We start from the raw sequence: 72089 nt of genomic DNA, 5'->3' as shown, positions 1-72089 counted from the left end.
ATTAACAACATTCACGTTTAATAGCATAAAATGACATACATAAGTACATAGTTGATTAGGATAATTTGATAAAATATCATCTCTCTTGTATATGTTAATAGCATAAAATGACATACATAAAACTCCAATTAATAATATATACAGTACTTCCAAAGTATTATTGTTTTAATGAAAAACAAACCAATAGTTGATTCGGATAATTTGGTAAAATATCATCCCTCTTTCTTTTAATTAATGCATTTCTTAATATGTGTGTAAAAACTTTAAACGACATTCATTTTGAAACAGAGGGAGTAGTAGATTGCATTGTTTCGTCTCATACTTCATCCACAAGTTAAATGAAAATACTCCTAGATTAGTTAAGAAGACACAGTTTTTTTAGGGAAGTTAAAAAAACATATATGAATACTAAAACTTATTGAATAACACAAATTCTTCTGTCAAAAATAAAAATGAGTATCATAAATTCTCATTTTATAAGTGACAGTCACGCACGCACGTGCACAAACACTTATATATGTAAGGAGGATTTAATTACCCCAAAAAAGTTATGCTTATTTTTCTTATATTCTATGGACATTTCTTAATATTTGGGGAAACAAATTACATAGAATTTAGAATCAAAGACATTTCAAATGATTCAATTGCACTCATTGTTAAAATGTTGTTTCGATAGAGTAATAACAAATTTATTATTATCATTTTTGGGTAACTTTTATAAATTTTGGGGCCAATTTGTAATTTTTTTTAAAAATAGGGGTCAATTTTTACTTTTTCCAAAAAAAATAGGGGCCAAAGAGGAGAATTGTTCAAAGATGGAGGAGGAGGAGGGGAGTACGTCGTATTGACTAAAGGGTTTTGTGGGGAGGGGGCGTAATCACAACAGATGATGTAGAATAGACTTACAATGATCAAAATTTGCAAAATGTAATTAACACTAGAACGACGAAATGTAGATTTAGCTTTGGAAAATGTAGAACCTTTGTTGTGGATTTGATCGTATGCTTGATAACACCTCGTCGATCTGAATGGTGATTCTAGACGTCTCATTTTATGTTCTCTGAAGGGAGAGATTGATGTTGGTGGTGGGTGAAACAGTGTCGTCCAACTTGCGTTGAGTTGCCTTTTTTGTAGTCATTACCTTTCATTCCTTCAGTAATACTACTACTGTAATGCTACAAACGACACACGATTTTGAAGCATTACAATGATCGATAATGGTTGAGAATCGTTCAAAGGAGGAGGAGGAGGAGGAGAAGGAGGGGAGTACGTCGTATTGACGAAAGGGTTCTGTGGGTAGGGGGCGTAATCATAATACTAATGCATAGGTACTCCAATGTGGGAAAAGTCCTCAATAGGCTAATGTATTTTGTCTCTCATAAACTAATGGTAACAATTTATTTTGCTGCACGTCTCCTCGCTCGCGTTTATTTAAATAACTCTTTTATAGGGTAATTTGTTTAACAGAGGTTCTATTTATTGAGAAATAAATCATCCCGAAGGATTCCCGACGTTTGTGCACTGTTGGATTTGTTTTGTTTACAGGAATACATGGGGTTATTGAAAAACAAGGTGGTGCCCACATGGTTACCTTACACCATCGGGATAATATCGTGATTATAGTTTTCGGGAAAAGTAGCATTTTTCTTTGTTTAAATAACTAAGCATTCACATTTTGTAAAAAATCATCGAAAATAAAATATTAATAAGTGATTTTATAATATATATATATATATATATATATATATATATATATATATATATATATATATATATATATATAAGCCTAGTAATTTTCATTGGGTTATATTCAATGATAATTTTTGTGAAAGGGGTTTCTAATCAAGAATGGAGGGAGGGAGTAGTTTTGTCATTGATTAATTGACGGCACTAAATATGAAAATGATGCGTTATGCATAGGGTAATTAATCTCTCCCTTTTTATTCATTATAAAGAAACTAGTGCCTATTATAGTTGGGACCATATTTCCCAATTTGTTTCACAATTTAGGCCTATTTCCCTTTGTAATGTTATCTATAAAATAATTTCTAAGGTGATTGTTAACAGGATTAAGCCTTTGCTTGATAGAATTATTTCTCCATACCAGTCTAGTTTTATTCCAGGTCGAAGCATTCACCACAATGTTATTGTGGCTAAAGAGATGGTGCACGCCATGTCTAAAATGAAAGGTCAAAAGGGCTTCATGTCTATCAAAATTGATTTGGAAAAAGCTTATGATCGTCTCAACTGGAACTTTGTGAAGAATTGTTTGGAGGAGTGTAAATTTCCTCCGCAAATCATCCAAATCATTCATCATTGCATTTCCTCTCCGTCGTACAAAATAATGTGGAACGGTGAAAAAACTGATACTTTTTATCCTTCTAGAGGAATTAGGCAAGGGGACCCTCTTTCCCCTTATCTTTTTGTTATTTGTATGGATAAATTGTCTCACATGATAGCTGATCAGGTAGAAGCTAATTACTGGCTTCCTATGCGCGCAAGCAGGTATGGTCCTCAAATCTCTCATTTACTTTTTGCTGATGATCTTCTTCTTTTTGTCGAAGCTTCTATTGAACAGGCCCATTGCGTATTGCACTGCCTTGATACTTTTTGTCAAGCTTCTGGTCAAAAAATTAATAGGAATAAAACACATGTGTATTTTTCCAAAAATGTTGATACCCAACTTCGCGAGGAAATTTTACAGCACACAGGTTTTAATCAGGTAAATAGTTTAGGCAGGTACCTTGGAGCTAACCTTGCTACAGGGAGGAGTTCCAGAGGACATTTTAATCATATTGTTAACAAAATTCAGAGTAAGTTGAGTGGTTGGAAACATCAGTGTTTAAGTTTTGCAGGTAGGATCACTCTCACTAAGTCTGTCCTCAGCACGATTCCATACTACCATATGCAATATGCTAAGATCCCAAAGACCATTTGTGATGAGGTTGATAAAATTCAGCGTGGTTTCGTGTGGGGTGATTCTGATCAAGGTAGGAAAGCTCATCTGATTAGTTGGGATGTTTGTTGTCTGCCTAAAATTGATGGAGGTCTTGGACTTCGACAAGCTCGTAATATGAATGAGGCTTTTCTCATGAAGATTCTCTGGAACCTGATTAACAATTCGAACAACCTTTGGTGTAGAGTCCTTCGTAGCAAATACAGGCGTGGGAAAGATCTCACTGCCCATATTAGTGTGCAGCCTTATGATTCACCCCTTTGGAAAGCTTTGGCAGGTATTTGGGATGATTTTAAGAGTCATGTGGTTTGGAAAATTGGAGATGGTCGTAGTACTAATTTTTGGTTAGATAAATGGTCTCCTAATAATGGATCACTTCTATCCATGAGCAATCAGGACTACATAGATACTACTCTTACTGTTAAAGATGTTCTTACCCCTTCAGGAGAGTGGGATATTGATTTCCTTATGAACAACTTGCCAGATGACACTGTTAGTAGGGTTCTTGCTCTTCCAGCTCCTACAGATGAGGATGGTCCAGATACTATTGGGTGGAGTGGAACCAATACCCATCAGTTTACAGTTCAAAGTGCTTATTCTCTGCAACATCAGAATTGTCCAACGTTGGAGGGTGACTGGAAGATTCTTTGGAAATGGCACGGCCCGCATCGCGTTCAAACTTTTATTTGGTTGGCTATTCATGGGCGAATTCTTACTAATTTGCGAAGAAGTAGATGGGGTGTTGGGATCTCTCCTACTTGCCCATGTTGTGGGAATGATGATGAATCTGTCCTTCATGTGCTTCGTGACTGCATTCATGCAACTCAGGTATGGCTTCATATTGTTCCTTCTGATTTTATAACTAACTGATAGACGTTTGGCAAGTGTACCAATAACTATCGAAGTAGTAAAAATATCGATCCCACGAGGACTGTATTAATCTCAATTCAGCAATAAGGTTAATATTTAGGATGTGTAAAATATTTTGTTTGCCACTAGGCAGTAGATTTGATTTGCATAAAAAGTAAATAAACAGAAAATAAATATAGTTTTGGGAAAGATAAAGAGAGATGAGATCAGGTCTTTCGAATCATCTATGTTCCCCTAATTGGTATACTGCACCTATTCTTATGAATGATTCTCTAGTTTCACGATAGTCAACAAAATAGTCCTAATCAATCTCTTGAGTTAGGACCCTCCTCTTAAACTACAGCCCCTAATTCCTTAGGTGGTCTAATAATCTTTGAAGGTTTAAGCACGTTAACCTAATATCACTAACAAACGATTATCCATTCCTAGACTAACCATGTTTATTAGAACAATTCAATTAGGTCTAAGTCGAAAGCTATGGTCAGTAGTCATTCGTTCTCACTAAATCATGTTTATATTTGATCAGGATATAAAAAGCATTAAGAACAATTGAATTGAATGAAAACTAGAATATCATTAATAAGTAATAGAGTTTCACAGCAACATGTATCAATTAGGGTTACATAGATTCATCTCTGACCTAATCTCTGAGAGATTTAGCTACTCATAATCGAGTTTACAAATAGCATAATCAATGAAATAATTAAAACATACATGAATTGGTAAAAGGATGAAGAAATCGCCCTTCTAGCCGTCTCTGATGTCTCAAAATCGCACTTTGCTCTCCAAAATCGTAACCCTTGTTCTTCAGATTGAGTGCAGTATTTATAGAAGTCATGGGCCTGACCCATCAAAATCGCGCCGCGCCATGTATATAGGCGTGCCGCGATTTCTTCTTTACAGGAAGTGTGTAATTTTGCTTCAAAAATCGCAGCACGGCTTGAAATTGGCGTGCGCGATTTCCTTCGAACAGACTTCAAATTTTAAGCTTTTTGCACTCCAGAACAGTATAAATTGCATGAGAACTCTATCAAAATGTCACAATAAGTCCCTAATATTACGTAATGACAGGATGTCATCACAACCCCAAACTTAAACCATTCCTTGTCCTCAAGGAATTTGCTTGCAACAGTGACAAACGACAGTAAAATAACAGTTACCTGACAAAACGATAGTACCCAAAAGTTCATTCTCCTTCTAGCTAAAGATGAGCTAGTTTGACTTGTTTGCATCCACCAATTCACAACTCCTCGCATCAAATTGAAACAGGGTTCTACCAGTCGACATGCAGGTCTACATATTACCATACGCTTGAAAAGTTTCTAAACATCAATCAAAGTCAATATCATTACACACTTTTGAGGTCTTTAGGGTTATAACGGGGCTTAGGTGAAAGGTGGGATATATTTGGATAAGTAGGCTACACAAAATTTGAGTTAGGCATTCCTACGGAAGTTAAAGCACAAAATTCAATCCTTCATTCATTCACCTTGTGGAAATACAATCAATGCAAAGGTACTAGAGAATATTTTTAACATTTAGGGACTCTCGAGTTTGAAGTTACTCGGATTTTCAATGTTTTGTCCCTTTTTCATCATTCAATTTCTCTTTTTTTTTTTTGATACACCATTTTTGTGTATATTTTGCATGACAATTTCATAATTCTTTTCATTTTTGTTCTCTTATTCTCTAGTACCCCCACCCCAAACTTATTTGGTTGCAAATTCCAATAGCAACCCCAAACTTAATCTTTAGCAACATTCTACAATGCCTTAACTCAGAAAATACATTAAGGGACAAGTCCTAAAAGTCTCTAGGCTTGTAATGTAGTTTGTCACCGAACAAAAAGTTCTAATCCTACCGGCTCACAATTGGTTAAGAAAGGATAAATTTAACAAATTAAAACAGGGTAGGCTTCAAAAAGGCTCACAGGACCAAGCACTTTTGCCTCAGTGTGTAATTGACAAAGACCAATCAATAATAGAGAAACAATGCAAGTTCTAGAAATGTAGTTGCATGGAAAACTAATCTAAATATAAGTAAATTGAAAAATAAATTTGGCAATGAACCTTATGGCTGAGATTTGTGGGAGTATGTGACTACCTAGCAACGCCGTACACTTCGCCTTTGAATCAAGTCACCCCTCCTTTAGAACTTTTGGAATACCGTTTCATCAAACAACTGTTACTAAACTGGAATAGGTCACATGAAACAAAACAAATTCATTAATAATAAACAAGTGCAGGAGCAATTACAATAGGGAAATAAGTTCAATGGACTTCGACATTAAAAGAAAATAAAGAAAATAAATTGAAAACAAAATAAATGTAGTGGGTTGCCTCCCACCCAGCGCTTCTTTATCGTCACTAGCTTGACTGCTAAGGATTCTCAGAGGTCATTCAGAATGAGTGCCACCCTTCCTTTTGCTAGGTCGCCACCTAGGTATGGTTTAACTCTTTGTCCATTTACTTTGAAACTTCGATCTCCTTCAGGTGTCACTAGTTCAACAGCTCCATATGGTGACACACTTTTGACCAAGAATGGTCCAGACCATTTTGACTTGAGCTTCCCAGGAAACAGCTTCAACCTGGAATTATACAACAAAACTAGTTGTCCACAGTTAATATCCCTAGACACTAAGTTTTTGTCATGATACCTTTTTGTCCTGGCTTTATAGATGAGCGCATTTTCATACGCTCTAAGCCTCATCTCCTCAAGTTCATTAAGTTTCAAAATTCTTTTCTTACCAGCGGCTATTTGATCAAAATTTAAGGCCTTAATGGCCCAATAAGCTTTATGTTCTAGCTCGACTGGAAGATGACATGCCTTCCCATAGACTAACTGATAGGGTGAGAACCCAAGATGGGTCTTAAAGGCTGTCCTATATGCCCACAGTGCGTCATCTAATTTCCTAGACCAATCTTTCCTATTTGACGCAACTGTCTTCTCCAGAATCTGTTTCAGCTGTCGGTTTGAAACCTCTGCTTGACCACTAGTTTGTGGGTGATAGGGAGTTGCAACTTTGTGCTTAATGTTATACTTTTTGAGCACATTTTCAAGAAAATTATTGCAAAAATGCTTCCCCCCATCACTGATCAATAATCTAGGGGTTCCAAACCTAGTGAAAATATTCTTTTGAAGGAAGTTGACAACCGTTTTGGCATCATTAGCAACACATGGTATCGCTTCAACCCACTTTGTGACATAATCAACACAGACTAGAATATGGAGATAAGAGTAAGAGGAAGGGAATGGTCCCATAAAATCAATACCCCAACAATCAAATGGTTCAACTTCAATGATTCCTTTTAGGGGCATTTCATTCCTCTTTGATATGTTACCTGTCCTTTGGCATTTGTCACATCTTGTGACGAAGTCGTGGCAATCTTTGAAAAGGGTGGGCCACCAGAATCCACTTTGCAAAATTTTTGCAGCTGTTCTTTCTCCACTGTGGTGGCCTCCATAAGCTGAGCTATGGCAGTGCCACATGATACTATGTGCTTCCTCACCTGCAACACAACGTCTAATCAAACCGTCAGTACCTACCTTAAACAGATACGGGTCATCCCACAAGTAGTGGTTTGCATCTTTGAAGAACTTTTTCCTCTGAGGGTAGGTCAGATCATCAGGAACTAAGTTGCCGGCCTTAAAGTTTGCCATGTCAGCAAACCAAGGTCTTTCTCCAATAGCAAACAGCTGTTCATCGGGGAACTCGGCCTTGATGGCCTTCTCCTTCTTTGTTACCTCATCATTCTCCAGCCTTGAGAGGTGGTCAGCTACCACGTTCTCGACTCCCTTCTTGTCACGAATTTCAAGATCAAATTCTTGCAATAATAGGATCCACCTCAACAGTCGAGGCTTTGAATCCCCTTTAGTTAAGAGATATTTGAGAGCTGCATGATCTGTAAAAACAATGACTTTGGAGCCTATTAGATAAGAACGAAATTTTTCCAATGCAAAGATTACCGCAAGCAATTCCTTTTCAGTTGTGGAATAGTTAACTTGATTTTCATTTAAAACCTTGCTTGCATAGTAAATTGCATGAAAAAATTTGTTCTTGCGTTGGCCTAGGACTGCACCAACAGCATAATCACTTGCATCACACATAAGTTCAAAAGGTAAATCCCAATCGGGTGCAATGATTATTGGTGCAGTTACCAACTTGTTTTTAATCAAAGAAAAAGCATTTAGACATTCAGAATCAAAATTAAACTCGTTTTCTTTGACCAAGAGGTTACAGAGGGGTTTGGAAATTTTAGAAAAGTCTTTTATGAACCGCCGATAGAAACCGGCATGCCCCAAGAAACTCCTCACTCCTTTAACGTTGACGGGTGGAGGAAGTTTCTCTATAACCTCTATCTTGGCTTGGTCCACCTCAATGCCTTTAGCACTTATTTTATGTCCCAAAACTATACCTTCAGTTACCATAAAATGACATTTTTCCCAATTCAAAACAAGGTTAGTTTTGGTGCATCTTTTAAGTACAGCATTTAAATGGAACAAGCATTGATCAAAAGACTTACCAAAAACAGAAAAGTCGTCCATAAATACCTCAATGTTCTTCTCTATCATATCAGAGAAGATGGAAAGCATGCACCTTTGAAAGGTTGCCGGCGCATTACACAGCCCAAAGGGCATCCTTCGATAAGCAAACACTCCAAATGGACAAGTGAAGGCAGTCTTTTCTTGATCCTCCGGAGCTACTGCAATTTGATTATACCCTGAATACCCATCCAAGAAGCAATAGAAGGCTTGGCCAGCCAATCTCTCAATCATTTGATCCATGAATGGTAATGGAAAGTGGTCCTTTCTTGTTGCAGTATTCAACCTCCGGTAGTCTATACACATTCTCCAACCAGTGACGGTGCGGGTAGGTATCAATTCATTTTTTTCATTTGCTACCACCGTCATTCCTCCTTTCTTGGGTACCACATGAACTGGACTTACCCATGAGCTATCTGAGATAGGGTAGATCATACCTGCATCTAGTAACTTCAGCACCTCTTTCTTTACCACTTCCTTCATTGTTGGGTTAAGTCTCCTTTGAGGTTGAACCACCGGTTTGTATTCAGCCTCCATGTGTATTTTATGCATGCAATAAGCTGGACTAATACCCTTCAGATCAGAAATGTTCCACCCCAAAGCTCCTTGATTGTCTCTTAACACCCTCATTAATTTTTCTTCTTCTAAAGGTGTCAAGGTATTGCTGATAATTACTGGTTTAGAGGCATCCTTAGTGAGAAAAACATATTTCAAGTGAGAAGGGAGTTCTTTTAATTCTGGATTTTTCTCTCCTTCTCCACTCAAAATAGGAGCATCCATAGAGTGCTTACCCATTAATTCTTCTATTTTTACCGGACCCAACTCTTGCTTGCTTGCTGCTAATTGCTTCACACAATCACTTACTTCAAGATCTTCATCATCTTCACCTTTTTCTATAGAATTCACAATTGCACGTTCAAGAGGGTGTGTTGGTTGATGTTCACAAGAGTCATCTTTAACTATTTCTTCAACAATGTCAATCCGGTAACACTTGGGATTTTCATCTTTGTGCTTCATGGCCTCAAATATATTAAACACTACTTGCTCCTTATGGAATCTCAACATTAGCTCTCCTTTCTCAATGTCAATCAAAGCACGGCCAGTTGCAAGGAAAGGTCTTCCTAGAATGAGTGGCATATCCTCATCTTCAGCCATATCTAAGATCACAAAATCTGCTGGGAACACCAAGTCATTAACCTTGACTAGCACATCTTCAAGTATACCGAAAGGATAAGAGATTGACCGATCAGCTAAAGTAATGGTCATTCTTGTTGGTTTTGGTTCCCCACACTTAAGCTTCTTCATCATTGAAAGAGGCATCAGGTTTATACTTGCTCCCAAGTCACATAAAGCTCTTCCAATGTCTACCGGTCCAATTGAACAAGGGATAGTAAATGCACCAGGATCCTTCAGCTTAGGTGGCAGCTTCTTTTGAAGAATAGCACTACAATTTTCAGAAAGTGCAATGTTCTCATCATCCTTAGGCTTCCTTCGTTTAGTTAACAAGTCTTTCATGAACTTAGCATATAACGGCATTTGATCGAGAGCTTCGCCGAAAGGAATGTTCACCTGAAGTTGTGAGAAAAGTTGCATGAACTTCTTGAATTGACCTTCATCCTTTTCTTTCTTCTTCGAAAGGTGAGGGTATGGAAGCTTCACATATGATGGAATAGCCTGTGGTTTGTCTCCCTCTATTTTTTTCTTCCTTTCGTTTTCAACTACTTCATGATCATTTTCTTTTTCAACTTCACCCTCATCATTTTTTTCAACTACATCATCCTCCTCTACCTCAACTACATCATCAACCTTGTTTGGAGCTTTAGGAACTAAAGGTGTCAAAACCTTTTTGCTCCTCAATTCAATAGCATTACAAGACTCATTCTTAGGGTTATCTTTAGTGTTACCTGAGAATCCGCCTTTGTTTTGTTCAGCCAACTGCTTAGCCAATTGCCCCAGTTGAGTTTCAAGCATCTTCCTAGAAGCTTCATTGTTCTTTCTTTCAGCTTCTTGACTCTTCTTCATCTCTTCAAAGTTGCCTTGAGTCATCTTCATGAAGTTCATCATAGTTTCCTCAAGAGCTGATGGCTTCCTTTGTTGTTGTTGAGGAGGAGTGAGCATCTGAGAGTTCAAAGCATTGTTATTTGAGTAGTTTAGATTTGGATGCTTATTGATGCCTGAATTGTAGTATTGATTCTGCCTTTGATAACCTCCCATGAAGTTAGCTTCTTCACTTGATCCTTCTGGAACACACTCACCGTTGGGATGTTCTTCACCACATAAGTCACACTTGATTGCAGCTACTTGTTGTTGCTTATGAGCCAAAGTGAAGCCTTGAAACTCCTTAGTTAGAGCTTCGATTTGTTTGTTCATAGCTGCTTGGTTAGCAAGGATAGCAGTTTGTTCACTCACCCCAAACACTCCTCTTTCTTTCTTTTTAGCTTGATCACGATACTCATTGCCAGCCATGTTTTCAATTAGAGCTTGAACTTCATGATCAGTTTTGCTCTTGAGACTACCTCCCGCGGAAGCATCTAAGAACATTCTAGTGTTTGGAGTTACCCCCTCAGTGAAGATTTGGAGGTATTGTTTCTCGGTGAACTCATGATTAGGGCACCTCTTAAGAAGCAAATTGAATCGCTCCCAAGCATCATATAATGATTCACCTTCTCCTTGCTTGAAGTTAGAGATCTCCATCTTCTTTTCCCAATATTTAGACATAGGGAAATATTTCTCCAAGAACTTCAGCTCTAACTCTTCCCATGTTTGGACAGTCCCGTTTGGTATTGTCAGCAACCAATCTTTTGCTCTTCCCGTCAAGGTGAAAGGAAACAGCCTTAGCTTCTTTTGTGCTTCAGTCACGGTGGCTGGTTGCACACAAAACTCGCAGGTTTCAGCAAAGCGGCTCAAGTGTTCATGAGGACTCATAGCTTCAGTCCCATCGAATTGCTTGTCCCTCAAACCGTTGAGGACAGTTGTCTTGATGTCGAAAGCTACAGGGTTAGCTGGTTGAAAAGTGTGGGTCAGTTGACCGCGATGAGTGGCTAACCCGTAGTCTCCTAGCTTAGGTCTCGGTGGTACAACTCCTTCTCCTTCCATAGTTGCAGATTTAGGAGAAGAGATTGTTTCAGATTCAGTTGAGAGTGGCTCCGGTATTTGTTCTCGAACACCCGGTGGAACGGACTGAGCTAACCTTTGCGATCGGACAGCTTTCCGAAGTGCTCTAGCAGTCCTTTCAATTTCCGGATCGTATTCTAGGTCGTCTGAGCTCTGTTTACCTCGCATAAACAGCAAAATACCTTAGTAGCACTGCACAACGCAAAGTAATCAAGTGAATATGAAAACAGAAAAATAAAAATTAAAAACAGAAAAGTAAATTGCAAAAACCCTAAATTATAACGTAATTGCCTTGTTGAAATAATTCAACAGTCCCCGGCAACGGCGCCAAAAACTTGATAGACGTTTGGCAAGTGTACCAATAACTATCGAAGTAGTAAAAATATCGATCCCACGAGGACTGTATTAATCTCAATTCAGCAATAAGGTTAATATTTAGGATGTGTAAAATATTTTGTTTGCCACTAGGCAGTAGATTTGATTTGCATAAAAAGTAAATAAACAGAAAATAAATATAGTTTTGGGAAAGATAAAGAGAGATGAGATCAGGTCTTTCGAATCATCTATGTTCCCCTAATTGGTATACTGCACCTATTCTTATGAATGATTCTCTAGTTTCACGATAGTCAACAAAATAGTCCTAATCAATCTCTTGAGTTAGGACCCTCCTCTTAAACTACAGCCCCTAATTCCTTAGGTGGTCTAATAATCTTTGAAGGTTTAAGCACGTTAACCTAATATCACTAACAAACGATTATCCATTCCTAGACTAACCATGTTTATTAGAACAATTCAATTAGGTCTAAGTCGAAAGCTATGGTCAGTAGTCATTCGTTCTCACTAAATCATGTTTATATTTGATCAGGATATAAAAAGCATTAAGAACAATTGAATTGAATGAAAACTAGAATATCATTAATAAGTAATAGAGTTTCACAGCAACATGTATCAATTAGGGTTACATAGATTCATCTCTGACCTAATCTCTGAGAGATTTAGCTACTCATAATCGAGTTTACAAATAGCATAATCAATGAAATAATTAAAACATACATGAATTGGTAAAAGGATGAAGAAATCGCCCTTCTAGCCGTCTCTGATGTCTCAAAATCGCACTTTGCTCTCCAAAATCGTAACCCTTGTTCTTCAGATTGAGTGCAGTATTTATAGAAGTCATGGGCCTGACCCATCAAAATCGCGCCGCGCCATGTATATAGGCGTGCCGCGATTTCTTCTTTACAGGAAATGTGTAATTTTGCTTCAAAAATCGCAGCACGGCTTGAAATTGGCGTGGCGCGATTTCCTTCGAACAGACTTCAAATTTTAAGCTTTTTGCACTCCAGAACAGTATAAATTGCATGAGAACTCTATCAAAATGTCACAATAAGTCCCTAATATTACGTAATGACAGGATGTCATCACTAACTTCTTTTCTTTTGACTGTAGGGATTGGTTTTTCAATAACCTAAAGAGGAAAATGGTTGGGACGAGCACATCTAGATGGCAAACCACCTTCATGGCTACGTGCTGGTATTTGTGGAAATGGAGGAACAAAACTATCTTTGAAGCTGATTTTCAAAGGCCGAATAATCCAAATATCTTAATCCAGATATTCGTTAGAGATATTGAAGACTACAACTTAGAGAACCTTCATAGAGGGCCTAAGGTGAAGGACACTATATACATAGGATGGAAACGACCTCAAGAAGGTTGGATCAAGCTCAACAGCGACGGTGCCTGCAAGGATCTGGGTCATATTTCCGGCTGTGGTGGTATTTTTCGTGATGCAGATGGTAAATGGATTAAAGGCTACACTAAGAAGATTGGAGCTTGTGATGCCTTACATGCTGAGATGTGGGGGTTGTATTTGGGTATAGAGATGGCTTGGAGGGAACATTTTGATCATCTTATAGTGGAAAGTGACTCGAAGATATTGATCGACATGATTTCTGACAAGTTCAAGTTTAATGGGAATATCCCTATTTTAGTTCATCGTATCAGGAAGCTGCTGAGAATGGATTGGCATGTGCAAATCAACCATACTTGGCGCGAAGGAAATAGAAGTGCCGATTGGCTTGCTAATTTTAGCATTTCTGTGAATCATTTGAATTTGGTCATTTTGGAGACTCCTCCTACTGAGCTTCAGAAGCTCATGTTTGATGATATTTCCGGGGCTTGCATGCCTAGGAATGTCCGGTTAACTTCGTAGTTTTTTTTTTTTTTCTTTTCTCTTGGGCTTTGCCCTCTTTTTGTACCAAAAAAAAAAAAGGTGGTGGTGTTATTTTCTGTTTTTATTTAGTAATAAAGTCATGGTGAAAATATTATTAGTAACAAAGTCATAATGAAAATATCTTCGTTAAGAGAATGTAATAGGGAAAGTGACGTTTATTTTGGAGTACTCTAATCTAATACTAGTGGTGATGATGTAATGAGTGTTATATATGCAGAATAAAAGTTGGTATTCCATAAATAATCTCAATTTCCTAAATGCAAATATGCTTACTTCATAATGTGGACCTCAACATTTTTCATACAAAGTACAGGGTTCAATTCAATCCTTTTTAAATAAAACAAATGCAAATAGAAGGTGAAACAAATGAAAATTAATTAATATGACAGTGGTTTCCGTTAATGTCATTATTATCATCATAGTAAAACGTGTTGAAGTTGTGTACATTATTATCATTCAAATTGATACTTTCACAGTTACATTGTTTTTTCTTCACATTTTCTTGTTTTGCAGGTCTAGATTGTGATCCTTCAATCATCCGCAATCAACACCCCCTCTTCCAGCTTCCCTACCTCCGATGGCTTCATCAAACGGGAGCTCTCCAGCTCCTCCGCCTGGTTTCACCTTCACTATAAAGAAACTAGTGCTTACTATAGTTGGGACCATATTTTCATAATATCTCCCTCTCTCATTCATACATTTCTGTCAAAGCTGATCAAATAGGGCTGGGTTTTCATATAAGCTTCAACTACTTCTCATTCATAGTCCTCTGCGGTAATCTTTGGTATGATTTTTCTTTTACTGGGTGCTTGCTTTTTGGGCTGGAATGATTTTCTTTTAAAATATTGTTTTTTCCACCCTATGTCTTACTAGCGTGCCATGTAAATTATCCAAAAATGTTCTTGAGGTTTCCCGATTTTAAAATCCGAAATTATTTTTCACTAATTCGGATTTTATAATCTAAAATATACTTATTTATAACTATCAATCAAAATCTCTCCCATTTTTATTATTAACATTAGAACTATAAAATTTGATATATATATATATATATATATATATAATATCTGCGCGCGCGGGCGCGCGCGCATGAAATTTTGATCCATTCATTTTTCTTAAGATTCAATTAATATGTGTCAATAGTGTAACCTGATTTTAGACATCATGTATCGCCACATGATTGTATGCATGTGTAAAATAACTTTACAACTAGTGCATAGAAATTATATCATTTTTGGCAATAAGATAACATATCAGCAAACACATGCTATGCTGATATATCATTTTTTTTTGTCCCTTTCAAGTGTATGAGGACCTCTTAAAAAAAATATTTATCCCTAGTTTCTCATATTTCTTTCTATTTTGAGTTTGTATAACATCTCTTTCATCTTTGATAGTATCCAAACCATATACTCCTAGTAGGAAAGGCCAAACTTCTGCCCTTATACTAGGATCAACACCTCCTCTGCGAACTCTTTTCGGAAGTTTTCCACGATTGCGTATTCTCCCGTCAGGGGTAAACGAGCTTTGCCATTGTTGAAGGGAAAGGACCCGTTTTCTTTTTTGGCATGACCATGGTGAATTAACGCGACCTCGAACAGAGGATGAAGAAGAAGAAAAGATGGAATTATTTGCAGCCATTAGTTTAATGCTTATACAGAAACTTTGAGTTAGCTAAGGTCATAAACTAGTTTAATGCTTAAATGTGTTGTTCTTTTTTTTATTTTTATCATTTGTAGATCTATCTATCTAAAGTAATAAAAGAAGAATACACTAAGAATATGTGGGATTTGATCGCATTCACACTATTATTATTGTTTTCAATAGTTGTTGAGGGCTAAATACATTGAGACAAAATAGTCGTAGTACTATGATGAAGGAGCCCTTGTCAATACCCAAAATAAGTCATTCTCTCAATGCTGGTTGGAGTTGTATATAGATAGCTTAATTCCAAATAGAGGACAAAACACAAAACATGCAAACTCTGGTAGTGCTACGTACCAAAATAATTGAGAAAATGATGAATTTGAATAGTTAAAAAAGATGGATGGGATATTAGATGAACCCGATAACTAAATCTTTTTGTCAATAACAATTACCCAATTTTTTTAGATATAAAATCAAAACAGTCTTGAACTTAGGTTTGGAATTTTATTTAAGTTTTCCAAATGGATAATAATTTGGTATCAAAGTTGTGTAGGGAGGGGGTAATCACAAAAGGCAATGGAGAAGATACAGACGATGTTCATCATCTGAATTTACAGTTTTAAGTTCTCTTCCATATTACCTTTTCTTTAATTTCTTCTCTTCTTTCTCTCTCGAAACTCTCAAGGTATGAAGGTTGAAGGATGTGAGAGGCATTAATATATATTTGCGCGTGTGTGCGCACGCCCGCATGCAAATTTTTTATCTAAACATTTTTCTTAAGATTCAATTAATAGTGTAATTCTTAATTTTATGTCGTCTAGTCTTACTATTCATCTAACACAACATTTTCATCTCTCTACGTTTACTTAATTTTCGTGTTGGTTCTATTAACGTGACTTAGAGAGAGAAAATAATTAAGTAACTAAAAGATCAAATTGTATATGTACCGTATACATATAAGATATTGGACAATTAATAAAAAATTATCAAAATAACATTATTTATTTTTGTACATCAAAAATAATATTTTTGAATCAGTATAATTGTAATAATGAAACAAAAGCCAAGCAATGATCCAAACCTCCCCACCTAGACACACCTTTCCGCTTATTAATTCTTCTCTCCGCATGCATTTGTAAGACAAGACACCCCTATGTATGTATCTTGTTGACTAACTTTGTAGCCATTTGAGAATTTGTGACTTTCTTTAGTGGCAGTCCTATACTAGCTTTAATTCTTCAAAAGGAGAGGTTAATATTTTAAATTTTTGACTGATCATTACTAAATACTCTTGTGCTATCACAAAATATAATTTGAATATCCTAATTTTATATGGTCAGGCCCTGTTCTTTGTCGAATGCATCTATAAAACTAGGGTTAATATGCAAAATAAAGAGATGATGGCATAATAAAAATAACGGTAAGAATTTCCTTTTCAGAATAAGGCTCGTTTTTTCATTTAGTTAGAATGAAGGGTGTTTTAGTAAGTTTATTGAAATTATGGCCGAATGAAACATGCATGATCAATCGATATTGTTTCTTTTATGTATTTTTCACCAAGGTTATGCCAGTTATATGCAATAAAATAAACTTTTTGTACATAGATTTGACATTATTTTGTCTTTTATGCTTCTACATGTTGAGACAAAATAAATATATTTGCAACACAAACCAATATAAGTGTTAAGAATTCAATTCTATTCTTGGTAAATTTTATGAGTCAGCAATGTAAATCATAAAACCACCTATAGAAAACCATTATTTGTTAAATTGTCCACGTACAGGAACAATGAAAGTTCGGTTAGAGAGATCACATGCACATGCATACGCGTAACAAAAACTTCAGATGCAACAAATTTTTTCTTTAAATTTAAGTGCAGCGTAAAATCATAAAGTCCTTGTGTTGCATATAAAGTTATAAACCGAAAATCATAATCCCAACATTAGTGACACAATACATTCGGTTCATAATAATTTAAGGAAAAATTAACAATTCGTCATAATCATAGAATTCCATAACCTAATGGCTCATGTAAGTTGTAGTTTTCACCTTTGATGTTTATGTTAAAAAAAAATAGCAGTGTTATATCTTAAAAAATAACATCAAGAATTCTTCAAGAATAAAGAGCAGCCAATCACAATGCACTATTTGCCACAATTCAAGGAGGTGTGGCTGAAAAATAGGAAGTGAACAAATATATCATGCAATTAAAACTTGCCAGCTGTATCTTGAAAAATTCTTGATGTTATTTTTCTAGAGAAATAACATTTTCCTAAAAAAAAACTATAGAACATATAGATTTTGGAAGATATGATTATCACATAATAAAGACATTAAATATTGTATCTTCATCCATGATGATATAAAGTGGAAATTTAGATCCTCCGATTCTCAACTTATCTCCTTTTTGTCTATTTTTTTTTTCACGATCCATTTTTTATGCTTAATTGTCAAAAACTTTAATGAAAGAGACAGAATATTTAAACATTCAGTTTTTAACTTCCTTCAAGTTACATAAATTTATAGAAATTCTCTTGCACCCTTCACAAATATGTGCAATATTTCACATATATATTTGCATTCTTTCACATATACATATGCATCATTTCATGTATGTTTGCATTCTTTCAATGTATGTTTACATTCTTTGAGATTAGTCACATGTAAAATTGTGCAGTATGGGGTTAACTTTTTCAAAAGTTTGTATGGTTATTAACTCTATAGGCTTTTTGTTGGTATTATTATACTGCCATTATTTTCTCCGTTCTATGAGTTTCTCGCACGCCATATTTGGATTCTAAAATATGAAATATTTCAACATGTTTTTGAAGGTTTTTATGAGGTGTTTATGTCGTTCGAATTTAATAATCCAAACTATATAGGGGCGCGAAAAACTCATATAGACAAGTTGGGCTCCACAATGAATTTAAAAATCAGCAATTAATTTGCTTTCCTTTTTCAGGTTTAATTTCTTCTTTGTCGTTAAATATGTTGAGGTATATAATAGTAGTACTAGTACTTGATAGTCATGCTTATGTGATATAATAGTAGTATTTTCAATTTGTTCAACCCGAAGTGACCCCATACCTGCCTATATATACCACTTTATTTTTTTAATGATAAGTTTGGTCTTCCGTCTTCGCTATAATGAATTCTAAACGCACATGAACAATTTTTTATGACATTCTTGAAAAGATATACTTTTTTTTAGTTTTGAAAAAGTATACAATGCAAGAGCCAAAAATCACACTGACAGACCAGTACATAGACACCAATACACAAGACTTACAAATAAAAAGTTATACTATTAGTTAGTTGAGATTGGACGGAGTTAGCTCTTTATTTCTAGAGGAACAAATTGTTGGAATGCTCTATGTTTCCTTAATCATTTTTAAGATTTGTATTTTAGACTAACACTATCTCATAAACTATATTATCATGGGTCTATTATCCTCATTTATAATCCCCTATTGTACTTGATAAATCATGGGTCTATTATGCAACACATTCCACACACTTGTTACGAGAACTAACAATCTTTCTCACCAAATCACCCTTCTACCTCGATTATACAAGTAAATTGTCCCCAAAATTCATGCTATAAGTTAATTTGCAACTCTCAACCTAAGTTAATTATACACTAACTTGAGCTTTAAAGAGAACTTGCAGGTACACCACCTTTTAGGAAAAAACGGGTTGCTCTTTGGACTATCTCTCGTGGTCCACCTATAAGCCATAGATCTAGTCAATATGGAATCTCCCCTATACTATATGATTATATTTCAACAAATTCCATTTGTTTTTACAATTTATTATGTGAAGCCTACAAAAAAAAAAAAAAAAAGTAGAGAGCAATGAGATATATTTCATAGTCATTATTCTTTTTAAGCACGCAAAATTTCACTCCACAAATCACAATAGAAGTATTTATTTAGATTGGTGTTAAGCAAGCAAACCACCTACCATTATGAATGTTATTGTTTGTCTTGAAGTCTTTGTTTTAGATATTCTCATTAGTGGTGGAAGCTGTTTAATCGACTTGATGAGTTGATTGAGCTATAACCATATATTGTGGCATATATATATCACATAACAAGATCCGGGCCATTTGAAGAACATTAATGACACAAATGTCAACATCGTACCCTAAGACTAAGGGTAACCATCTATTATGGTCTTAAAGATTACCCATTTGTCAATTTTGTTCAAAGGAGTGTGGACCCCCACGTCCATCAAGTTGAGTATAACAGCATTCTTCTTCCTTTCTTAAGAATAATAGCATTCTTTGTTTTTTGACACAAAATAGTAGCATTCTTATTAATGCTAAGAATGTGTTTACTTTTCTATGTGTAGTGTGCGTACCATATTATTGTACAGTACAGGTTAAAAGTATTGCACATTTCTTAAATGCTCACGTAACAAAATTTTCAAACCATGTTTAGGAAAGGACAAAATACTTAGGCAGGGAATGATTCTACAATTGTCATCTTTTGAAAACTTTTTTCCTCAATGGCTATCTATTTTGTGATTAAACTTTTGAGGGTTAAAACGAACAACACTTATCTAAAGAAATGCCGACACTGTGACTTGACTGGTGTATTATGGGTGATTTATGGACAAGAGCCAATTAATATGATTAGTGCATGTCTTTATTATTTCAATGGGCGTATATATGAGGTGACAAGATTATTCGTGGATTGTTAGACACCATGGGTTTCAACTAAAAGTAAAAGAAAAAGATGAAATTCCAAGACTTCTAACTCCTAGTGACATGCGATCTAACCATATATGGAAATTTTATATGGTTTTGACTTGTGTATGCTTCAAAGAGAATATCTACGGCCAAAGCCTTTCAAAAAAATTGTAAGAAAAATTAGAATTTACAAAACTAAAAAAAAATGTAAAAAAATCTTCAAAAGGTTTTGAGGATTTAAAAAGAGTTTTGGTGATTTTTTTATATAAACATTCTAAATAAATAACAAAATAAAATATAATGGCATTTTAAATTTATGAATATTATGTTCATTGAAAAAATAATTAAACAAACAATCCTTAGTGATATGGATTGGGTAACTTTAGGGAGAAAAAGTTATGATGACTTTAGTGTATTTTATGATGGTTTTAGGAGAGTGATTACGAAGATTGATGTATGTTATTTGAACAATTATTTTGAGGTAATGTACAAAGAAATATAAATATTGGAATGAAAAACAAAGTAATGGAGAGAAAGAGAGTAGGAACTAAGAACACAAAAAGAGTATGAGAGAGATTATTGTCTCAAAAGTTGTCACAAAATGATTGTATAAATATCATTTTTAATTCATACATATGTGCATGAACAAACACCTGTATCGTGAAACATAAAAGGATAATAATATATCATAACTATGTTTGTTGATAAATCTTCTATGATAGTTACTTTTGCATACCATTCTTGTGTACAAAATCGAGAAACCACATAATATTCATGACATGAGAAATGATATTTGCACAACCATTGTGCGACAACTTTTAAGACAACACTCTCTTTAATACTCTCATTGTATTTTATATCTCTATATTGTTATGGTTTTGGTGTCGTTATCTGCCTTTCTTATTATATTTTTTATTAATTAAAACAATAGTTAGTTTATTGGTTTCAAATACAAATGTATTAAAATTCTTCAATTTCTTAATGTATCATAAGACCTTAAATTGTCTATGGGATACAATAATTGTCATTCTAGCGTTTGCAAGATTCAAGTTAAATGGATATCAACATACATATAAATATAAGATTCTGGCGTTCCCAAATATCATATTGGAGATTCTACAAAATCGACACTAACGTTAGAAAAACCATTGTAAACCAAATTTAGTATAAGAGGGTAGCCGAATTTAGGGTTGTAGGATTATGAGCTTGAACCAAGACGTTTTGATGCAATAATATTCAAAAACCAAATTGTTTTAGACAAAATTCAAAGCCCTAGAAAGAACATAATAACACAAACGCAAATAACCACTTCCCCACGTGACAACTTATGGTAAATAAATGAAATCACTATACAAAAGTATTGTGGTGTTCATTTCTTATGAGTTTTTATTTTCATCGGGGAAGGATTTTTTTTTTTTATTAAAGTTGTATTAATGGTCATTTTATAAATATCTCCGAACAGATTTGAACTCAACAAAGTTACAATATTAAACTCTTAATAAGTTTATCAAATGCTTGTATCAATAACTTGCAAACCAAGAAAGTCTGTAAATGTGCGGGCATTCAATTTCAAAACAAAATTTTCTCCATCTAATCTTTCTAATAGTTTGTTCAAACTTTATCTCCTAAGTATAAGATAAAAACAAACTTGAATGCAATGTGTTCTAACAAAGTCAGGATCCTCTCTATTTGGAGAGGAAATGAAAATCTCAATTTCATTAACTACCTAGCTAACATATGAACATAGTAAAAGACACATGAACGGATGAAATTAATTTTAAACCCATATATTTATTTTTAATCAATCCACTTAGATGCAGTACCTAGCGGTAGCTAAGGATGATATGTCACACATGAACAGTGAATGCATCAAAATCATTTTTTTTTATGGGTAGTTTCCTTTAACGACAAACAATTTGCCATCCTTCTTCATTTTACTCACAAACATATAGTAGGAAATATTTTAAGATACTATCATTTTTTTCTAACCCACTCTAATTGTATGCATTCAATTTTAAAGTACATTTTTCTTTATCTACTCTTTCCAAGAGTTTCTTTAAACTTTTTCTCCTAAATTGATCAATTGAGTGAATGTGAGACCAACAAACACTTGAATTCACTATGTTCTAACAACTTTTAATATTGAGCTACCACCTCATGTGTTATTTCTTACGAGTTTCATTTTTCACCGTGATCACATACTGACTTGAGTGTCATAATCTCTATAAATAATTGTCACCTTTCTCTTTCATTGTCGCATTTGCTAACCATCATCTTCTCTTGTGTGCAAACCACCGTCTCAGAATACTCTCCTCTTATCTCAACAATTTCTCCATTTCTACTAGTTAATGTTAGGGGCTCCCTTAAAAATATACCAGTTTACTGTTTATAAAACTATATCGATAGCATGTCTCATTTGCATTCTACATTAAAAAATATATATACCATCCAACTTGTCCGTAGCGGTGAAACACTAACGTAGACACAAACACCAATATGTTAACATCGATAGTAATTTAGAGAGAAAAAATCAACGTAACTAAATATAATTACATGTGTCAGTATCAAACATTTGGCATGCCACGAATCTAAAATGGAAATGCTACTTATATCCAAAACTTGAAAAGAAAAATGAATGAAAAAACAAGCCAAGTTGGAAAAAAGGTAATTCAGATCAATCCTGGAAATAGTGAGTGTTAAAAAAGAATTGTAGTTCAAGTAATTTAAAATAAGATAATCGCAGAATTAAGGATGTTAATCCAGTGGTATAGCACAGGACATGATACTTTAGTGGTTGACCTCGTGCTTAGATCAGCTATGAAATGTGGATTAACAGACAAAAGTTGTGAAAACCCAAAAACCCTTTTTGGTTTCACCGACCCTTTTTAAAAAATTCTTCTCCCACCAATGCTCCAACACCACCCACTGCCACACTGCCACTGCCAACTAGTTGTTGGCATCCTTGTTTGTTATTTTGTACGTTAGTTTCTGCATTCTGTCTCATAACCATTATTTAATCAAGCATGATATCATTATTGATAAATGCATGATTGTATAATATATATATATATATCTTAATATGCACAAAGGCATTAGCTTATTCCAACCCCAATGCCGTACACGTGGCCCACATACTCAAATCATCTGATTGTGGGACACACCTCAAATGGGTCTTTACCAACTGGCCCAAAGAATCTTTTTAGAACTTCAACTCATTATAATTATTATTAGTGTTATAAGTGTGCCTTAGAAAATAGTATGATGCATGTGAAAACCTGAATGGATTGGGGTTATGTTGATACCTTAGTCATTTACGACCATGCAATTTGACTTGAATTTAATGAAAAAGTGATGGACTTGGTTTCTTGTCTGCAGGATAGTAGGTAAGATAAGACCATTCAAAATAGTTATTCAAAAGAATCCAACGAGTATAAATGAACCATGTGTGACAGTGTAAAAGAATCATATATATGTGTGGATTTGGATTGTGTGTGGTCACAATCACAATTGTGACTATACTGCAGTCAACTATATCGATGGTCGTTGGATAAGATCAAACAGTTCAATTTTCAAGTTTGTAGTTTTAAACTAAAAATGATTAAAATCTACATTGAAATCTAAACGTTTGATCTTAATCTAATAACTATCGATACAATTGACACACAATCCAAATTCCATGTTTGTGCAGGTTCATTGTCAATTTGTTTTCTCCAATTTTCCTTTTTTTCCCTTGGGGACAGTGATGGCTACTTGAACAGAAGGAAAAAAAAAAATAGATATGGTTAAAAAGACAGACAAATAATGTATGGTTGTAATGGCCATCTATGAGACTATTCCCACCATCAGCAATTTGGATAAGCCAAGCTAAGTAATGAGAACCGAACCAAGTGTTCTTTTATTTTTATTTTTATTTTTATTTTTTCTACTACAAGGGTCTTATCCTCTCGCAAAAGCAATTTGATTCATGATACATTTTTTAGGGTCAGAGACACTTAAAAGAGATAGGAAATGACCAGCTAGAGAGCCTGTGGAAAAAAGAGACCATTGGCTTCTCAATCCACCAATGGATAGATAGACAAAAAAGAAAGCCAAAGCTTTGATTCACATCACTTAGTTGTACAGTCAGATCCCACTTTAGTGTTGGTTTGCTTTTACCATCCTGCCTCATGCCAGATTGAATACCAACAAGAGAAAGGAGATAGATTTTTCTCATAATAATGAGAAGAGAGATAGAGAAGAGACCAGCCATCAAATTATTGCCCCCCTCACATCAACCTATTCATATATAAATATCTTCAAAACATACTCAAATTACTCTTACTACCTAAGACAATGTTAATCAATTAAGTGAGCAATGAAAAGAGCCATGCTCCTCAAAAGGGTATCATAGATACACCTGAGATAGTAAAAAGTTGCTGTGATATTTGATATCATGAGGTATGAATTTGTAAAAAAGTTGTTGGGACATTTGATATATTTGGGTATGAATTTGATGAATACACAATACAAATTTTTTCCACACTTCGTGAAGCCATAGTAATACAAATCGTGTTTAATCTTTCACTCAATCGCTGAGATCTTGGAACTGTGAGTTTCTTATAACAGCGCAGAAGTTGAGTCCAGCATCAAAATCCCCCATATCACTCTTTGATTGAAAAAGAGATTCCTCAAGACATGTGAAATGGAAACACAACAGGAAGAAAGGGGGTCCTGCCAACGTGTACTTGAATAACACTTTCCACACATATAATTAATAAATCTAAGTGGAGATCATTCTACATTCAGAAAACGAAGGACATAGACACTACATGGTCCATGCATATTCTAGCATTTATTAACCATCTCACAATTTGCTAACAACAACAATAAATTCTACAATCAGATGATACAACAACACATCTGAAAAATAAAACAATAATAATAAAAACATTGAAATTAAATCTTCCCTGTCCCTCTCGCTATTTTTCTATCCCCCTCTTCACCGAACAGCCACCAGTGGTAAAAAAAACTTAAATCTTCATGAATTGAAATTCTAATGCAGGATGGTAACATTTTCTGGAGCATCATCTCGCGGCCCATCAAGAGATCGATACATGTACAATATTTCAATATCATTGACCGCTTCCACGTCATTGTTGATAACTTCCATAACCATTTGAGGCAATGCTCGTGCAACTTCTAGGCAAGCTTGGCGCGTCAGTTTACATGACGACATCCAAAGGAACCTCATGTTGTAGTAATGATGCAAACCAGATCGCAAAGCTCCATCTCCGAACGGACTGTCCCTGATTTCAAGCTTCTGCAAATTAGGGCACCCTTCAAGTACATACTTAAGGCTGAGGTCTGTGTCTCCGGCAAAGGCAACTGACAATGTCCTGATTAATTTTCCATACCTTCCAATGTATTCAAAACATCGATCAGTCAGCAAGCCAGATACAGCAAGACGTGTGAGCTTCTTGCAATTCATAACAATAGCACCAAAACCCTCGTCCATGGGTTCTTGTGTCACAGCATCAGGACGATACACCCCAATTATACAGAGACGAAACACTACGAGATCTGGGCAATTCTTAGACATAGCAATCACAGCTGCATTCGTCATCGTCTGGCAGAAAAACAAAATCGACTCCAATTTTCTACAACCCTGGGAAATGGCTTCAAAACCAACCTGAGAAACAGGACCTTCAGTCTCCTCCCTTGCATCCACAGGAAAAACTCGGAGCTCACGCAAGTCCTTGCAAGTTGCAGCCACAGCTTGAAGGCCTTCATCACATATTGAATCAAGGACCTGCACGACAAAAGAAACAAGAGTAAGCTTCAAAATCACTACCATATTTTTTTCCTTCACAATGCAGTCCAATCGGCACATCACGATTAACAACACAAACACCTACCCACAATATCTGCAGCTTATGACAGTGACAAATAACAGACTTCAGCTGTTCGGCATTAACATCAGCATAACTAAAATTCAACGATGTCAGGTTTGCGCAAACTGGAAAAATTGCAGGGAGGTAATCCGGCCAAATCTCCCTAAATCCAGACAAACAAACCAACGATCTGCAAGCTGCAAAAGCAGATGCATAATCAGGTTCCTGATCCACATTCTCATTCGCACAGAACGAACCCGTTCCAAGATGTGTGAGCTGAGGCGCACGAAGCATTAGCCGATGAAGCTGAACCATCGAAACAGATCGGTTCAATCTAAGCTTCTTCAAATTAGGTGATCTAGCCACCAGCCTTTCCAATGCCTCAAAATTCACAGGGCACTCAACACAATCAAAAGCAAGAGACTCCAAATGAGTTTGTCCCTCAATTGGAAAACACGATACCCAATCCACCTCTGCATCATTCTCAACGTCAATCACAGATTCCACCAGTTCCAGCACCCTCAGCAATCTGCACCAACAACAACAACAACAAACACACTCATTCATTTCACGCAACAGTTATACAAATCAAACCCAAATATCCCCATCAATCAAACTAAAAAATACAACTTTCTTAATAATCAAATATACAACCATACACTTCCGCGATTGATTGAACAACAGCAATAAATTTTAGTATATGATTGGAATGACGTGAATCTAACAAAACTACTGCGACACCTGAATTAGCAGAAGCTCTAACCTTTACCAAAATCACATATTCATACAAAATCACAGTCAATTCAAGCATGCACTTAGATGTCCAAGCAATCACAAAGGAATTGTAATTAAGACTACATTTGACTTAATTACTCCATTTCGATGATTTGAATAACGGTGAATCTAAAAAAATTACCGCTCCAAAGTGTAACTTTTACCAAAATCACATATCTTGACAAACTCACCGTCAATCCAAACATGCATTTAGATGTCTAATTACAATTGAGACTACATTTGACTTAATTAATTACTCCACAATTTAAATATTAATATCAAATCTGGAACACTACATTTTTTCAATAAACACTTTCTAATTATGGTGATTATAATAATTACCTGCACTTAGAAGCAATAGCAGCAAGACCAGGGGTACCAAACCCTTCACAACAAACAAGAAAAAGCTCACGAAAACCGGCGAACGAATCGGCGATAACACCGAGATCTTCATCAGTAACATTCATCCGTTTAAGATGAAGCTTCTCAAGCCAAGGATAGCCTTGAGCAAGCTCTCTACCCCAAGGAGCAAAGTGGGCCCCCCAATCAACAGGCATCAGATCGAAATCCGCAAACCTCGGCTTACCCTTAACAGTAACCGATTTGATGCGGCTGAAACGCGCCACCGCGCGTCGTGGGGAGAGTGCATAACAGTTTCCGATGAAGAGGTCGGATCGTGTGAGGGCTTCCGCACGGTACCATGAACGACAGACCAATGAGGCGGAGTTTCGGTCTTTGCGAGAGGTGAGAAAGTGTAGAACGTTTTCTAGAACGTTTTCGAGGACTTGGTCTGGGAAAGGTGATGGGTTTTCTGTTGAACCGGGATATGGTTCAGATGAACCGGTTCGGTTTCTGTTTGATGTTGATGATTCGGCGATCTCGCCTCTTTGTAGATCTGGTGTTGTTGTTGTTTGTGGACTGTTTTCTCTCATTGTTTTTTTCTTTCTTTCGATTTGGTCGATGTTTGTGTTTTTTTGTTGATCTGGGTGAGTGTAGGTTTTTGAAGCAGAAGGATGGAATATTTGATTGGTTTTTGAGGAGGTTGAGTTGATGGGTTTGGTTCTAAAGAGGGAAATGAGAGTGAGAGCTGGAAATGGGAAGAAGAGAGAGAGAGAGAGAGAGAGAGAGAGAGTGAGTGTAGAAGATGATGATATCAGATGGAAAATGGAGTGAGTGGAGAGTAGTGAGAGAGAGTATATGAGTGAATGAGAGTGTAATAAATGGAAATTTGACTGCTCTTTTTCTTTTTTGGTAAAACAAACTAATTTGACTCTTTTTCAATTAAAGTGTATAAACTAGATTAATCATGGATGGTTGTAACAAAAAAAAAGATTAATCATGGTTCAAAAATAATAATAATAATAATAATAATAATAATAATAATAATAAAAATTGATCAATTATTGTTTTAATTTTAATAGATTTTTTTTATTGGGATGTTTTAATAGATGTTGTCATGTTGATTTGTGCCCATTTTTACATATAATTTTTTTATATTTATTTACCAAAAAAGTTTTACTTTTATGTCTAGATCTCTTAAACAACAATGTAAACGAACTCCTTTATGACATTTATTAAAAAATCTTTAAAATAATTAATGATGGTAGAACACATTTAATGAACTTTTTAGATTCATTGTGTAAGTCATGTATATAGTCTATATTTATAACGAGATACATTAATTATTAAATGAACCTAAAAAAATCAATTGTTTCTTATAATAAGGACCGGAGGAAGTACTCAATATACTGATATGTTTTTAATTTTTATTTTAAAGAATTTTTATTTTAAAGATAAAATATTGTTTTATGGATTTTTTTAAACAATTGTCTTAAGACACTTGAAAATTTAAAATGATAAATAACAGGAGATAAATAATTTTTTTATCATTTGAAAGTAATCAAATTCAAGTCATGATTGGATAAATCTTTGTTCGGATTTAATTTATATTTTGATGGTTGAATAATTTTTTGTTACATTACAATCTTCACCATTTAAACTCTTCTTCATTTGTCTCTGTGAGCTTAGCTCGGTTGGTAAAGGACAATGCATAATATATGCAATGTTTGAGTTTGAACCGACAAAAAAAAACTCTTCTTCATTTCTTCTATTTGGAAAGATAAAGACACAAAAAATCTTTAAAATAATTAATGATGGCGGAACCCATTTAATGATATGACACACCGTCAATTTTTTGTGTTTATCTATTTTATAATATGACAATCTCTATTTATTTTTATAAATGAAGAAGATTTATTTTTATAAATGGAGAGGGTCTCAACTCATTTTAGTATATTTTTAGTTGATTTTAGATTGAAATTGAAAATTGAAACTTTTGATTCCATAATAGAACTTTACACTCAAATTAATTTTTCAACTCATTTTATAGAAATACTCATTTTATAGAAATACATTAAAACATCAATCAAATCATCTCACTTTTAATTGAAATCAACTATACAAAATTGATTTTTGTGAGGAGTCAGATCTTATAAATGAATTTTATCAACAAAAATACTCCCTCCTGTCATATTTTCAAGAGATAATTGACTTTTTAGATACATTAAATAATTTATATATTTGGTTTAGATTCTTGACTAGATACATAAGTTATTCAATGTATCTAAAAAGTAAACTTTCTTTTGTAAATAGGACCGAAGTGAATAATTGATAAATGAATTAGTTTAGTTGGTCGCACTGGAGGGCCAGGGAGTGCCAACAGTAACCTCTGCTGTCTTTGTCTCTGAGCTTTAGCTTTGGGATTCTCTATGCTCTATCTCTTTCATTACAAAAATATCCAAATCACTCTTTCTCTTTCCCTCTTTTTATGCCATTCTTTTCCTTCATTATTTGAGAGAGATTTTTTTCATTTCCCTTTATTACCACCTTTTGTACTTTTTTTACTCCTTTTTCATTTTCATTTGGTAATTTCCAAACTTGTTACAGTTTTCCTTTTTGTCCATTCAAGTCAAGTTTATGGAATTGCCCCCTTCAATTTTAGTTATAGTTTTTTTTTTGAAAGGAATTTTAGTTATAGTTTTGTTTCCTTCAAAAGCCAAAAATTTAACTAACTATCAATCAATGTCACGGTATAACCTTAAGATCTTGAGAGTATGCTGTTTGTCATAATTTCTACTAATATCTAATGATTTTCCTTAATTGATGATCAATATGGTATCATAATTCTCATCAATAAAATATAAAAATCATAATTGCATATGCTTAGAATGCTTTACACCAACTCATTTTTATTTAACAAATGCAGTATTAATTAAGTCTTAAACACTTAAATTATAGACCAAGGATCCCTTTAAGAATTGACTGGACCACCACTTCCAAAGTTTATCATCAATTTGCGCTGCGTTAGTCATGTTTATGTTTATATATGTCCTTTTAAAGAGTCAAGTTCATACTATATATGTGATGGTCAAAAAAGTGGTTTAATTTTATTTGTATCTCACATTCACATAAAATTAGAAACTCTTTAAATTAATACTCGGTAAATTAATAAACTCTCTAAAATAATAAATTTGTCCGGTCCCAACTTGGGCCAATGCAAAAAATTGAAAAACTCAATAAAATAATAAGATAATAATTTTTCGGGAGATCCCTTTATAATTTTTCGGTCCCAAGAAAATCATAAATTAATAATTCATATAAACTGAAAAAAAAAATATTACACTCTATTGAAATATGATTCAATAGTTGTATGTTTTCCTTTAAAGTTCAAAAGTCATTATTGATTTACAATGCATATGAACACAGTAGTTACTAATTTATGTTGAGTCTCAAGGTTCGCTGCAACGTAATTCTAAGAGGCATAGACTAATTTGTCTTTTACTTAAAAACTCTTTAAATTAATAATTATTAATTTATCGATAAATTAATAACTCTCTAAATTAATAAATTTCTCCAGTCCTGACATTATTAATTTATAGAGTTTCTACTGTATGTTAACATATTTCTTTCTTTAGAGGAAAACGCTCGAAGAATTTTATTAACTAACAAATCGGTAATACATGTTGCTACATTAATAAATATATGGGACTAGCTTGAGATGTGATTATCCTTGGAAAAAAAATAGATTATTATTGTGTTTAAAAGATTGCATAATTGCCCTGAACTCTGCAATACCTATACTACCTCATCTAAAGTAGTCAGTGATTTTCTTTGAGTCCACCTCAAAATCAACGTTTGCCAACCGTAAATCTCTGGCCCGCGTAATAGCATTATAGAGTCACAATGCCTCTCCTATATCCACAAAACACATAGGTGAGAACCATAAAGTTCTTGGCAAGAATATACGCACACATATCATCTCGGATACACATTATGATCTCTACTTTGTTGTGTGATTCCAAAAGAAAAGCGTCAATGTTACATTTGAACCTTTTTGGCGCCGACCTTTGCCATCATTGCAAAGATAACGAAGTTTATTGATGTGACGTGAGGCTCAAACCTGATGCATGCCCCACACTCGTAGTGGTTGCCCCTTGTCTCTTGTTCGTCATGCATCACTCTTTCAAGTGTTTGGTTGCTTAGTTCATTCTAGTTCTGTCAAATTCTCAGGTTTCGACTTTTCCATAAGCTCCAAGGAATAGTAGTGAGTAATTTGGTCTGGTCATAGGACAACTGTTGTAACAACATAAACAAATTGTTGATATTAGATTTCCGAATTCTTTTATTGAAAAAGAATATCTACCGAAGTTGTTACTTGGTTGAGTGTAACAGCCCAGGTGGGTCCCACACTCAGCCGTCCCACTACCCCGGCACTGTTACTCACAAGCTTAATCACTACCCCCCCTTCTCTAGTAGTGTTTTTGCCTCCCGTGGGAATCGAACCTAGTACCTGGGGATAAGTACTACTTCAATGCATTCCCACTACCAATTGAGCTAGTAGCTCAATTGGTAGTGGGAATGCATTGAAGTAGTACTTATCCCCAGGTACTAGGTTCGATTCCCACGGGAGGCAAAAACACTACTAGAGAAGGGGGGTAGTGATTAAGCTTGTGAGTAACAGTGCCGGGGTAGTGGGACGACTGAGTGTGGGACCCACCTGGGCTGTTACATTGAGTCACGACCAGGTCGCTCTCTTTAACACGTTTTGTGGCACGGCCAAAGTTGTGCAAGGTAGACTATCAACTACGCTGCCTCCAGGATAAAACAAGTTCAGCTAGAACTATGCGGTTGACTACTGCACTGTAGAAAACTGTTCGAGATTTACAGCCTCAAATATGGTACTAAGATCACTCTTTAATACTGAAACCACTTTAATATGATATTGTTACCACTCTGTTATGGTGCTGAGACCACTCAAATATGATGTTACCACCATTCTAACTATAATTTCTCCAAAATATCAATATGGCACTACGACCACTCTAATATGGTGATACCATCATTTCGACTTTTTAATTTCTCCTCAATTAGAAAAATATTGAAAGAATATTTATATACCATTAAGATTATTCTTATTTCTGACGGGACATTATTGTTCCAAAAAGGACTATGATTTTAAAAGTACTCTTTATTCCGAAGGGACATACATTATCGAAAGGACTATGTTTTTAAGATCTTTCTTAATTCAGAAGGGACATTATACCGAATATGGACAAAGGTTTAAGAACACTCTTATTTCTGAAGGGACATAAAAATGAGATGAGGAGAAGAATAGTTCGTCAACACAAGCTGAAACTCTTTGGTGTGATTTTTGAACTGAGTGGAATCTTCTATTTATATAGAGATTTTGTAACTGTTTTAGCAAAAATTACGGGAGCAGTTACTCTATTGGATAAGTTCAAAAGGGAACTTGTCCATTAATCAGTTCAACAACACTTGTGGATAAGATAAAAAAGACACAAATCCACAAAGTGGAGGAAACAAACTCATTGGATTTGAATGAATTAAAGATAAAAAAAAATTCAATTGAATTCTTATTCTTATTCTTATCACAACCACCATAAGCTAAATTTATGGAAGTGATATTCACGAATAAAATTAAATACCGAAATTTAAACACTATTAATGTGTGTGTTCTATTTTATGTGGGACCCCACACTTTATTTTTTTCAATTCACACATTAGATCAAAATATAATTACTTGATGTTTAATCTTCCAATTTTTCTTCCAACATCACACCAATGTTCCAACAATCCCTCACTTGAATTTAAAAAAATGAATAATAACGTCAAAACGTTTCTATAAGGTTGCTAATAAACAAATGTGCCGTCTACAACTTGAACCTTTGCATAACAGATAATATTCTGATTTAATTAGAGTTGCTTACAACATTGAACTCTATCTCAGACATAGAACCCACACACAAACCTTTTCCTATGGTGTATTCTAAAAGCCCGTGCGTTAATGGCCCTGCACGTTTATCCTAGTTTTAATGAACGATTTAGGTATTCTGCCCTGAATTCCATAGGAATCGGCTTCAGTTCCACATTCGTATAGGTGAGTCTGTCAAGAGTACTCATGTAGCTATGTCGTTCACTCCACATAGAGTATAGATCTCATTAAGAGTTTATATTATCTCATTCTTCTGTCGCTGCAGGATTCATGCTTTCTTAATTTTTCTCATAGCATATTTTATCACTCATGACTTGTTATTACCCATTGAACCTATTTCTTGAGATCTCCAGTCATTTAGGTCGGGTTACCATCACTTGTGATCCTTAGGCATTAGTCTCATCCTATTGGATGTGCTTATGACTTTCTTTCTATTAATTCCTTCCGTCAAAGGATTGACTAATTCATTATCAGTACCTAGATGATCTACTTTAATAATTACTTCCGTCCTCACCTACAATTTTTTCTCAAAAGTCAAAACAAATATAAATTGGTTTTTTCTATAATTGATGATTGCAACACTTATAAGTTATTATTATAAATTTATCAACACTTCATAAGTTATTATTATAAATTCATGATTCATTATAAATTTATGATAGTGATTTTTTTTTTATTAAACCACCAATTTTTCTAAAAGGTAAGTAAAATCTGACAACAAATTGTTTTCACAAAAGTTCAATCACTTTATTATTTATGATGATTTATACTCCAAGGCTAAAAATTACAATTTTATAAAATCATTTAAATCATTCATTCATTTATTGTTTTTTTTAATGTGTTATTTTTGTTACATTGACAAAGGATAGAAAAGAAACAAACAAACGGAAATAGAAATAACACAAAGAGACCACTCTCTGGAAAAGAAAGATCCAGCTGCGTCCATCCTAAGGAGGCCCAAAAGGATATCTGGATGGGAGGCAAGGTATAGCAACTCAGCATTCGAAAAGGCTCCAAGTTTGGCCTTAAAATCCGCACATTGATTTTCTTCTCTAAGGGTATGAAAATAGAGACATTGTTCAGCTCAATCAAATCTTTCACACCTTAATTCAAGACTGCATAGACATGAAAACTCATAATTGGACCTTTAAGGAGGTTGGTACAATGCAAAGAGTCAGTGTAGCAAATGAGCTCAACTATAAGTTTTTTTTTTCTTTCCAAAATTAGGCCCTAGTAGATAGCATAAAGCTCAACATATAAGATATCAGAAGAGTCATGAATATAACCAGAAAAACCTGATAAATAGAATCATGCATTATGTCGAATGATTCCACGATAGCCAACTCTCGCGGGGGTACCTAGACAACTACCATCTACATTAAGGATGGCGCGGAAGTGATTACCATTGTTCCACTTAATGAATCTCTCAACTGACACTACATTGGAATTGGCCGCAAAACAATAAATGAAAGAATCTACCATACTGTGAATGTTGTAGGAGAGGCGTGAAAGAGGTCAATTCTCATTGCTTAAAAACATGGGATTATGATGGCGCCAAACACACCATATAGTAGCAGCAAAAAGGAAGGAATGAGGACCCTTGGAGTTGTCCTTCAACTAGCCATTCACATTCAAATTAGCGTAGAAATCAACATCTTGAAAACCAACATGGTGCCAAATTATACGAGAAAAGTTACAATCATGGACTCCGTGAAGAAATGGCTCATCTTCAAGGCCAAAACGAGGGCAAGAAGGAGATAGAACAATATTTTTATGGTTAAGCAACAGGAGAGTAAGGACAAAGTTGTGGCAGGCCAATCAAAAAAGAAACCTATGCTTCTCCAAAAGTTTTAATTTCCAAATCCAAGACCAAAAAGAAGTTGTAGTAAAAATATAATTTTGAAAAACTCGTGTAAAAAAATAGATCTTAGTCGATAATTACTTTGGGGAGTTATAATTATTTTTTTTACGAAAAAAAAAAAGAAACTTCATTCATATGCTTAAAAATCCATTACATAAAATTTATTATGCGGTGTTAGGACATTCTCCACTCTTGAAAAAGACATGAATTAAAAGATAAAGGTAAAATTATATTTTAGTGTCTTAATTTAATTTTAGGTAACAGTTTGGTCCTTTATATATTTTTTCATTTCAATTTTGTTCTTTTGGTCCATTTGCATATGAATTTTCAAGCTTCAAATTCATGGTTTTATTTTCTTATGACCTTTCAATCTTTAAATATATTGTCTCCATCTATGTTTACATAAGAATATTAGATTTGAAGTTTGAAAATCCATATGAAAATGGATTAAAAGGATAAAATTGTAATAAAAAAAAATAAAGAAGCAAACTGTTACTTAAAATTAAGTTAAGAGACTAAAGATGTAATTTTATCAAAGATAAACCAACTAATAAGAAGTAGAAAACAAAACAACTCTCAATCGTGTAATCATAGCTTCTTTTTTTAGGGTCAATTGCATAGCCATCATACCTAGTAAAATATTGGCGAAATTATACAATTTGTCCCATAACTTTGTTATACCCTAATTTTGGACCTAAAAATACTAACTCAATTCTTCTTTTCTTGCATTTCAAGCCATTTGAACTATCTCTGATCAATTACATCTTTCTCTGCATTTTATTTCAATATTACTTGCAAAATTCACATAGAAGGGTATTTTAGTCATTTCCTATGTTAAAATTTCTTTCAGTCTTTTAAAAATTTGTTTGAGTCCTTTCAAATTGTTTGAATAAGTCTTCATTACAATTCTATGTCAAAATCCATTTCAAAAAATTGCATTTGAAGCCATTTTGATTCAGTTTAGCCCCTAGGGGCACTTTAGTCTTTTCATGCGTTAAAACTCTGTTTAAGTTCTAAAATTTGTCTTTGAGTCTTTTCAATTGGTTTAAATAAACTCCTGCTTTAGTTCCTTGTTAAAAACCATTTTAACATTGCATTTGAGTCGTTTTTAGTCGTTTTAAGCCCCAGGGGCATTTTGGTCATTTCACGCGAAATTTTGGCAGAGAGAGGTTACTTTAAAGTACCTCATTTAAGCCATTGGTTCATTTTAGTCCGTTTTGTCAATTTTAATCGTTTCACTTTACGTTTAATCAAATTTACCATTTTTTAAGTCCAATTTTATTTTTAGTTTTCTTTTAAGTCCTCAAAATTTCCAAAAATTTGCATTTAAGTCCTTCTTCTAATTTCAAGTTTTATTAAGTTTTTTGCCTATTTCGAAATTTCACTTTTCTTAAGTTTTTATTTGCAGATTAGTCCTTAATATTTTTTTTGCAGGTCAGTCCTTGAAGTTCTCAAAATTACACAAAGGTCCCAAAGTCCAAAAATCAGTCCAAGGTAAGGTCCAAGATACGTGGCAGGTCCTAAGTGGCTCAGAGGCCACATGGCAGCCTATATAAGGGGCCAAGTCATCAATGCACAGAACAACAACACCATTCAATCACTGACACATCATCAGAAAACCCTAACCAACCCTCTCTCTCTTCCAAACCCTAACCACCGTAACAAGGATCAAAAACCACCGTAACAGAATCAGAAAGCCACCGTAACAGAATCAATCACCACCACAAAACTCTCGAATTCATACCAATTCTCTATCAGAATTCATCATCAAACACACAAAATCAAAAGAAACCTTCAGAAGACCAAAAGATCATCGTCTCAATCAGAAAAACTCTTATCAAATTTGGTTTAATTTGTGTTCGTTCTCAGAGATTCCTTGCGGAAATCATCATCATCGAATCGTATACTTCAACTTCTTGCAATTCAAGTTGAAGCCGATCACAAGAAGCAAGTGTGAGAAGAAAAGAAGAGGAATCAAAGTCAGTTTCGAACTAGTGAAGAAGGAGAAGAGAGAACACCGATTTATTTTCGGTCCAAACTCACCAGAAGCTTAAAAGGATCTTATTGTTCGAAATCTTCGATTAAAACCAGGTATTCATCAAAACTCCCTCGTTTTTCATCGCAAAAAGCTCAACGAAGGTCTGTCAACACAAATAAACGGTGAATCAGAATAGATCGGTGACATAGAAGCAGTTTCCTGCGAAAGAACTTTGAAAAGATCCAAAAAAGTTTTAAACCGAACCCTAAAACGTAGATCTACGAAGATTCACCGTTTATTTTTAGGAATTGAGTTCATATTCGTAATCTGTGGGAAAAAACAAGTAGATTAGGGTTTAGATCCATACAAACCGTTTGGTTTGAGGCGTTGCCGGAATCTGGAATTCACGGCGGTGGTGATGAAGATTCCGATGAATCTTCATCTTCCTCAGCCGTTGTTTTCCAGAAAACGGCGAAGGGAAGAACGCCGGCGAAGGAGAGAAGTGAGAGCTTCTCTCACTAGAAGGAAGTTAGAGAGAGAAGTGAATGGAACGAATGAGGCCTAGATCGGCCTCTTAGGATATATGGAGGGAGTGAACCAGACCGGTTCACCCGAACCAGTCTGGTACGCCTTTGAACCGTCTTCCTAACCGTTTGATCTAGGGTTTGTGGATCCTGGATCAATCCAACGATCCTGATGAGTTTGGATGATCCAGGATCCATGCAGGGCTGGATTGGGCTTAGTCCCTTCGTTTTGACCTGATTTTTTGCTATTTTCCACACTGCTTGATGCTTTTTACACCCCTGTCTCATCAAAAATTCCCTTGAAAATTCCTAAAAAATTCCTATGTGTTCTAGATCCTTTTCTTGACATTTTATGATGTATTATGTGTTAAATTCTTGGTTAAAAAATATGTGTGGTATTTTCTTGCTAGTTGTTACTATTTTAATTGAAGTTAGTGGAATTTCATATACTCTTGAGCCTTTAAAAATCCTTTAAAATTTCTATAAATTTTTTTGTATGTTTCTTGGTAATTTTGTGATACATCTATGCATTCAATTCACTGAAAATTTTGCCAAGAGGTGTTAACACATTTTCTTGCATTATTTCTTGTTTTTATGTGAAAAGCCTCTAAAGATTTGTTCAATTCTATGCCATGTTCTTGAGGGCTACTTGATATACATGATATGTGCTTTTATGAATATTTAGCCACTGTTTGTACATAACCTTGATGTTTGTGTGTGGATCTTGGGTAATTACTTGGTTTACAAGTCACATTTGTGAATAAACAATGCAAATATGTCTAAATCCACCTTAAAAAGTCAAGTCCATCATATTACCTTAATTCTCACTTTAAGAATTGATTCTAAGCCCTTGGAAAATGTATGAAAATGTGAGGATTTTAGGCAATAGGATTTTTGCATTTTGGGGTGAATTTTAGTCATGTTTGCACTTGCTTTGGGCTTTATTTTGTGTTAGTTTCTATACTTTAGCCATAGTATCCTTTGCCTTATTCCCCTTTATTCTATCATGTGCTACTAACCATTTTGTTTCATGTTTCATGCATCCCATGAGCATCTCATATCCTATTTCACATTCTTGGCTTTATCTTCTTGCAATTTAATTTCATGCAAAAATTAGAATGTAAAGACTTAGGAGTTCTTGTAATACTTTACTTCATGCAATTTTAAAATTTCTTGCAAGACCATAGAATGTATCTAGGCCAATGATGTAATAAGGACAATGGACTCTAATAATGTACACCGACACAAGCACCGACACATGCACACACCTCACTTTAGGTATATAGCTAGAATATGCATGTTTAGATGTATGTTTAGGATTGTATATTTAGATGAATGTTTAGGCTTTATACTTAGAAAAATCAATTTTCCAAAAAAATATGAACAATATCACTCAAACCATTTTCTAATAAACCTTGGGATCAAAATCCCATTGTAATTTTCCTTTTCATTTTCTTAATCAAAATCTCAAAGAATTTTAATCATATTTAGACTATATTTTGCAAATAACTAATTCCACCTCACCTTTTCTAACTCTCATGCCCTTGAGGCCTCTTTCTATTCTTCAAAATCCCATTTTCAAACTTAAAATCAACCAACAAAAACAAAAACATTTTTGGAAGAGAACTACGGTGGATTTGATCCCTTAAACGGGCACGTAGGCAAGGAATCAAAATTCCTTCAATTCAAATAAAATAAAAATTCAAACATTCTTCTCCCTCCAATTCTTCACTTAGAATACCTTTAGGCTTAATAAACACTTTCAAATAGCATTTAAAAATAAAGCGCGCGCGTAGAAATTAAAGACGGTTCCTATAGGATACTATAGTCGTTATGGGTGCCTAACACCTTCCCGTAGCGAAAACAACTCCCGGACCTCGATTCTCAAGGGTTTTGCTTACTTTTTCCCTTCCCAAGAAAAAATAGGATATCACCGGTTAAAAAGGTTCAAACGTAATCAATGTTTGACACCCGAAAACCAAGATAAAACAGCTGGCGACTTCACTGGGGAGATTCGAGAGTTACGCCTAGTCTTTATTCTTGCGCTCTTTTTTGCTTGTTTCTTTTATTTGCTTTCTTATGTGAATAAATGTTTAATTTCTTGCAAACGTGTGAGGTGAGAATATCAAAAGTCCTGCACCCGGGCTGAGTGAACTTAGGATTTAGGAGGGATATAATCGACAATTCATTATGGGGGTTGCCTCGTGTATTGGATTATGCGATCAATCCCACATAGCTGAGGCATTTTGGGGGTGATGTTGTCGACGCGTGTTGTCGCGTTTAGGCACTTTACTTCTAATTGTTCTATGACGCTATGAACCGTAGATAACCAAACCCATCCATGGCCATTTTCTAGGACGTAGTGCGGAGGCTAAACAGAGTGTTATCTCGAGTTTTAGTCGTCACGCGATACTACACTCAAGTTAGACCTTCCTACGGATAATCATAGAGCGAGTGTTGTCTCGTGACACCGTGATATACGTCGGAGAGGTTGCGACTTGGGAACCCTTTTAGAACCCGGTTACTATTTCCTAAAAACCTTAGTTTCACCGGACACCGTGTCCACCCATGACTCCTTGACTTTGAACTTCAACCCACCATGTTTTCTCCGAACTTGAACATAATCATGCATTCATGCATACATGCATACATGCACAAACTTTTTCCATGCATTGTTATCGAAGGGCTTAGACAAGTTGAATTTGTAAACATTGTAGGAATGAAGAAGACTAAGTCCTACAAGTTCAAGGAAGTGGATTTGGCTAGTTTGAGAGATTTGGCACTCAAGATCGAGGATCTGACTGGTTTCCGACATCGTTACGGGGCTTTACTTACTATTCTCCAGACTAATGTGGATGAGAAGCTGGTGCACACTCTAGTGCAATTCTATTATCAGGAGTATCGGTGCTTTACTTTTCCCGACTTTCAGTTGGTGCCTACTCTAGAGGCTTATTCTTCCTTGATGGGTCTATCTATTGCTAAGGGGGTACCCTTCGCGGGACTTGAGAACCCTCCTACTCCATTGGTTATTGCTAAAGATCTCTATCTCAAGACCACCGATGTCTCCAAGAATCTCGTCACTAAGGCTCGCATCCGAGGGTTCACTTCAGAGTATCTTCTTGGGAAAGCCAACCTCAATACCACTTGTCAGGACACTCTTGAGGCTATTCTTGCACTTCTCATCTACGGGCTTATTCTCTTTCCGAATCTTGACGACTTCGTGGACATGAATGCTATTATGATCTTCCACTCCAAGAATCCGGTCCCTACCTTGCTAGCTGACACTTACTATGCTATTCACGATCGTTCCGGCAAGGGTCATGGATATATTCTTTGTTGCGTGCCTCTCCTCTATAGGTGGTTTATTTCGCATCTTCCGCAGTCTTTCCACGACAATCCGGAGAATTGGTCTATTTCACAGAGGATTATGGCTCTCACTCCTAATGAAGTGGTTTGGCTCACTCCCGCTTCCAGGGTTAAGGAAATCATCTTTGGCGGAGGAAAGTTTCTTAATGTACCTCTTCTCGGTACCCGGGGTGAAATCAACTATAACCCGGAGCTTGCTTTGCGACAATTTGGTTTCCCGATGAAAGAAAAACCCATTAATCTTGCTACAACTCCTTATTTCTTCCACTACTCCAATGCTCCCACGGGAATAAGAGAGGATTTCATGGAAGCTTGGTCTAAACTCCGAAAGAAAGAGGTGAACCATATGGGTATAAGGTCCGGTGTCGCTCATGAGGCCTATACACAGTAGGTGATAAACCAAGCTGTGGAGATTGGTATGCCTTACCCCTCTATGAGATATGTGTCTGCATCTATTCCTACCATGCCTTTGCCTCTACTCCCACCTACCCGGGAGATGTATCAGGAGCATCTAGCTATGGAGAGTCGGGAGAAGCATCAGTGGAGGGCTAGATACTATGAGGCTGAGAACTTAATCATGACTTTGGATGGAAAGGATGAGCAGCAGACTCATGAAGTCTTGACACTGAAGAAAGAGTTAGCCAAGGCTAGGAGAGAGATCGATGAGGAAGATAGGTTGCTTATGAGAGACTCTAAGAGGGCTAGGGGTGCCCGTGACTTCTATGCTCGATACTGCAGTTATGAGTCGGAGTCTGAGGATGATGCTTCCACTTCCTGTGCTTGAGGACCTCCATTTCCTGTTGTTATTTCCATTTGTTTACGTTGTTTTACATTTCAAAGTCTATCCCTTGGCTTAGTATTTCAAAGGGAATCTGTCTTGTAAAACTATATGTTGGTTGTTTGTTTCCCGTTTATGTTAATTGTTGCTTAGTAATGTTTACAAACTTCTAATCTGTCTAAAAACCCTTCGACAACACAAAAAGAGTCTTTTTGCATATGCATTAGCACATTTCATGCATCATATGCATTCATTGGTCACAAAAAAAAAGCTTCTCTCGTGCTCATTGCCTCCTGGTTTTGTCCGCCGCAGTCTGAAAAGTGGCTCGTGTTCGCAAGGTTTAGCAACCAGATAGAGTTCATCAAACAAGATTTCACAAGAGAAGGATTATGGCTAACTTTGAAGAAGAAAATACTCAGCTCCGTGCTGAATTGGCTGCTATGAAAGAAGACTTGGCTAAGGCTCATGACACTATGTCTGCTCTGATGGCTGCACAAGAACAACCAGCCACATCTGTTCCAGCTGCTACTGAAGCAATTCCATCTATCCCACTGTCTACTGTGGCTACCGATGCTCGGTTTGTTATGCCCAATGGGCGTCCTTATGGACTCTCAGCTTACTATTCTCCTAATACTGCTGCTGGTGTCTCTGGTTTTGCTGGTCAAGGACAGATTCCCGTATCCACTGCTATGCCTCAGGTGACTACCGTTGTTACCGATCCTATTGTCCACACTGTGCAACAGGTGATTGATGTCGATACTCCGCGTGGACAAGATCCCGCAATGGAAGCTATGAAAAGACAGTTAAGGGAGTTGGCTGGAGAACTCCGTGAGGTCAAGGCTATCCGTGGGAACAATGTCTCTGCTAAGGCTCGTGATCTGTGCTTGGTATCCCGATTTGAGATTCCTAAGAAGTTTAAGGTGCCAGACTTTGACAAATACAATGGATCCTCCTGTCCACATAGCCATGTCATTCGGTACGTTCGGAAGATGGCCAATTATGCAGACAACGATGCACTGATGATACACTGCTTCCAAGACAGCCTAGCAGAAGATGCGGCAGATTGGTACACTGGCTTGAGCAAAGACAATATCCATACTTTTGAGGAACTTGCTGCTGCTTTTGAAAGTCATTATGAGTTCAATACCTGTCTGAAGCCAAATAGGGACTCTCTTAAGTCCTTGTCTCAGAAGTCAGATGAAACCTTCCGTGAGTATGCCCAGAGATGGAGAGGGGCAGCTGCCCGTGTTTCTCCTCGGCTTGACGAAGAAGAATTAACACAGACATTCCTGAAGACTCTGAAGAAAGAATATAAGGAAAGGATGATAATATCTGCTCCAAACAACTTCTCCGACATGGTTACTATAGGGACTCGTCTAGAGGAGGCTGTCAGAGAGGGTATCATTGTTCTTGAAAAGGGTGAATCTTCAGCCAGTGCACCAAAGAAGTACGGTAATGGCCACCATAAAAGGAAAGAATCCGAAGTAGGGATGGTATCTGGTAACCCATCTGCAGCTGTTACACAATTACCTCTGCCTTATCAATACATGCAGTACTCTCAACATCCTTTCTTCCCGCCATTCTACCAGCAATATCCTCTGCCGCCGGGCCAACCACCATTGCCCGTCAATGCCATTGCTCAACAAGTGCAACACCAGCCCCCTGCTCAACAGCAACAACAGCAACAACAGGGTCCCCGACCCAGACCTTCTTTTCCACCAATACCTATGCGGTATGCTGAACTGCTCCCTACTTTACTTGCTAAGGGACACTGTGTCACTAGACCAGGCAAGCCTCCGCCTACACCTTTGCCTCCCAGGTTCCGACAGGATCTCACATGCGAATTCCATCAGGGCGCTCAAGGCCACGATGTTGAAGGTTGCTTTGCTCTGAAGTATATTGTGAAAGACTTGATAGAAAAGGGACGGCTGACTTTTGAAAATAGCGTTCCTCATGTTCTTGACAACCCACTTCCAAACCATGCTGCTGTTAACATGATTGAAGCTTTTGAAAGGATCCCCGTTCCTCAAGAGGATCCCACATTGAATGTCCGTAATGTTGTGACCCCCTTGGTACCGCTACATGTCAAACTTTGCCAGGCTTCTTTGTTCAATCATGATCATGTTTCTTGTTCAGAATGTCTTCAAAACCTTATGGGCTGTTGCGTGGTGCAAGATGATATTCAGAGTCTGATGGATGACAAACACTTGATTTTCAGTGATGTATGCGTGATTGTGCCAGTGTTTCATGATTCTCCTATTGAAACGGTATCCCAAACAAGGAATGTTGAACCTTTGGTGATCAGGTTACCTGTTCCGGTATCATATGCCTCTACAAAAGCAATTCCTTACAAGTACAATGCAACCATGATTGAGGATGGAGTGGAAGTGCCTCTGGTATCCCCAGCTACAGTTGATAATGTTGCAGGAGAAATTACAGCCCTGAGAAGCGGGAAGGTCCGTCCACCCTTGTTCCAGAAGAAGGTGGTTACGCCTATTGCCACAATCACTCCACCAGTTGCTCCTCCTATTGACAAGAACACTGGCCCATCAGGCCAATCTATTGACGAGTCTAATCTGGACGAAATTCTAAGGCTTATCAAAAAGAGCGATTATAAGATTGTTGACCAGCTGCTGCAAACCCCGTCAAAGATATCCATCTTGTCTCTGCTCTTGAGCTCAGAAGCTCACAGAAAAGTGTTGATGAAGGTACTAGAACAGGCTTATGTCGATCATGAAGTCTCTGTGGATCAGTTCAAAGGAATAGTGGGTAACATTACTGCTTGCAACAACTTGGGGTTCGGTGATGATGAGCTCCTCGAAGCAGGGAAACACCACAACTTGGCCCTGCATATCTCAGTACACTGCAAGTCTGACATGATATCCAATGTGTTGGTGGACACTGGATCATCCTTGAATGTAATGCCTGAATCTACACTAAGACAGTTGAGTCATCATGGAATTTCTCTGAGGGGAAGTAGCTATCTGGTTAAGGCTTTCGATGGATCTCGCAAAGATGTTCTTGGGGAGGTAGATTTGCCAATTATCATTGGTCCTGAGACATTCCAAATCACTTTCCAGGTCATGGATATCAATGCTTCTTACAGTTGTCTCCTCGGAAGACCGTGGATTCACGATGCTGGAGAAGTAACTTCTACTTTGCATCAAAAGCTCAAGTTCATGAGGAACGGTAAGATTGTCACTGTACATGGTGAAGAACCATATCTGGTTAGCCAAGTGTCATCTTTCTCTTGTGTTGAAGCAGGGTCCGCTGAAAGGACGTCATTTCAAGGCTTGACTGTTGAAGGTGCGGAGTCTCGAAGAGCTGGTACTGCTATGGCTTCACTGAAAGACACCCAGAAGGCTGTTCAAGAAGGACAGGCTGCCGGCTGGGGCAGAGTAATTCAGATTTTGGAAAACAAGCGTAAAGAGGGCCTTGGATTCTCCCCAACCTCTGGTGTTTCAACAGGAACTTTCTACAGTGCTGGGTTCATCAATGCTATTACTGAAGATGCTGCTGAAAATAGTTATGTGCCTATATTTGTTGTACCAGGAGGCACCGTGAGAAATTGGGAGGCCATTGATGTTCCTTTAGTCATGCATGCTTCCATGTAATGTGTCTTGTTGCTCATGTTTTTGTTTTCAAAATAACAATCCTTTCGCTCTGCCCAAGGCGAAAGTGATATCATTGTAAGGGCATGTTTGTTTCGGCATTGCCGTTATCAATAAAAGTTGTCGTCTTTCTCACGACTCTTTGTTTTTTACTTTTTGGTGCCTTTTCCTTGGAAATAATGGTAATGCCAGAAAGAACCAAAACATCTGTATTTTCTTATTAATTTCAAAAATCTGCATGAAAAACTTTTTCTAAAAATCATCCCAATCATATTATGCAGATTGAACCATAATAAACCCGTTGAACACAGTGACCCTATGGTTCCTCCAAATTTTGAATTCCCTGTATATGAAGCTGAAGATGAGGATGATAATGAAGAGATACCGTATGAGATCACTCCACTGCTTGAGCAAGAAAGGAGAGCCATTCAGCCTCACCAGGAAGAGATTAAGCTTATCAACCTGGGTACTGAAGAGAACAAGCGAGAGATCAAGATTGGTGCTGCACTCGAGCCAGAAGTGAAAAAGAGGATCACTCAGCTTCTCCATGATTATCCAGATGGCTTTGCATGGTCCTATGAAGATATGCCGGGTCTAGATCCCAAGATTGTGGAACATCGGATACCGACAAGACCTGAATGTCCTCCTGTCAAACAGAAATTGAGAAGGTCTCGTCCAAACATGGCTCTTAAGATCAAGGCTGAGGTACAAAAGCAAATTGATGCGGGTTTCCTCATGACAGCTGAATATCCTGAGTGGATTGCCAACATTGTACCAGTACCAAAGAAAGATGGGAAAGTTCGAATGTGTGTTGATTACAGAGATTTGAACAAAGTCAGTCCAAAAGATAACTTCCCATTGCCTCATATTGATGTGCTTGTTGACAGTACCACTCAATCCAAAGTGTTCTCCTTCATGGATGGTTTCTCTGGCTATAACCAGATACGAATGTCACCTGAAGATAGAGAAAAGACGTCCTTCATTACTCCGTGGGGAACATTCTGTTATAAAGTGATGCCGTTTGGCTTGATAAATGCGGGTGCTACCTATCAAAGAGGTATGACAACTCTGTTTCATGATATGATTCACAAAGAGATTGAAGTATATGTTGATGATATGATTGTGAAGTCAAGTGATGAAGAGCAGCATGTTGTGTATTTGAAAAAGATGTTTGAAAGATTGAGAAAGTACAAGCTGCGGTTGAATCCTAACAAGTGCACATTTGGTGTAAGATCCGGAAAGTTGCTAGGCTTCATTGTCAGCCAAAGAGGCATTGAAGTTGATCCTGACAAAGTCCGAGCCATTAGAGAAATGCCGGCCCCTCAAACTGAAAAGCAAGTCAGAGGTTTCCTCGGACGTCTGAATTATATTTCAAGATTCATATCTCACATGACCACTACTTGTGGACCAATTTTCAAATTGCTCAGAAAGAATCAGCCTGTTGTATGGAATGATGAATGTCAGGAAGCTTTTGATAGCATTAAAGAATACCTGTTGGAACCACCTATCCTTGTCCCGCCAGTGGAAGGAATGCCTTTGATTATGTATCTGTCAGTGTTAGATGATTCAGTGGGTTGTGTCCTCGGTCAGCAAGATGAGACCGGTAAGAAAGAGCATGCTATCTACTATTTGAGCAAGAAGTTCACCGACTGTGAGACTCGGTATACAATGCTTGAAAAGACTTGTTGTGATTTAGCTTGGGCTGCCAAACGCCTGCGTCATTATATGGTGAATCATACAACTTGGTTGATATCCCGAATGGATCCAATCAAGTACATCTTTGAAAAGCCTGCTGTTACTGGAAAGATTGCACGTTGGCAAATGTTGTTGTCTGAATATGACATTGTGTACAAAGCTCAGAAAGCAATCAAAGGAAGTGTCCTTGCTGAGCATCTTGCTTGTCAACCTCTTGATGATTACCAGCCAATTAAGTTTGATTTCCCTGATGAAGAGATTATGTATTTGAAAGCGAAAGACTGTGAAGAGCCACTGATCAATGAAGGGCCGGATCCCAACAGCAAGTGGGGATTGGTGTTTGATGGTGCCGTTAATGCTTATGGTAAAGGAATTGGAGCCATCATTGTAACTCCGCAGGGGCACCATATCCCTTTCACTGCTCGAATAACCTTTGAATGCACGAACAACATAGCTGAATATGAAGCATGCATCTTGGGCATTGAAGAAGCCCTTGATCTGAGGATTAAACACCTTGACATCTATGGGGATTCTGCACTTGTTATCAATCAGATAAAGGGTGAATGGGAGACTCATCATGAGAAGTTGATCCCTTACCGTGACTACGCAAGACGTCTGTTGACATACTTTACCAAGGTTGAGCTGCACCACATCCCTCGGGATGAAAACCAGATGGCTGATGCTCTTGCTACTTTATCTTCTATGTTCCGTGTCAATCACTGGAATGACGTGCCTGTGATCAAAGTGCAGCGTCTTGATAGACCCGCTCATGTGTTTACTATTGAAAATGTGCCAGATCAAGCTGATCAAGATGTGAATGATAAAAAGCCTTGGTATTACAACATCAAACAATTCTTGCAGAATCATGAATATCCACCTGGTGCTTCCAACAGGGATAAAAAGACCTTGAGAAGATGGACTAGTAGATTCCTTCTGGACGGAGAAATCCTATACAAGAGGAACTATGACATGGTCTTGTTAAGATGTGTTGACAAACAAGAAGCTGAGAAATTGATGCATGATGTACATGATGGTAGTTTTGGGACCCATGCTTCGGGCCATACCATGTCAAGAAAACTGTTAAGAGCCGGCTATTACTGGATAACTATGGAGCGTGATTGCCACAAACATGCTAAGAGATGCCACAAATGTCAAATCTATGCTGACAAGATTCATGTGCCTCCACACGCTCTCAATGTTATATCTTCCCCATGGCCTTTCTCTATGTGGGGCATTGACATGATCGGAAGAATTGAACCGAAAGCGTCCAACGGACATCGTTTCATTCTAGTGGCAATTGATTATTTCACCAAGTGGGTTGAAGCCGCTTCCTATGCAAATGTGACCAAGCAAGTGGTTGTCAAGTTTATCAAGAATAACATCATCTGTCGATACGGTGTTCCCAACAAGATCATCACTGACAATGGTTCCAATCTGAACAATAGCATGATGCAGGCTTTATGTGAAGAATTCAAAATTGAACATCACAACTCTTCTCCTTATAGACCTCAGATGAATGGTGCAGTTGAGGCCGCTAACAAGAACATCAAGAAGATTGTTCAGAAGATGGTCACTACTTACAAAGACTGGCATGAAATGCTACCTTTCGCCTTGCATGGTTACCGTACTACAGTGCGCAGTTCAACCGGGGCAACTCCTTTCTCTCTTGTATATGGTATGGAAGCAGTTCTCCCTCTGGAAGTGGAAATTCCATCTCTTCGAGTGATCATGGAAGCAAAATTAACTGAGGCTGAATGGTGTCAAAGTCGGTATGACCAATTGAATTTGATTGAAGAGAAACGCATGGATGCTATGGCTCATGGACAGTTGTATCAAGTGCGAATGAAGAATGCTTTTGACAAGAAAGTCCGACCTCGAGAATTCAAGGAAGGCGAACTTGTATTGAAAAGAAGAATAAGTCAGCAACCCGACCCAAGGGGCAAGTGGACACCTAACTACGAAGGTCCTTATGTTGTCAAGAAGGCTTTCTCTGGTGGTGCTTTGATCCTTACACACATGGATGGTGTTGAACTTCCGAATCCTGTAAATGCCGATATAGTCAAGAAATACTTTGTCTAAAAAGAAAAGAACAGCGTGGTAGGTCGAAAACCCGAAAGGACGGCCTAGGCAAAAATGCGCTTCCCGGTGGATCGAAAACCCGAAAGGGCGATCCAGGCAAAAGTTAGGGACAAAAAAATGATGATGAAAAAGCTCGCTGGGATTGTACGCAACTCAGGCAAGAATGAGCGCCTCGATGAGCCGAAAACCCGAAAGGGCGGTTCATGCAAAAATGAGGTTGACAATAAAAGACAAGTAACTATATCTGGCAAATTACCATCACCCCTTGGGGCATCTGTAACTGTCAATGATCGTCTTCATCAGAGGCTTCTGTACTTGTGAATTCAAAATTTCTATGAAATGTAGCGGTCATCGTGTTCAATGTATCACCAACCAATAAAATTACCATTTTCCAAGCTTTGTAAATCCGTGAAGTCATGCCTTTGGCTGACTCTCACTCTTCTACATCAATTTGAGCCTGTGCTATTGTTTGAAACTCTATTTTTCTTTCTACTTTCAATGTTGTATACAAAATATTTCCTTTCTATTTGATAATGTCAATGTCTGAAACAAACATGTTTGAAAATTGAAAAATCTTTTTATGTCTATTTTGAAAGCAAACCTGAGCAATAGGATACATTTCAATGAAACATGCATGATTAAATGAACGTCAATGTCTATTTCAATACATGTTACAAGCAGGTTACTCCCCAGGATGATCTGTGGTCAATAGCAAGAATGAAAAAACAGAATGAAAATGAAAAAGAAAAATGAAAATGAAAAGCTCGCTAAGTTGAAAACCCGAAAGGGCGGCTTAGGCAAAAATGAGCACCCCGCTGATTGACAACCTATGAAGGAAATTCAGGCAAAAATGGGGCAATGAAAAGAATATTATTCCCCGGTGAATCGAAAACCCGAAAGGGCGGTTCAGGCAAAAATAGGGATTGAAAAATGAAAGAATAAAATATCGAAAAGCATTGACCACAGATGCGAACATCCAATGTTTATCCAGCACTGACACGCCTAACAACGGCGACCTGTATTCAAGAATCCCCCAAGGATCCCTCCTTTACAGTTTATATTGCCCTCAGCCATGGTTTCGATACGTCTTTCAACGACGGTCTCTCCAAAGAGGATTTCTATGTGAATTTGTTGCAGCACGAGCCACTACGTGCCCAATCTTCCAATGTTTTGTCTGCCTTTGTGAAATTTCTCTGTCAAATTACAAGCCAATCATGCATTTCAAGCATTCATACATGCATAATCATGCATTTTATGTGCTCATACATTCAATAATCTTGTTATACCATACATACATATTGCATATCCAAATCTCAACTGTCGAGTTCAATTCAATTCCCAATTTCAATCCAATTTCAATTTCAATTCCATCCAAATTTCAACTGTCAAACTCAATTTCAATCTCAATTTCAATTCCAACTGTCAAATTCATTTCAATTCCAACTGTCAAATTCATTTCAATTCCAACTGTCAAATTCAATTCAATTCCAACTGTCAAATTCAATTCATTTTCAACTGTCAAATTCGATGCAATCTCAACTCTCAAATTCCAATTTCAATTCAATCCACTCCTAATTCGAAGCAATCTCAATTTCAGTATTCAACTCAATTCCAATTTCAATTGTCAAATTCAATCCAATCCAATCTCAATTTCAATTCAATTTCAATTCAATTCCAATTTCCAATTCAATTCATGTCAATTTCAACTCTCAATTCAATGTCTATGTCTATGTCTCTGATTAATCTCAATTTTCAATTTTTCTCTCAGTCTCAAACTTTCAATTCAATGTCTTTGTCAATGTCAATCCACTCTCAATTTGCTTTTGGGCCAACAAAACGGTCATGTCTATTTTCAAATCAGGTCAATAACAGTTTACCCACAATTGGTATCTTGTTAAATCAGACTTCCAATTTGTATCCTGTTACTGGTCAAGTGCCAAGTTCAATCCAAAAGAACAACTTGTACCTGCTTATATACCCATATTTCCGGACAAACGACAAGTTCGACCCAAAGAACAGTTTGTACGCAGGTTATGCTTTGTTATCAGTCAAACGACAAGTTCGATTCAAAGAACAGTTTGCACCTACCCACATGATGTGGTGATAATCCAACGGCAAGTTCGATCCAAAGAACAGTTTGTATCTACCCTTTTGTCTATATCTCCAGCCAAACAGCCAGTTCGATCCAAAGAACAGCTTGTATCTGCCTATATGTCTATGTTTCCGGTCAAATGCCAAGTTCGATCCCAAGAACACCTTGTACCTATCTCTTGTTTTGAATTCCTTAGTCAAGTGGCTAGTTCGATCCAAAGAACAACTTGTACCCTATTTTCTATCACCTGGTTTGTCTACCCTGTCAATGTCCACCTGAATCCCCAGTGACATGACATGTTCCATAGACTCCAGTTGTTTGTCTTGCATTCATAATCAAAGTTTTGCATGGCATTCATATCTTTGAAAATCTGAAAGCGTATTTTTATGTCCAAAAGCAGTGCAAATGTTAATATTTAAGTATCTTCGTCCCGTCAACTCAAAGACTTCGTCTCTTGACTCTCCGGACAAAGAAACTTAAATAGGGGCAGCTGTTATACCCTAATTTTGGACCTAAAAATACTAACTCAATTCTTTTTTTCTTGCATTTCAAGCCATTTGAACTATCTCTGATCAATTACATCTTTCTCTGCATTTTATTTCAATATTACTTGCAAAATTCACATAGAAGGGTATTTTAGTCATTTCCTATGTTAAAATTTCTTTCAGTCTTTTAAAAATTTGTTTGAGTCCTTTCAAATTGTTTGAATAAGTCTTCATTACAATTCTATGTCAAAATCCATTTCAAAAAATTGCATTTGAAGCCATTTTGAGTCAGTTTAGCCCCTAGGGGCACTTTAGTCTTTTCATGCGTTAAAACTCTGTTTAAGTTCTAAAATTTGTCTTTGAGTCTTTTCAATTGGTTTAAATAAACTCCTGCTTTAGTTCCTTGTTAAAAACCATTTTAACATTGCATTTGAGTCGTTTTTAGTCGTTTTAAGCCCCAGGGGCATTTTGGTCATTTCACGCGAAATTTTGGCAGAGAGAGGTTACTTTAAAGTACCTCATTTAAGCCATTGGTTCATTTTAGTCCGTTTTGTCAATTTTAATCGTTTCACTTTACGTTTAGTCAAATTTACCATTTTTTAAGTCCAATTTTATTTTTAGTTTTCTTTTAAGTCCTCAAAATTTCCAAAAAATTGCATTTAAGTCCTTCTTCTAATTTCAAGTTTTATTAAGTTTTTTGCCTATTTCGAAATTTCACTTTTCTTAAGTTTTTATTTGCAGATTAGTCCTTAATATTTTTTTTGCAGGTCAGTCCTTGAAGTTCTCAAAATTACACAAAGGTCCCAAAGTCCAAAAATCAGTCCAAGGTAAGGTCCAAGATACGTGGCAGGTCCTAAGTGGCTCAGAGGCCACATGGCAGCCTATATAAGGGGCCAAGTCATCAATGCACAGAACAACAACACCATTCAATCACTGACACATCATCAGAAAACCCTAACCAACCCTCTCTCTTCCAAACCCTAACCACCGTAACAAGGATCAAAAACCACCGTAACAGAATCAAAAAGCCACCGTAACAGAATCAATCACCACCACAAAACTCTCGAATTCATACCAATTCTCTATCAGAATTCATCATCAAACACACAAAATCAAAAGAAACCTTCAGAAGACCAAAAGATCATCGTCTCAATCAGAAAAACTCTTATCAAATTTGGTTTAATTTGTGTTCGTTCTCAGAGATTCCTTGAGGAAATCATCATCATCGAATCGTATACTTCAACTTCTTGCAATTCAAGCCGAAGCCGATCACAAGAAGCAAGTGTGAGAAGAAAAGAAGAGGAATCAAAGTCAGTTTCGAACCAGTGAAGAAGGAGAAGAGAGAACAACGATTTATTTTCGGTCCAAACTCACCAAAAGCTTGCAAGGATCTTATTGTTCGAAATCTTCGATTAAAACCAGGTATTCATCAAAACTCCCTCGTTTTTCATCGCAAAAAGCTCAACGAAGGTTTGTCGACACAAATAAACGGTGAATCAGAATAGATCGGTGACATAGAAGCAGTTTCCTGCGAAAGAACTTTGAAAAGATCCAAAAAAGTTTTAAACCGAACCCTAAAACGTAGATCTACGAAGATTCACCGTTTATTTTTAGGAATTGAGTTCATATTCGTAATCTGTGGGAAAAAACAAGTAGGTTAGGGTTTAGATCCATACAAACCATTTGGTTTGAGGCGTTGCCGGAATCTGGAATTCACGGCGGTGGTGATGAAGATTCCGATGAATCTTTATCTTCCTCAGCCGTTGTTTTCCAGAAAACGGCGAAGGGAAGAACGCCGGCGAAGGAGAGAAGTGAGAGCTTCTCTCACTAGAAGGAAGTTAGAGAGAGAAGTGAATGGAACGAATGAGGCCTAGACCGGCCTCTTAGGATATATGGAGGGAGTGAACCAGACCGGTTCACCCGAACCAGTCTGGTTTGCCTTTGAACCGTGTTCCTAACCGTTTGATCTAGGGTTTGTGGATCCTGGATCAATCCAACGATCCTGATGAGTTTGGATGATCCAGGATCCATGCAGGGCTGGATTGGGCTTAGTCCCTTCGTTTTGACCTGATTTTTTGCTATTTTCCACACTGCTTGATGCTTTTTACACCCCTGTCTCATCAAAAATTCCCTTGAAAATTCCTAAAAAATTCCTATGTGTTCTAGATCCTTTTCTTGACATTTTATGATGTATTATGTGTTAAATTCTTGGTTAAAAAATATGTGTGGTATTTTCTTGGTAGTTGTTACTATTTTAATTGAAGTTAGTGGAATTTCATATACTCTTGAGCCTTTAAAAATCCTTTAAAATTTCTATAAATTTTTTTGTATGTGTCTTGGTAATTTTGTGATACATCTATGCATTCAATTCACTGAAAATTTTGCCAAGAGGTGTTAACACATTTTCTTGCATTATTTCTTGTTTTTATGTGAAAAGCCTCTAAAGATTTGTTCAATTCTATGCCATGTTCTTGAGGGCTACTTGATATACATGATATGTGCTTTTATGAATATTTAGCCACTGTTTGTACATAACCTTGATGTTTGTGTGTGGATCTTGGGTAATTACTTGGTTTACAAGTCACATTTGTGAATAAACAATGCAAATATGTCTAAATCCACCTTAAAAAGTCAAGTCCATCATATTACCTTAATTCTCACTTTAAGAATTGATTCTAAGCCCTTGGAAAATGTATGAAAATGTGAGGATTTTAGGCAATAGGATTTTTGCATTTTGGGGTGAATTTTAGTCATGTTTGCACTTGCTTTGGGCTTTATTTTGTGTTAGTTTCTATACTTTAGCCATAGTATCCTTTGCCTTATTCCCCTTTATTCTATCATGTGCTACTAACCATTTTGTTTCATGTTTCATGCATCCCATGAGCATCTCATATCCTATTTCACATTCTTGGCTTTATCTTCTTGCAATTTAATTTCATGCAAAAATTAGAATGTAAAGACTTAGGAGTTCTTGTAATACTTTACTTCATGCAATTTTAAAATTTCTTGCAAGACCATAGAATGTATCTAGGCCAATGATGTAATAAGGACAATGGGCTCTAATAATGTACACCGACACAAGCACCGACACATGCACACACCTCACTTTAGGTATATAGCTAGAATATGCATGTTTAGATGTATGTTTAGGATTGTATATTTAGATGAATGTTTAGGCTTTATACTTAGAAAAAATCAATTTTCCAAAAAAATATGAACAATATCACTCAAACCATTTTCTAATAAACCTTGGGATCAAAATCCCATTGTAATTTTCCTTTTCATTTTCTTAATCAAAATCTCAAAGAATTTTAATCATATTTAGACTATATTTTGCAAATAACTAATTCCACCTCACCTTTTCTAACTCTCATGCCCTTGAGGCCTCTTTCTATTCTTCAAAATCCCATTTTCAAACTTAAAATCAACCAACAAAAACAAAAACATTTTTGGAAGAGAACTACGGTGGATTTGATCCCTTAAACGGGCACGTAGGCAAGGAATCAAAATTCCTTCAATTCAAATAAAATAAAAATTCAAACATTCTTCTCCCTCCAATTCTTCACTTAGAATACCTTTAGGCTTAATAAACACTTTCAAATAGCATTTAAAAATAAAGCGCGCGCGTAGAAATTAAAGACGGTTCCTATAGGATACTATAGTCGTTATGGGTGCCTAACACCTTCCCGTAGCGAAAACAACTCCCGGACCTCGATTCTCAAGGGTTTTGCTTACTTTTTCCCTTCCCAAGAAAAAATAAGATATCACCGGTTAAAAAGGTTCAAACGTAATCAATGTTTGACACCCGAAAACCAAGATAAAACAAACTTAATTTCATGTAACATTTTCGTCGTTTATCTTTCTTTTTTTCCCGATTTTATCATTTATGTTATAATTAGGTAACACTTTCGTTCTTTATCTTTTTCTTTTCTCGATTTAGTCCTTTATGTTATAAAATGTCAACATTGTTATCCTTTTTTATCAAAACAAAATAAAAAATTCATTAATTTTTTTTATAAAATACATCAAATTCATAAACAAACTCAAATCTTCATCGTACAAACATAACAACTCAAATTTCATTAAAAAATCCCATAAAAAAAAGATGACAATGTTGACATTTTATAACATAAAACATTAAATCGGAAAAAGATAAAAGATAAAAGACGAAATTGTTACCTAATTTTAACAAAAATGATGAAATCAAAAAAATAAAAAGATAAATAATAAAAATGTTACTTGAAATTAAGTTAAGGAACTAAATAAATAATTTTGCCTAAAATGTTTTTTTTTTTGCCTAAAATGTTTTAGCACAAAGATGTTGTGGAAAATCCAAAAATCTACAAAACATGTCATGAAAACTGACAAAAAGGAAATGGGTGTCGAGGGAAAATATATGGAAATTTCGAAATAGTGAAATTCAAGTTAGATCAAAAATTCAAAAGAAAAAAAAGTTATATAGAAAACTCAAATTTCAGTTTTTTTAAGGGTAAGTCATACATTTCAAAAAATTAAAGAGTTTTTTTATTCACACCTCATGTATTTCTGGTTACACTTAAATTTACTTAAAATTTTATAATAATACCAAAATTGTCATTTTATATAAAAAACTTTAAAACCTTGATTTCACTCATTTCTGGTTACACTTAAATTTACTTAAAATTTTATAATAATACCAAAATTGTCATTTTATATAAAAAACTTTAAAACCTTGATTTCACTCATTGTCACTCTAAAAATTCACCTTCTTTCACCCACAAGCAATCATGTATGTTCAGTCAATCTCTATAGAAGATTAAAGAGTGAATCAAAATATCTATTGTTTTTCAATGATGTTAGAGTTTCTATTTTTTTCTTATTGTTCAACGTTGATATGTTATGCACTTTACAACGCGGTTATTTAATGGTTCAGCACGAACAACCTTAAGTAGGTACATGAAAACTTAGTTTACATAATTTACTTAAAGTTTAAGATTAAATTAAATTTTATTTAAAGGTAATTTTATCGTTTTAGAGTGTAGCACGAACAACCTTAAGTAGGTACATGAAAATTTAGTTTACATAATCTACTTAAAGTTTAAGATTAAATTAAATTTTATTTAAAGGTAATTTTGTCATTTTAGAATGTAAACAAAAATACACAAGGTGTAATTAGAAAATTCATAATTAAAAGGTGAGTTCTCCAATTACGTTAGAAATTGGAGAAAACAAAATAATAAAAGTCATGATATGTGTGCTAATTGCCTAATTTTGTCTAATTATATTTATTTCTTATGTAAAATTATTCCGTCAAGTCTAACCTCTAGTCTATTTTAAAAAAATATTATTTCATATCGTGTAGAATCTATTATACTAGCCAGGCTAGATTTCTTTGTTGGAACATTGTTTTTTCCACTTAAGAAGTTACTTTTTGAAAGAACCTCAACAGTTGTTAAGTACCGCTCATTTTTTCTTTTGAAGCGAGAGGTAGTTACCGAGCGTTGGAGTTTTTTTTGGTCATTTCCATGTATTTTTAAGCAACTTCTTAGGTGGGAAAGGCAATTTTCTTTTTGTTGATGTTTGGAAGTCTATATATTCATCCGTTTGGGCTGCATTGGTTGGGCCCTCTCTTTGTAAGTCTGTTGGCCTGTTAGACTTGGGACTGGGGGAGTTCTTCTATCCGCCCTCTACATTTCTTGAAAACCCCCTCATATATCGGAAATTAGATTCCGATGGTAAAAACGTATTAGATCGTCCGTCCTAGTCGGATTTTTTTCCAATAAAACCTTTGAGATTCTACAATTGGATAGAACTATTTTTTCAGCTTGAGCAAAAGAACCATCATCATACTAAGATATATTGATCAACCAACCACAATCACAGAAGAATCTACTCACTGCTCCTAACATATTCCCTATATAAATATTCCCCACAAACCCAGTAAAATTACCAAAAAAGTCTTTAAAAAATTTAAATAAAAATTTAATTTGATTTACAAAAAATATCAGAACAATCTGAAGCACAAATTAGTATTTTCTGAAAAAAATAATAATTAGTTTAACGGTCTGTTTGTTATATATTCTCAAAAATTCTATTTTGATATAAATAATTTAAAAATGATTCTTTTAGAAACTTTTTAAAGAAATATAGACCGTTGGAAAAACATTCAAGTTTCAAATTATGCATGTCAAGAAATATAGACCATATGGTTGAAAAAGTATAGAGGACATAAATTATGTTTTTCTTTCCCTTCTATTAAAATTAATTTTCTACATAAGCTAATCATAATAGCTATTTCATTTTTAACATAATAATCATTTTTCAAGAAAATAATTACTGGTCTTTCAAAAAAAAATATTGGAAATACAAATAAACATAATTAGAACACAAATGAGTTTTAAAATATCTAAAACAAATGGGCCTTAAAAATGTTTTGAATTTTTCAAAAGTATGAAAATTTCAGAATTCCAAATTTTTCAGAATGAACTATTAAAAACTTGGTTATAGTTTGAAATTTTTAAAATATGAGAAATTCAAAATTCCTATTATTTTTATTTTTGAAAAATTAGGAATATAAATTTTTAAACATTATTAAAACTGTCGTATCGACTTTTGCATAGGTCAAAACCGATGTTATACAAAAAGAGCACACACATGATCGAAGTAGCATCCATTGGATTGCACTTTAGTGACATTATGGCAGAAATGTCATATGATATTGACCAATCCAATTGTGACGCATATGTCTATTCAATTGTCTTCTCTCTCTCTCTCTCTCTCTCTTTCACAACCCTTTATGTTTAAAAAATTACATTATCACGAGTCACAATTGGATTGACCAATGTCATGTGACATTATGGCACTTAAGTGCAATCCACGTCCATTAAAGGTGAAAATAGGTAATAGGCCGAGTTTAACTTTGCAATCCTCCTCCTTTTTCTTCTTAAATAAATATTTTTTTAGAGGAAGTCTTTGTACAGTCACAAGATTTTGCACACATCCTTTGGACTCAGACACACAATCCATATAAATATGATTCTACAAAGCATTTTCCATTCATCATTCAGGTTGAGCATCATCCAGCAGAGATGGAACATAGACGCTTACGTTCATTAATCTTGTTGATCTCAGTCCTAAACCACCTCCATAAGATGGTAAACAATTTTTGTATCAAGGTAGAGTGCAACTTTCTTAGCATTAATATCTTTCCATCATATAAGATTCCTTAACCAACTTCTAATTATTTTCACAATCGTATATGACACATATAAATGTTGAAAGAGTAGGATGTTGTGAATCCAATTGCAAAATATGTTATTGAATCCAAGCCAAAACCCATAAACACATTAAGCAAGAATCTTCAATCCAAAGTATCAAATGCTTTTTTTAAACCGATCTTCAATACAACATTACCTTAAAAGCATTTTTTTCCTAGTTGATTTATTGCCTTTGAAGTTACTATGATGCAGTAGATTATGCTTCTACCTTTGGAAAACCCTCTATGATTATTGGATATGAATTTTTGGGCAGTTATGGATAACCTTTCAGCTAGGATATCATCCATATATACCATTGGTTGGCATTGTGACGAGAGGCCAATATAAGCCATAGTAATAAGATGGTTTACGAGGCTTAAGATGGTTAATGTATTTTTCTACTGACAGATATTAGTGGTTAGAAGTTATATTAGTTAGTTATAGTTTGAGCCTTAAACCTCATTCTCATACTCTTATGGCCATATCAACAACAACTCGAAATATGCCTCGGGGACTAAAATTACAACAAGAACATCATTGAGTTGAATTAGCATAGGTTATAAACGTGTTGACTAAAATTAAGCACTTGAAGCTCAAATTTGACTTGCAAATACAAGAAGTATATTATTTAGCAACATGTTTTTCTTTCACTTTGCATGCATTACCCGACGCTTATCCTTATTATAGCTTTATAAAACCGTATAACCGTATCAAAGTATTTTATATTATCGTATCTACGGGGAATTGGTAATTGTTTAACCATTCAGAAATTTGAGTATTCTAATATCAAGTTTTTTTTTTTAAAAAAAAAGTTGTTTGTGAAGATCAATCACAAAATTTAATGAAAATGTCAAGTTTAAAGAGTTGTGCTGGGATTAAATATCATTAGCTATTATCCTAATGTATCCTCTTAATCAATTATATACTTTCAGTATTCTAACTATATATACCTTCACCTTTTCGCTTGTCATATGTTTCGGTGTCTAACAAATGATGAAAGCTACAATGCTTGTACCTATTAACTTCTTATGTCTCACTCACTAAATTGATCCGATTGCATTAAGACCTCACAGTGTGTGACTATAAACCTAGACCTACGTCTAGTAACTATCATCTACATATGAATTTATTGTAGATCATTTAGACAGAAAGTTTATGTCTAACATTTCCTAAATCTAATAATCATTTTTAGAGTTTATTGTCGAAAAAACATCGATGTAGACATGTAGTGAAGTAAGGATTATATGTAACATGTGAGAAAAAATAGTTCCTGATTTTTTTATTGCTCATAGGATGCCAAAATCTAGTAAGCTATATATCCCAAATTCAATCTCTGAGGACGATATCTTTATTACTACATTAGAATAGTGATTTTGTGCACTTTTCAAACCCCTATCAAGGGATTAGTATTTTCTTATTATTAGCGTAATTAGCGCAACTAGTAAAATTTCAATTTGAGTCTTGTGTTTATATAATTAGAATAAATTTAATTAGTTTTTTTAGTTCTACAATATGTTTTCTTTTGGTTTGTAGTTCTACTGTTTATTTTTATTACGTTGCTAGTTTATTTTATATTTTAGTCTCTTTCGTATATTTCTTTTGATTTTGCTTTGTTCACTATTCTACTACAAGACTTTTTTTTCGAGAAATATTCCACTACAAGACATGAATATTAGATAACTTCGTTTATCTGACGAATGTCCATGTTTTAGTTGAGAGAGAGATAGACGGAGACTTGCATGTCTGTAGTGGTACACTCAGGGTGAGACGGAGACACAGAGTTTTGCGCCAGTCTATAGAGACGAAATAAATAATAATACTTGTTAGTCGTAGAAAATAGTGGATGGATTAAGTCCTTCCAATAAAGAATGTAAAATCTTTCTTCAAAAAAAAAATAAAGAATGTAAAATCTCTCTATAACAAGACTAAGGCATCAACAAATTGTAGTGAATTAATTAGTATAAAATCACCTTTGCACTATTTTTTTTTTTTTTTTATCTTTATCCTTTTTTTTTTATCAACTAGTCTAATGACTATAATTTCACCTTTAAGGTGACTAAGTCAAAAACTAAAGGTTCGAATATCAACTTCTGCATATATAATGTAATATCCATATCAATTGAGTTATGTTTACGAGAATTTTTTCCTTTTCTTTTAAGTGTTGACTATAATTTATTTGAAAATGATTTCTACATGAAGTATGTTTTGATCTAAAAGGGATTTTTCCAATCTAGTTAAAAAGCATTTTAAATGATCAACACAATTTTTTTTAAAGAAACACAATTCAAACTTTTATTTATTGTGTTTTCCAACACCTTCATTTTCTTCCAATGTAAATTTGTAATCTCTAGTGAATACCAAGCATATGCCCCATTAATAGCTTATAAGTTATAAGGATGATTTGGTAAAATCATCGTTCTCATTCTGTTATCATATTGTCTTAAGGAGTGTGAAGTTGTACGATTCTTATAATTAAAATGAAGTAATAAATAATATATTAATGTCATGTCGAAAAAAAAATATATTAATGTAATATCTCATACTAATAAAAAAATAAGTACTAAAATTCATATATGCGATTCGCTTTTCACAAAAGAAAATCCAAAAACAATCAAATAGATAATTATTTTGTGCATTTTTATTTATTTTTAATCAATTTGTAGTTTTGATTTAGATAAATACCCCTTTTGACGACATTGAGTTAATTAGGGTAACCCTTCCACCTTGTGAAATGTACCACCCCTTCCAAAATGACAAAATCTTTATCAGTGATTCTAGCACTGGCTGTCATGTGATGCACCTCCTAGGATTAGCCTTAAGTTGAAGGCATAGAAACATAAATTGTAAATCTCTAACTGAACAAGAAAGAAGAAACTGGGAAATAGTCGTTATGAATCTTTCTCCAAATTCAGACCAATGACGTTACTTTTAGTAAAATGAATCTTCAATCCATAAACCAATTTATCCAAAGTAGGAAGTAGGGGTGTCAATGGGGATTTGCAGAGGCGGTTCCCCGCGGGGATTCCCCATTCGGGGCCCCATTTTCGGGGATTTTTTTCCCCGTGGAGGCGGGGACGGGGAGAAATATTCCCCCGAAACCACTTCGGGGCGGGGATCGGGGAAGTATCCCCCGCCCCGCGGATTCCCCGATCCCCGTGAAAATACTATAATGTCCTTAATAAAAAGAAAAGGTGTAAAATATTTAAGGCTTTTGGTTAGTGGAGTTTCATTCATTCACGTTTCATTCACCCATTCATTCTCTCCCCATCTTTTTTTTTTTTTTGGATCGGCTCTCTCCATCTCAGAGATCTAAGATCTCTCCATCTCAATTCATTCTCTCTCCATCTCAACTCATTCATTTACGGTTTCATTCATTCATTCTCCATCTCAAATTCCTAAGCTAGACATCCACCTTTACTCTTGCAACTTTCTCATTTTCGGCGGAGAAGAAACCCGCTGAGGAGAAGAAGTCCACCGTCGCCGAGAAGGCTCCGGCGGAGAAGAAGCCAAAGGCAGGGAAGAAGCTACCCAAGGAAGGAGGTTCCGCTGCCGGAGACAAGAAGAAGAAGAGAAACAAGAAGAGCGTTGAAACATACAAGATCTACATCTTTAAGGTTCTGAAACAAGTTCACCCAGACATTGAAGCCATTATATTTTAGATTTTAGATGCTGTTTGCTGGATCTGGTTTTAGGTATTATTAGATGTTTCGATTAGTAGCTTTATTTTCTCTTATTGAAGATGTAATTGAAGTAATGTGATGTTCTGGTTGATTGTACTATAATGATGGATTTTTTTTTTGAGTAAATATATAATGATGGAATTGATTAATATGACTTCTAAAATGTACATAGCTTAAATTTGGAAAGAAGAAAAAAAAAACCGTGGGGCTCCGTGGGGATCCGCGGGGACGGGGATCGGGGAAAATATTCCCCCGTAGCGGGGATCGGGGACGGGGACGGGGAACGGATACATCGGCGGGGCGGGGATCGGGGAAGTATTCCCCCGCCCCCGATCCGCCCCATTGACATCCCTAGTAGGAAGCAACTATCCCTCCTTCTCTTTGGGCTGTGATAAGTCAATGGATGAGTACAAAGGTGAAGATGCATTAATCAATCAGGCCATTCAACATTTTATTTAGTTTGGTGAGGGATTGAAGGTGAAGAAGTGTGCTAGGGTAAAGTATATAATATGCATGGTTAGCTGTGGTTTGGTGTATCATGGCTTCATTGTAACAACATAGTTTTTGAAGATTAAGATAGTCTCTTTTTGAGGTTGGTTTATTAGTAGAAGTGGGAAAGATTTATCTCTAATTTTTCGAAGATTAGTTATCTGATCATGAGGGTTGTTTGGAGTCGTTGTAATTCTTTGTAACGAGTTAGAGTACCCTTATGCTCTCATTAACGAATTCTTGTTTATGAAAAAACTGTTGATTGGTGGTACTAATTTTTGCTTATTATAAAAAATTCAAACCCTGTTCGATACATTTCTAGATTTGTCTTCTTATAAAAACACTCATAATGCATTTAAAAGAAACTTCATTGGTATGAATATAGCCAATACCTTTGGTTATTATTCTCACAATAACTAAATAACAATATAATTAATTTTGGTCAACTTATATAATATGCATTTAAAAAAACACTCATAAAATTAATCAATCATGTAAATAATAAGTGTATGTACTGTGATTAAAAAATTATTTATGGGAAAAGTTAAAATTGTTCTGTATGAGCATGCAATTGTATTCCACAACGATAACACTTTATATACGATAGTGTAAGAGAAATACTTAGGCACAAATGTTTGAACACTAAATTTATGCACACATACATAATTGAAAAAAAGTAAAGAGAGAAAATAATTGAATAATATTTATTTTCTAAATAATTAAATAAAATATATTTGTCTGTGTGTGCCAAAGTGATGTGTCCAAAAGCTTGTGCCAAACATGGATTTCTCAATGTGGGATGTGTTTTGTGCTGAGATAAAACCAATTTTGATTTTTATAAATAATGAAATGATGTTTTTTCTTATGAAATGATATTTTTTAAAATATAAATATTAACAAATAGCTCTTTATTTCATAAAAATGATAGTTAATTTATAGATTTTTAAAGCAAGAGTACCGGTATACCTTAATTTGCAAGTGTACCGTAGAAGTTCCCTTTTAAGAAACTTTTATGTTTTTCAGACTTCCTTCGTGTTATTCAATTGTTGACTCATGGTACGCATAGATTCAACCACTAAGCTAACTTGTTGGTGAACATTTGAAATTATTTGAAGAAGGATTGACATGTTATCTTGCATCATATTTTTCTAGCTATATAAATATAAATTGGAAACTAATTGCTCGATATTAGTGAGCCCTTCTCTTGTCTTTCATATCTCTATTAATTGATGCTCTAAGAGTGTTGTTTAGCCCTTCTCTAGTCTAGTCGTTATTTTTCCTTTATTTATATTTTTGCTCGTGTAACAAAAAAAAAAAAACACGTTGATATTCAAAATGCAGTGTTAAAAATTGGGACCTAACTCATCATAACAAAACGACGTGTAAGGTAAGGATTGCTTCCTTTTATAAAGTCTCATCTATCCGATGTTGTGAATAGATAGGCGGCCATTGGATTCGCCAAGCTATGATACCATGTAGAAATTTGGGGTTTAACTCATCCTTATAAAATCGGCTTGTAAGGTGAGGAGTGCCTCCTCTTTATAAACTCTAATCAAGAGTTACATCTATTCGATGTGGAACTTGGGTTTGTCCCAATATGCATAGTGTGTGGGCATTTAGCACATGTAATAGCTATGTTTGATGTTAACTGTAACATGGTTTTTGATATCTAAGAACATCTTTTTGTTTAGTTATATGCTTTCAATAAAATATTATCTTATAAAAATAACAAATAATAATCCCCTCAAAATCATTGAAATCTAGTTAAGGAATTGATGACCTATTTCAACAAATATTTGTCCACACAGTGTTATATACGGTATCTATACCAAAAAAAAGAAAATGTCCATGAATTATGAATTATAACATATGAAGACGTGACTATTGAAACCTTTTTTTTTTGTTTTTTTTTGAAAGAAAGATATTGAAACCTAATAAGCATTTCTCCTTTGATGGAATCATACTTATACAGCCACCTCTACAAACTCTAGTGGGTCATCTGTGCCAATAAGCATTTTTCATTCAAGAAAAAAGATAAAGCTAGAGAAAGTAAACATACTTACTAAAGGTCATGAAAACTTCTACAAATCATTTGTGCATAGCTAAACATTGTTTGTGCTGTTATTAATAGATTTTTCCATTTTTTGAAAAAACTGATTGGTGGACAACAATATTTTTTCCGAATATATTTCTATAACAAATATACATTATTCACTACTGATGAGAAAGGAAGTAATAGGAAAAAATAAAAAATAAAAAGTCTGCAGGTTCTGAAATGCAAGGCTGTCTTCTGTGACTAGACAGAGAAACAGTGTACGTTATTGCCGCGTGAATACCCACTCCTAGTTTATTTTGTTCTTTGCATTATTACTTTCTCGCTTTTCCCACCGCACTTACCAAATACATATACGAGAATGGTATGCTATTTGACATTACATGTCATCATTCAATTTTCATTTCAAATCAATTCAACACTTTTCTTTAACTTATTCTACAACTATAGTACTAGTACTTTACTTCTTTATTATTAAAACAAAAAACTGAAATCCAAGTAGTCACCCAACTACGAACATAAGAAACCCAACGGTGTAAGATTTTCAATGGTGTAACTAACTACATTTCTTAAAATCAATTTTGATTTTGCTAGCAACTACATGGATTATTTGGTTAATGAAGAACAACATTTTTTGAAAGAAAGGAATGAAGAACAACATTGTCTTCAATGATGATATGTGGGTGATGTCGACAAAATCATTAGTGGCATCAACACTATATCATATAGTCGTGGTTTGTCGGCTTTAAAAACAAAAATTGTGATACAATGTTTGCTAATTGGTTTACTAAACTTATAGCTTGTATGCTTAGAGTTTGAATCTTGTTTGTAAATGGATTAGAGTACCTCTTGTACTCTTGTTACAATGCATATGGCTTGTTAAAAAAATTCAAAATATGACTTGTTACAATGCATATGGCTTGTTAAAAAAATTCAAAATATGAATCAAATTAATTGCGGGTAATTTTGCTTAAAAACTATCCAACACAATTATGGAGGTGTAGTTTTGTATCATGGTGAGTATGTAAAAGTCATTGTGTGTGATTCGAATATATTCACCGTGGTACCAAACTTATAACATATAGGTTGTATGATGTAGTAGTTTGTAGAAGATATATTTGTAAGGGAACTTTGTCTGACTTTCGAGCACATTGCTTGTTTTTTCTGTGGTGTCCGGGATTCAAATCTCAGACCTTGGATATATTATGCATTATCCCTACCAACTTAGCTAAGGTTACAGGATATAACACATTGCATGTTTGTAAGCGTTGAGTACCGCTTGTAATCTTTTTAATAAATTTATTTACTTATAAAATAAAGTTTCAAATAAAAGAAAATCATCTTAATTCAATGCTTCTGCAACAAACTACTTCATCGTAATGGTTCTGCAACAAACTACTTCATCGTATAGTGTTCAATGTCACAGTTAGATATGTTAATAGGGAACTTCTACGGTACACCCGTAAATTGAGGTGTACCGGTACTCTTTCTTCCTAAATCTATAAATTAAGGATCAATTTTATGAAATAAATAGTTATTTGTCGGCATTTATATTTTAGAAAATAACATTTCATAAGAAAAAGACACCATTCATTGTTTATAAGAATCGTAGTAATTTTTTTACATATTATCGTATAAAATAATCAAAGTTCTCTATTACGAGCGATAAAAATTCAATTTTACTTTGTTGACTCTTTTGGTGAATAAGATTTAATCATTATAATTATAAATGATGAAAAAATAATATTTTTCTTCAAAAAAACAACTCATTTAACTATAAATTTAAGGGTTTGGTGTACTGGTACACTCAAATATGTTGGGTGTACAGTAGAATTTGCCATGTTAATATGATTTGTAAATTAAATGATCTTCCATTAAATGAAAATCTAACTGAAACTGAAAGTGAGAGAAGTTATAAATAAAAATATCTACCAACATGATTAAGGTCGCATTATCATAGTTTTTAATAATTCAGTAAAAAGCAAGCAATTTTAATAATTCAGTAAAAAGCAAGCAATGTTATCCTTATTAAAGCTGCATTGCGTCAAAAAAAATATCCTTATTAAGGCTGCATCAATATTATTTAGTGAAGATCTTAAGAACAGTTATGCATTTGCATGCCTCACACGTTAATAATTCAACTTTATTATTTTGGATTGTAGTCCTTATTCACTGGTCTCATTTCGAATGCTTTATTTCTTGCTGAATCTCTCGTGCTAAATTTCACCAACTGTTCAGAGTTCAGACACATAATGATGAATGATGAAAAACACTAGCCATGTTTTTCCATAAACTAGGTTCTTTTGTCTTTATTCGGTCTCTCTAATTTTCAAATTAATGTGCATTAATGGCTTGATCATCTTCGTCATCTTTTACCTAATAATAGCACAAGACTTTAACCACATAACTGGAAATCACTCACTCACTAAAATGCCATAAAATTATAAACTGAACAAAATTATTTAATTCATTACTTAACCAAATGATGAAGAACTTACAACATTAATAAGAACCCTAACTAGCTAGCTAGCTTGATCTTGTCCATTAAATTTTCTTACTACATTTTTTTTTTTCTTTATTTTTTTCACACAAGTAGACTCTCTCTAGAGAGATCAAAATTTCTTAATAACAGCATATAGAACAAAATTAATTAGAATAATAATAACTTCAAATTAGGGTTTCTTACCAAGAGTGTTCTTGTTATTGTGCATCCAAACTTTAAGAACATTTCTCTTGATACAATTCTCAGCACAAAACTGTTCTATAGCAGCTTCATCTTGTTTCTGAATTCTCCAACCATGTTCTTCAGCAAACGCCAGCAACTTCTCTTTCTGTTCCTGAGTGAATTTTGTTCTGAATCTCTTCCTTGATCCACCACCACCGCTACCACCACCACCACCTCCACCGCTACTGCTAGGGTTTGAGATATCATCATCTTCTCTGCTCATTCCACCACCGGAAGCAGCAGCTGGGAGAGCCAACGGTCTGTGATGTGCCACCGGAGTTGCAAGATGATGGTGGTGAAGGTAACCGGCTGTGGAAGGAGGAGCACGGTGGTAGTAAGGCGAGAATTGATTGCTGTGGGGATGGTATTGCGGCGGTGGAGGTGGTGGCTGTGACCGGTTACATGAACTAACCGTTTCACCATCGATCTCCTTGCGGTGGAAGTTCCGGTGACAGTTACAAGCGGCGCAAATAACAGCTTCAAGTGTTCCTTCTTCACCGGCAGCGATAAACTCGCAACAACCGTCAACAGCATGGCCACCGAAGCTAACGGCGTGATTCTTCTGACATTCTCGGTACCTCACCGTCGAAGCAAAACCGCCGTTGCCGTTACCTTTCCTTCCGTCAACTCCAACGGTGAGTTTTGAACGTGAAGCTGAGTTACCAAGTGAGTCATAACTCGTTGGCACTGGTGTTTGTGTTTCTGGAATCTCCATCTCCTCTTCTTGTTCCTCTTGTTCATCAAATTCCATTTCACTCTTCAAACAATTATTATTTTTTTTTACTTTTTTTCCTAGGTTTTTATTTATGGTTAAGTGTTCTAGCTTGAGAAATTGAGAGAGAGGAGAATGAAGATCTACATGAAACAACAGAAAGAATTTTACACTTTCACCAAAAGCTAGTAATAACTATGCTAAGTGAGATTGTATAGTGTATTTACTTATATTTATATTGGATTTAATTCAACAATAGTTTTTTTTTCTTTGTACAATATTAGAGATTAATTTATTAAGAATTAAAAATATACCTATATCTTTATTTTTATTTTCTTATGTTATCAAAAAATTATATATTTTCTAAAACAGAAAAGGATTAAAAATACTTTTAAGAATTTATTCAAAAAAAAATACTTTTAAGAATTGAATATAAACAAATATTAATTTTTTAGATGCGAGTCACTATTCAAAATCTTTGACCACAAAGAAATCTAAACATTCAATTATTATTTTGGACCACATTAATTAATCTGATATAGTTTTTGACACAATAGTTATTATTTGATAAAATGAATAAAATAGTAGTAATATTTTTATATAGTGTAATTATTATTATTATATTTTTGTTTCTGAGGAGAAGATAAGAGATGTGGGAAGATGATGTGGTCATGAATAACCGGTGTGGCAGAAAAGAGGTGTATGCCTTTAAATTACTTGCCATTACATAATTAACACCTGTACATATGATGTTGTTCAGACATTTTACTTTAAATTTACTTACTTTTACCGGCTATAACCCATTTCTCCACTCTTTTTTCTACCCATTGTCCTTTTTTTTTTGGTCAAAAAGAAATTAAAAAAAATGATTATCTAAACAAAATTGTACACATTTTATTTAATTCTTAGTATGAAATAAGCAATGAATTAAACAGCCGGTAAAAGTTAGGAGAAAAATACAAATACAAGTAAAGTTAAGTGCATGGCTACCATATATAGCAAACAGTGTAAGGAGAGAAAGAAGTGGAAAGAAGAAAGTGATATAAGTGAAAAGAAAAGTGAGGGGAATATGGTTGGTGGAAAAAAAGGGGAAAAGTATTGTGTTTGTGCTAAAATGAGAAATGAAGAATCATGGTGAAATGGGATGGGAGGGGAAGAGGGGAACCATGAAAATAAAAAACTTAGACATGGACTTCATATCGGACGAATTAATAAATAAATCTGTCTACATTTATGGGAGCTACCTACGTGCCCTTCTTCTCCGACAGGATATGATGTCACACTACCATCATTATCTTCTTTCTTTATTTATTGCGGTTGTAGCGTTAACATTACTAGTCTTAGTCTTGTACTACTACCCTTCTTTTCTCCTTGTTTCCCTACGGTGACTTAGATAGGTTACTCCATGCAGTTGGTTACAAGCAAACATGTCCCAAACTCACATGGCTTAAAGCCTCTAACCATAATCACATTATTATTATTATTATCCATGAAAAGATGAGATTTTGTTGTCATTTTTTTAAAATTTGTTAGAATAAAACTAAATCGAGAAATGTTAAGCTAACAACTTAATATACATGGTGTCTTAATTTGGGTATATAACTTTCATTCTTTTAGAATTGTTTTTTATGAAACTAAATCCTAATTTAACCCAATGTTATTATATTCATTAACTTTTTTTCGCTAAGGCAGAACAAGACCATATATTAAGGGGAAGTGACGATATCTCATCCTATTCTGCCAAATTCAAATAAAATTTTATTAAAAAAAGGGGAAAATAGATAGGGGGAACTAGGCCAAAACCCTCAAAGATAAAAACAAGAAATAAAAAATAAACGGAAACAGATAGAAACAACCGTCTAAGAAACCTATAATTAGGCATTTCACAACGGTCCCTAAAGAAGTCAGCCTGCAAAGCCTGAGGCAACACTCATAACCAAACTATGCCCTGATGCGAATGACCCATATTAGCTAACAAATCGGCGCAACAATTACCTTCCCTGAAAATACCAAGAAGGAGCTTGTGCAAAATTAATCATAGATTCAACCAAAAAATAACAGCAGGTTTGTGAGACAAATAAAAATTTTGTAATGCAATTTTCGTGTCCGCATTACCAAAATCGCGGGCATTCCAATAGAAAATATTCATTGATCAGTTTGAGAAGGACCCCCTAGATCGGGTTCTATACGGCGGCTTTCCTATATGAAGTTGTTTTTTTACCTGTTGTTTGTGCTTCTTAGATAACACCGGAGTGAAAGGCATCTCAGCATTTGCTACATCATAATCATGGATGCGACGCCATAATTCCAGGTCATGCCGAATTTTCGGGTTGATGTGTGTATACTCATGACCAACTAAAACATTGTCACCGTGGTCATCAGAAGTTATGGCCTGTGTTACAAGTGACGGGGTTCATTCTGATCTAGCCTCTCCATTTCAGATACCAATTCTGCCTCAACAAGAATGAACTGGGCAATAAGAGGACCAAGAGGAGAGCAATGTTGCAGTTTATCGTGAGCTACAAATTGATGAATCAGTGACTCCTCCCTTCCAGAAGCGGAGGAAACCAATTTAATTGACAAAGAGGATGAGAGCGTAGTAGTCGCATCCGGAGACCGGGGCACCACCTCCTTCTCCCGGGCGTTCGGACTTAACTGCTCCACTACATCCGAATGCACGTCAACGCGCGCTACTTGGGAAGCCAATTCCAACACCGGGACAGAGGGCAGGGTATCGTGAGGGATTTCGTCAGACATATTTTGCAAGATAAAACTGAAGGAATCTGATGCTTGTAGTGTGTATGCAGTTGTGGAACAATATCAGTAACAATATCTTCAACTGTAGCGACAATTGTGAGCGGTTCTTTCGGAGGGGGAACTTAAAATGCTTTGGAAGAACCAACGCCGGAAGGGTTATCTTGAATTGGCACCCAATCGAATTTTTTAGCAGGAATTTGTGACTTTCCCTTAACAACCTTCTCTTTATTAACAATGTTTTCCTTCCTGGGGTACAACCAACGACAAGTAGTAACATCATGACCAAGGTTCTGACAATGTGTGCAGAAATTCGGAAGCCATTCATAGGCCACCTCCACACAAAAAGAGAAACCTTCCCTCTTGACCATAATCTCATGAAACAGCTTCTTAGAAAAATCCATGTCGACTAAAACCCTCGTATAGTGGCCGAAAATTCTCTTGGATGTAGCAATATCAATGACTAACGGCGTGCCGACAACACTTGTGAGTTCCCGGAGTGTGTGTTCCATCCAATATTCTTACGGTAGTGCCAATAATCGTACCCAGACTTTTGCATGATTGTTCTTTTGGTTATGCATATTGAAGTCCTTTGTCCATTCAAAAAGTCGTAAGACCCTCAACTTCATAATAGCCTCCACCTAACGACAACAGTGTTTAAGGTCTTGCAGTGTTCCACAGTTTTTAAAGCTTGAGTTGAATGTCCTTTGCAGTGTATGGTTTATCCCCCTTGCTCAAGACTAGCCTCCCACGAAGGTTTCTCTTACAGACTTCGACCCCCTTCTCATATGGTGCTTGAGAAATTTGAATGCTTACTGCCTCTCCTCGGTTTGACAGTTGTAGTAAATTATCATTTGTTGAGGCATTGTACGAAGCGGTTAGGGCTTGGGCAAAGGTAATTGATGCAGTTGCATTTGAAATTGCGGATTTTAGAGGCTGCATCCAAGAGGCTGTGGACAGGACCGCCATTGCCAGTGTCGAAA

The 72089-nt window shown here is 35.5% G+C and overlaps 1 protein-coding gene and 2 pseudogenes across 2 annotated transcripts; all 3 read right to left on the bottom strand.

The window, feature by feature from the left end:
- Positions 1-24833: 24833 nt before the first annotated feature.
- On the bottom strand, positions 24834-27868 carry LOC146922796 (transport inhibitor response 1-like protein). Its single transcript, XM_085715592.1, has 3 exons — positions 27040-27868; positions 25948-26452; positions 24834-25841 (listed from the first exon to the last, which is right to left on the bottom strand). Exons 1-3 carry the CDS (start codon positions 27627-27629, stop codon positions 25086-25088), a joined length of 1851 nt encoding a protein of 616 aa, XP_085571718.1. The 5' UTR covers positions 27630-27868; the 3' UTR covers positions 24834-25085.
- A 5971-nt stretch (positions 27869-33839) lies between these two features.
- Positions 33840-34471, bottom strand: LOC146922795 (uncharacterized; annotated as a pseudogene).
- A 32885-nt stretch (positions 34472-67356) lies between these two features.
- LOC146922794 (zinc-finger homeodomain protein 2 pseudogene) lies at positions 67357-69033 on the bottom strand (annotated as a pseudogene). Its single transcript, XR_015012584.1, has one exon. The product of XR_015012584.1 is annotated as a zinc-finger homeodomain protein 2 pseudogene (transcript).
- Positions 69034-72089: the final 3056 nt, after the last annotated feature.

The sequence above is a fragment of the Medicago sativa genome, chromosome 5 (genome assembly GCF_051527215.1).
Source record: "Medicago sativa cultivar Bolivia chromosome 5, Bolivia_mono, whole genome shotgun sequence".
Taxonomy (NCBI): domain Eukaryota; kingdom Viridiplantae; phylum Streptophyta; class Magnoliopsida; order Fabales; family Fabaceae; genus Medicago; species Medicago sativa.
The sequence above is the reverse complement of the archived record's forward strand: the minus strand, read 5'-3'. Positions and strand labels throughout refer to the sequence as shown.

Excerpts from the sequence above, each read along its gene's own strand:
- LOC146922796 (XM_085715592.1), bottom strand. The coding sequence starts at position 27,629 with ATGAGAGAAAACAGTCCACAAACAACAACAACACCAGATCTACAAAGA. Across the intron at positions 26,453-27,039 it reads GCTATTGCTTCTAAGTGCAG|ATTGCTGAGGGTGCTGGAAC; the intron begins GTAATTATTATA and ends TTGTTGGTGCAG. Across the intron at positions 25,842-25,947 it reads ATAAGCTGCAGATATTGTGG|GTCCTTGATTCAATATGTGA; the intron begins GTAGGTGTTTGT and ends TTTGTCGTGCAG.